Genomic DNA, 72089 nt, shown 5'->3' with positions numbered 1-72089 from the left:
ATAAATCAACCAATTCGTAGCCATTGATTTACATTCAATCAAAGGGTGTAACGGGTAACCTTTTGAGAAGGCACCCGAAAATCAACCTCACTTTTCCGTAGTACACTCCTGTAACTGCTTGCAGGCCAACGAGGCTCTGGCGTCTGCCGCTCGGACCCACAGTCAGTATAACCTTCCTCTGTGGAGTTTCGTGTTGTGTAGTACATATGTGTTTGCAATGGTCAACCTCATCTTCACACCATTCATCCCCGTTATCGTGACTAGTCAAACGTGACAGGAAGGCGACGCAAAATAAATGAAACCAACATCATTCAAGCAATAGCCAACCACCACAGGCTCGTCTTGCTTCAAATACAGTAGAACGTAGTTTATCCGCACGTCAATTATCCGCAATGTCAGTTATCCGCACACTCAAAAAAGCAACATTTTAGTAATTTCTTCAATTGTACATTGGATCAAGATGTGTTTTAGTTTTTTTTTAACACAGTACAGGTACAGTACTGTAATTTAGGCACGTACTGTACGTATATTACGAGTGGTTTCTCATTTTCTCATGTCTTTTGTTTTTTTTGTACTGTATACGTACGTATGTAGTACTGTGTACTGTACGTACTTTTCTTTGTTAAATAAACACATGTTTGATTATCCGCAGAAATCGTTATCCTCATAACCTTCGGTCCCAATTAATGCGGATAAACGACGTTCTACTGTATACCTATTTTTAAGGTGTTTTACGTTATGATGTGAAGATAATTGTGTGCGTGAGTGCATGGAAATTTAAAAATATTATCACTTAGATAGTGCTTTTCAAAAAGTAAACTACGAACTTGCAATAATAAGTACATAAATCATAAGTAATTAGTCGGCTGGGCTGCCGACACTACACACTACATCTAATTAATAAGAGTATTTTGAGCCTCTCCGATGGCGTAGTGGTAACGTCGTCGCCTTATAATCAAGTGCTCTTGGTTTCGACACCCTGTGGAGACACATTGTGTTTTGGGTCCCACTTTAAACTGTAGTTCCAGTCCTGTAAATGCATAAAATGAACTTAAAAACTCAAAATTCATTTTTAAGAAGTCATCAATGTCCTTGGAAAGGAAAGCTCATGCTCTTGAATAAAAAAATATTGGCGACGTTCTACGGTTGAAATTACAGACCATATAATTTTGGTGATGACTCGAAAAACAAAACTATACCGAATTGGTTGTCGACGCTCTAGTTCTGAAATTGGTGAGAAACAAAAGAGGTCGGTGTTAGAGTCATTTCGAGATTTTTTTTAGGTGCGTCATTGTTACGGTTTTTCAAACCTGTCACGATTCAGGTTAAAAATCTCATCGGGTGGGACACTTTTTGAAATTGCAACTTTCGGTCGGTGATCAACTGAATTGAAGAATGCATCGTTTCTGTTCTGATTGCTTTTGCAACTACGTTTGCGGATCATTCTAGAGTTGAGTATTTTGGTCTAGCTCTCGATCCCTTAAAGTCTCGATATTATCTCGAATTTCTAAAGGCCTACCCCCGTGGCGGAATGGTTAGCACAGTACGCTACAACGTAAGGGGCCCTTGGTTCGAATCCAGGCCTGGGCATGGAAGTTCTTTGTGAGTATCCTTTCATAAGTTTCATCATATCATTACTCATCGCCAGCACCGTGAGGAAATTTGGGAAATACGAATGAGTAGCGTAACCCGGTTATTTAAATCAACTACAACGACTGTGGGTTCGTCGTGCTGACCACACGTCACTTCGTAACGGGTTACAGTGAGGCTGGCAGTCGGGTGATACGGGCTGTTACGCCAGGGATTATTATTATTAATATTACTCATGTTCGCGATTAGTCAAAAGTGGTATATAAGCGACGTTAAATATCGAAATCAAAGTCGAATTTCTAAAGATAGTGCCATAATTAATATCTCCCATGTAATTATAATTACATGAAACAAATTTATCATAGTACATTTCAATAACTTTCATTTCTATTTTGTTTAATTTATTGCTGATGCCTGAAGCAGCGTGGTTAGTGTAACTTACGCCGAGTCATGGACCAATTATTCTGATTTCCCTATCGTCTATTTCAGCGATTCAGTTGTCATAGATCGTGGCTCCCCGATGGCGCAGTGGTAGCGTTGTCGCCTTGTAATCAAGGGGTCCTGGGTTCGATACCCGGTGAAGGCACATAGTGGTTCGGATCCCACTTTAAACTGTAGGTCCAGTCCTGATCCTTACTGTGCATAAAGTGGACTTAAAACACCAATTCAAGCAATCAATCAGTTGTCGCAGATCACTTTAGAGATAGAAAGCCGAAGCATACAAATCAAAATAGAAATTGAGGTGCAAAGGGTGGCCCTTTCCGAAGACACTGAAATGTCAATCTTACTTCTACGTAGTATACCGTTGACTTCATTTTGCTGACTAACGAGGCTTTGGCGTCTGAACTCGCAGGCAGTGGGACTTGTGTTATGTTTGTAATCGTGTCTTCATCCATTCAATCTTATCAATTTTCATCCTGGTCTTCGCGATTAACCAAAAATGGAAGAAATGCGAAGTAAAGCAAACCAAGCAACCAATCAATGATCAGAAATGCAGAGCTTACCTATTTAACGGTGAAATCTTCTATACAAACATGAAAATACAAGAAAATGGAGATCTAAATAGTCTCACTGTGTAACTTGTTTTCTACAATTTTACGTATGACCAATGCCACACAAACATGCTGAAGATGAACTGTTAGAATAATGCCATGACAGTACCAAAGAAACAGCTATCAACTCCCTTCCACCGTCCTCAGGTTTTGGCAACTTATCCTCCTTAGGTGGAGAGGTGGTGATGAGTACGCAGGATTTTTTTTGGCGGTGGGAGGGGAGGGGAGGGGGTGGTATTCTAAATTTGGTCATTATACTTTGTCCCTGGGATCTCTGGAGCAAAGGAGCGAAAGCAATGAACAAGTGCGAGGGAGCAGAATTGCGGGGAGGGAAAAAAGCGACTGCAGCTACCAGTCTTTGAAGCAGCGCGTACTGCTTCGCACCAGCCACTCCACCCAAACCGTTATGGGCAGCCTTGCTCCAGACATTCCCAGGATAGAGTATACATATTTGCGTTCAAGATGAAGCGGGATATTTAAATAAATATTTATAAAAATTACTATTTTAAATCTTTGTTTTAAAAGTTGCTTAAAGCCAAAAATGGTAACGGCGATCATTTTTAGGGGAGTTTGCATCTACCACTATTTTTTTCTGTAGCCCCATCAGCTCCACCCACTGCGTACGCCAGAGGTGCAATGTGCCTCCACCAGGGATCGAACAAGAGTTTCCTTGATTACAAAGCCGTACCCCATCGAAGAGGTACAGCTTTTCCGAGTAACATGTCAAGTAAGATTAAGAAATAATTTTTTTCCAACATAAGACGCTCATAAACAAAGTTATTAAGGCTCGGCTGGACCTTTGGCATACAAATGGGCGAATTTTTTCAAATTTTCCTCTCCATTCGAAAAACGTCTTGGATATTTCAAAATATGAAACATTACATCAGCTTAGAATTCCTTCTAGAGCATTGGCGTGAATTTTCGTGTAGTTTTCTTTCATTGTTGTCTAGATATTATCAATAGTTTAATAGACTTATGTAATCACAAAACTATTGATAATATCTAGACAACAGTGGAAGAAAACTACACGAAAATTCACGTCAATGCTCTAGAAGGAATTCTAAGCTGATGTAATGTTTCATATTTTGAAATATCCAAGACGTTTTTCGAATGGAGAGGAAAATTTGAAAACATTCGCCCATTTGCATGCCAAAGGTTCAGCCGAGCCTTAAGTCAAAGCCACGTGGAGATCGTAAAAGAGAGAGTCCCATCCCCATCCACACAGATTTCTTCCCAACAGGATGCGGTGGATCAGAGGGAAAGGTATCTTCCTTGGAGTGCTCCCGTATTACCCTTCCCCCTAAAAAAAATTAAATTGAAATTTATCGTCAGGAACTACTATAGATCGTTCGGAGCATTTAAACCGTCTGGGTCACTTGCGTGGTTGCCTCTGCATGTTCTGTTAACCCACTTTTCATCGCGGATTAACTTTCGCACCGTGGTCTTGAACTTCTCCATCTTTCTCCCGCGTCTGTAGTAATTTTCTCATCAATGAGAGTCGCTCGTTTATTAACTTTCTCCTCCGTGGGGACTTTCTTTCCGTCTGGAAGCTCGTGGGATGCTGGAATGTGGCGATAAAAAAAGCCAGACAGTTTCTACTGCTGGAGATCCTGTTCTATTATAGCCGTAGAATGAAGACTTTTCATGAATGAACTAAGGGAAAAAATTGCAGAGAGTAGCATACGCATTCTATATCCAACAACGCATCCTGGTGCGTCCCCAGAAAATTTCCCAACGAAATCAAATTTAAAAACTTGTGTTTTGAGGTTAGAGGAAAGTAGCTAATATGGAATAACAATCCTTCTTTTCACAAATTCAACTATAGCGATGTATGTACTGGCAAAAATATATGTTATACTTTCATGTATTTCTTAGTGTGTTCAACATTCAGTTACAGTAAGAACAACACACACACAAAAAAAATTGAAATCATAAAAAATGTCAAAATTCTATTCCAAGAAAAAGTGCTTCAAATATGGAATACCACTGGAAATGAACAAAATATGGCTTCTAACATAGAATACTAGTTACAATGCATAACAAGTAAACAAGTAACAGGTAAATACAAGTAACTAGGAGGTATATATATATGAAAATATATAGATTATATTGTACAGGATTTACTTGGGGAGGAGGGTTGGGCTGAATCCCCAAAATTTTCGGAACCACTTCAATTATACAATTGGCGCTAGAGAAACCGTTGATGGAGTTATTTCCATTGCCAGTTGTAATAGGTGTAGCTAACATTCAAGCGATATCATGCTGGGCAGAGGTTAGAGTAGGCCCGTAGCTAGAATTAATCTCCAAAGGGGGCTCACTGGTTATCAGGGGGGTTTGTAAACCAAGTCCATTTTTTAAAACTTTAACAGTGTTAAATGAAGGTAAATTATGTGTGTGGGGGGTCATTAAATTACATACAATTTAGAAACATACAAGAACTACATTTTTGTATATTTTTTAAAATATTGCTTGAAGAGTTGATTGACTGCTACTGAAATCATCCCTTACTACACACTCCATACTACTTCTGATGATACAGATTATATCACACAAGACAAAATGCACAATATTCAATCATAGTGCCTGCAGTAGCCTACATTCCACCCCCGGCCGAAGCAATGAAACTCCCGTTCGTTCCCAAAGCTTGGGATATGTTGACCTTTGACGAAGATGGAATCAAAGTCACAGATTTTTGTCTAAACTGGTGGTCGCAACAGGGGCAGCGAAGGTACAGATAAAAAATGTAATAGCTGCTGTTCATGTTATGTGAATTTATCCTTCACCAAAGTTGTGAGCAAAATAATATGTGCTGTCTACAATTTCAATGCAAACAAATTATACAAAATAGTTTTACCTAATGTCAAGGGGGCTGACGGCAGTGCAGGGATGGGGGGGGGGGGGGGCTGACGGCAGTTCCAGGGAAATCTCAGCCCCCACCTGGCCCCTGCCTGGTTTCGAGTCTGGTTAGAGAACGTAACAAGCATTAAGAGGTAGATTGGAGAAGAGCGTGAATTGTTCCATAGGTAGCAACTAAAACTTTTGCTGTCCATGACGGGATACAGCACCAATTGTTCCTCCAGCTCGGGTGAAAAAATTGGTTTCCTTCTCAGCTTCCGCAATACCTCTTCCTGTGGTGAATAAAAATAAATAAATTAAATAAAGCTGTTCTGGAGACGTTATGAAATTTTGCCGCCTTTAGGTACCCCATTTTTTTATTTCTTACGTCTTGAATTGCAGCCATCGTATTTTGTTCTTCCCATATCTTTCCTTTCTTACTCATCTGTAAATAGATAACGAAAATAATGGTATAGAATGCTATTCCATATTGCCTATGGTATTCCATATTATGAATCTGGCCAGCTTTGTTTTCATATCCACAAAAGTCAGAATTAACCAACGACAGAGTCATTGAAACCTCACAATACCTATACTACAAACCCTCCCTCACCTTCCTATCAAAATAACCCTCATTATGTTTATATTACACTAGCTGATTACCCGGCGTTGCCCAGGTATTTATTTATCCCAATCTTGTATTAGACAGGAAAATAATGAATTCTAACTATAGTGTAAAATTTAACTAATTTTAAATGTGATCGTGAATGTCACCAATTAGCTTAGCGACTCCGAAAACTATGGATTCGACACTAATCTAGGTCATTTGTGGCATTTTATTTTTCACCCCCTCTCACCCACCCATGCCGATAGGTGATGAATTGGAGTTGAACCGCATTGGGAGTGTCACGAAAACTATGGATTCCATTCGCAACACAGCCTGAATGTTAGACAACCCAAGAAACACTATCGTTGTGCGGATTGAATAGAGTCACGGATGTCTGGTTGTGCGGAATTTAATATCGGTGGTTCTCGATTATTTTTACACGTCACCCCTTCCCATCCCCACCTCTAGGGGTACAAGGGGTGTCTTACCCCCACATAATTTTTTTTCCAGGTTGCAAGTGATACGCATACCAAGTTTGGTTGAAATCGCTCCAGGCGTTCGAGAGTTATGCCGGAACAAACATATATACACACCCACACACACGCATACATCCATTTTTATATATATAGAAGATAGATAGATTAGGAAAAGAAACAACGTAAAAAGCAACAACTCATGTCCGTGCAAATATCACAAGGGAATGTGTTCCCCACTTGTTTCACAACAGGTTGAATAGCTATGTACTGCTATACAGTTTGGTCATTATTTCCCGCTCACACCTCTAGGTTATGGGGCTATACAGGAGAGGGGATATTCTACCATTCCATACTGCAAACCTATTCTATATTTAGATACTTTCCTCTAAGCATAATGAAAATTTTGTGATGTGTTTATGGGTCATCGTAACAATAGAAAATTTTGATCAGAGGGAAATAGGGGTGGGGGAAAAATAACTACAATAAGGAAGAAATAGTTCGAAAAGGTGCCAAATATATACACACATATATGACACATTTATTTATTGTTTACGTATACATTTAATATAAATATTCATATATTTATATGTATACAAAATACACTCCTCACAAAAAGTTAAGAATATTGTTATTAGGCATTAGGTGATAGGCACAGCCTTGTAATGCAACAGCACATGGTATCTGTGTCTGCTGAATGCTTTTGTGTTTTCGCTGACATATGCCGCCGTGCCTATCACCTATTGCCTAATATAACAATATTGCAAACTTTTTGTGCCTAATATAACAATATTTGAAACTTTTTGTGAGGAGTGTATAATGTGTGTATGTATGTGTGTGTGTGGGGGGGGGGTGAATTAGGCTCGAAATATAGTTTGAAAAATTTAGTTAAACTATTGTGAATATTACTTGAGAAAAATCGATACCATTAGCGAAACAAGTATTCATTAATTTTGAAAAAAGACAGTTGTAAGAGGTTTAATGTGATATAGGATTCCCCTATATGGTGGTAACACTGTTGCTTTGCAATCAAGGAGTCGCCGACCGACCTCCGTGGCAGAGCTTGGGGTCCCCGGGTTGGAATCCCAGCCTGGGCTTGGGTATTCTTTATGGGTGTCCATCAATTTCATCATATCGTCACTCAACCTCACCGTCGCGATTATTTATTTGAAAAATCCTGAATATAGAAAAAAATCATTTTACATCAGGATATCAACTGGAAACCTGGGGGGTAATGGTGGTCAGGGGCGTGGTGCTGATCACATCACCCCCACTCACGACCGGATCAAGAAAGTGTGGGACGTTACCCCCACACCCCCTATACGCCTTCATGGCGTGGTGCTAAGCACAGGGGAACACTTTACTTTTTTTATCAACTGGAAAAGAAATAAACAAAATAAGTGGACACATACACAAACACATATACATATATAACATGAATAATAACAACTAGGGCAAAAATAACGTTCTGTAATTCGCTAACTAACAAAAATTAAAATAAAGAATGGATAGGTTTGATACGTTCTAGAATAGATTGTATTATTATACTATTAATATTAACTTAATAATACTCAGCGGTGAACGATGAGACTCGGCGAAGTACAGAGATTCCTCTTAGGTACAAGGATAGTGTTAGGCAAAGACAATATTCACAGCACAGAGAAATAAAACCACATTACTGCAGTATGTATAAACTGAAAGGTTTTATTCTTTATTTATTGCAATTTTAATGCAAATATACTTGAGACGAAGGCGAGGATTTCGCTTTGTCGATGCATTGACTCAACTAAAAACGCATAAACTCAATGCGTGGCTATCGGCATGCCTATGATCACATAGACCTAGCTTGCGCCCCGAACTACCATACCAAGATGTATGCACAACACCGAGGAGTTCTTTTTAAGTTTAAAAGCTTCGTTGATCCGTGGTGAAAGTGTGATATTTCTTACGCGATATCCTCGCTTTTATAGCGTTTATACTATTTTCGAGAACACAGATTCAAGTACAGATGAATCACTCACTATCTACAAAAGGATACTATCAACAAAACTGACATCTACACACGTTTAGAAATACAAATTCACATAGTGCACTCTCGCAAACATGAAGATACATTAAACTACTCATAATAGAGCATGAAATACAATAAACATTAAACAAAAGTTATACATTACAAACAATGTGCAATATTACATATAATAACACAACATTTACGTGTCCTTTCATAAAAATATAATATATCAGTGACATATTTTAAAGTTGTGACGTCACATAAAAATATGGACCATATCAGGTTAGCCGGTTCGATCTTCTGTGGAGGCACATTGAACGTTCGGATTCTACTTTAAGCTGTGGGTCTAATTTTGTTTACCCTATCTAAGCATAAGTGGACTTAAAACAAACTTCGACAATATAGTCAACGATATAGATGTACAGTAACATTTGCATTTGTTCAAAAAATGGCGGAGTTCGTTTGCGTAAGCAACACGACGTCAGCTTCATGTAATGGAAACCGCTACCGCACAACATTGCTCGATTTGTGTCGACCTGCATTCCGAAAAGGACCTGTCAGTGAAGAATGCGTTCTTCGAAGTAGGCAATCAAAGTGCGCAGGGTACATCCCCGAAAACGAGGCTACTGATACACAAAATACCAAACTGGTTACCCGTATACTGTTTCCCCTGGAGCAGTTCAAGATTCACCGCAAACATTCTTTTTTTCAGGGTCACGGAGTCATGACGGCGTCTGTGTGTTATTTTCTGTGTACTGTACTGTGTGTTAATTCTTTCCCTCTCTATCTCTCACGCACATACAGGCAAGACGTTAATACAATGAAAGTCGATTCTTAATCAAAGTGAGGGAGAATAATCTATAGCTGTCATCTTCGAAAAATTGGGTCGCCACTTTGATTGTAGGGTGAAGAGGAAGGTGATAAATTAGGAATGACTAACAGTGCTCGAGTGTTACTTTTCTTTTGCTTACGTCATGAAATTTGATCTATTCTTACCTGCTTTAGTGGTATAACGTGGATCGATGTGAAAATAAAATATTCTGTGTTCTATTCTATCCACGGCCATGAAATGGATATTTGTCATTCGCCTTTCGTTCATTGTTAACTTGTCTTACGTCTCCATTGTCGAAGTAAATATATAGTGCAAACATAAGCATCGGTGATTTTTTTCTTGGAAGCAAGAAGCAAGTCATTTTTTGTTCAAGCCAACAAAGGTTTGAACTTTTTTGCTTCCTCTAACACGCAAGATGATATATACAATGAAAGTTGATTCTTAATCAAAGTGAGAGAGAATGATCCCTTACTTAAATGAAACTATATATTTATATGTATGTGTGTATGTATGTATGTGTGTATGTATATGTATTTCTATGTATTTATGTATATACACCCACGTGTGTGTATATATAAACTTATTACGCCTTGTTTATTTTCTGCCTATCGCGTTGTATTTGTTTACTGTTATTAGTGGTATTATGCAATCAATGGTTATTGAATTTAAATTGAACAATATTATTTATGTGCAATAGAAATACCTAAATTTTAGCTCTGTCCCAGTAGTCTGTGGAGCAAGCGAACGAAAACAAGTGTCTGCGCAAGTAGTGACTCAAGAGGGCTCGACCAATGAACACGTGAGAAGGGAAGTGCGTTCATGGATAAGAAAACGCTGCTTCAACTACCAGCCTTTTGCAGTAGCACACATTGCTTTGCTCTGCCCACCCGATTTCTCCCCTTCTCTATCGTTATGAGCGGCTTTGCTCCAGAAATCTCCGAGACAGAGTGTAGTTTTGATCAGAATTTAGTTTGCATGGCATCTATTTGGCAAAGTGGCATAACATTTTGCACGATCTTTATGCTCAGGTATCGAACTAATTTGTTATTTTTTCCTGACTTTTTCTACTGTTTCGGGAGTTAATTTGAAATTTTAGTTCCCTAAAGAAATACTGATGATATTGTTTATTTCTATTTATGCCAGGAAAGGATTGCGTCAACATCGAGTTGCTTGCTGTTACTGCGAATCGTCTGGTGACACATCTGCGTCTTCATTGCAAGGTATATTTATTCGCTAATGCCATAAGTTGGATCTGGTATAATACTTTTAAGATTGGTTTAGACACTGTCCGAATTAAGCTTTTTTGCTTTGTCAGTCCCACCCAATGAATTGGCGGTGAAGTACGTTCGCCTCCTAGATGTAATCTCTTCGATAAAGATTGTTGTAAAGATTTTTATTAAATATACTATTCATAAGTCGGAACTCGTCGCTTAGCCTATGTCCTCTCAGTGGCGTATTTGTGGTTTCATTCTGGAAGGTAGGTTTGTTTTGCGTATGCAAACTTTTATGTGTTACCACTCAGTAAACTAAACTACTGCCTTGCGGTTCTAAGTACAGTAAAACCTCGTTAATCCAGACCCCAATAAGCCGGACTTATCTTAATCCGGACAGGCAAAAGGCAGTAGAAAGAAAAGCAGAATGCAAGGTTTTAAATGTGGCTAGAAGTCAACAAGAGAACTTCTCAAAGAAAAGGCAGTCAACCACTGATGAAATTCTCTTTCCCGCAGACTTTGTACTGTACTGTATAGTGTATTTAGGCCTATACCCTTTAAATACACCGCTTTGTCTCTACAAACGGAGTTTTAATGCACTTTCTACTGTTCTTTTAGGATATTTCAGTTAATCCGGACTTTCGTTAAACCGGCCAACTTACCCCCATTAGTCCGGATTAACGAGGTTTTACTGTACCTTAGCAAATTGGTTCTAAAGTCATTAAATCTGATGATAACATAAACACGTAATTTAGAAACAGCATATTTACATTCTAAGAAAATCAAACTCATGTACAAGAAGAGCTATTGGACTAATAGATAGATAGATAGATAGATAGATAGATAGATAGATAGATAGATATAGATATATAGATAGATAGGTAGATAGATAGATAGATAGATAGATAGGTAGGTAGGTAGGTAGGTAGGTAGGTAGGTAGGTAGGTAGATAGATAGATAGATAGATAGATAGATAGATAGATAGATAGATAGTTAGTTAGTTAGTTAGTTTTATTAACCTTTGGAATGAGTACATTCATGGTTTCTTCATGGTTTTCATTGGATAACATTTCACTACATTTCTCGAGATATGATTTTTATGTACAAAGTATACTACTTCATGGGAGGAATTGCAATTCATTACATAATACAATACAATACCTACATAGAATACATGGAATGAAACATAATACAACACTATGATAAATAGTACAGAAAATATTCAGTGAATGCAGAATAATACATATTATAACACAGATATATCAAATTTGTAAGTATAGAAATGTTGTGTACATTTAAATGTGTATATACACATTGTAAGTACGCAATGATTTTTTTTTGTTTTTATTTGTTACATATCAAAAAATTCATCCACTTTGTAATACACATTCTCCAAGAGAAATTCTTTAACATGATTTCTAAATGTTTCTTTCTTCATTTCCTTGAATACATTGGATAGTTTATTGTATAGTTTTAATCCTTTGTGGTCAATAGTATTTTTGTAAACTGTAATCTTATGGTCTCTAATGAAAGTTGATTGCTGTTCTTGTGTTGTGTTCATGGAAGCTGCAATTTTGGTTAAATAAGTGTGCATGTTCGTGTATGAATGAAACTATTTCTAAAATATATAAGAAAGGTACTGGTAATATACGAAGATGTTTAAAGATTGGTTTACTAGGTGCTCTAGGAGCTTCTTGCATTATTATTCTGACATTTTTTTCTGGAGCTTGAAAATAGTTTCTACTTTTGATGATAGGCTCCAGAATGGTATCCCGAATGTTATTCTTGAATTAATTAGGCTATTGCATGGTACAAAGTTTTCATCATATCTTTTGTTAGGATATTCCTCAGGATTTAGAACATTTAACAATATGAGCTCAACGTTTCAGATAATGTATATATATGTTTATCCCATAGATTTGCCTCAATTCATATACCTAATAAACATTTGCTCTCTGGAATTTCTTCTATTTGTTTTCCTTGTAGTTTATCTTCTGAAGTTCTATTAGGATTAAAATCTACTTGGAAAATTTTTGTTTCATTAAAATAAAAGTGATTATGATTCATCCAGTCGGCCAACCTTTTCTTTGTTTCATCGGTTGTAACCTGGAGGTTATGCATATTGCAGCCATGTAGTAAAATATTTGTGCCATCTGCATAGAGCCACTGTATCTGTTCGTTTTACATAGTCTGGTAGACTATTGTTATAACTGAGGAAGAAAATCGGTTCCAATATTGATGCTGGGGTACTCCCTGCATAATGAGTTCTAATTTGGATTTTTCTGAACCTACCTCTACATATTGAAATCTTTTTTCCAAATATGATTGGAACCATGAATTTGCGGTGCCTCTTATTACCATATTGTTCAGTTTTGTTGTTAGAATTTTATGATTAACCACATCAAATGCCTTTGTTAGATCTATAAACGTACTGTAAACATTCTTTTTCTTCCCTGGCTTTGTATTTTTTTATAAAAATGAGTATAATGCATAATTTATTCTTTTGCTTTTCCTAAACCCGAATTGTGCTTCTGTTATTACGTTGGTTCTTTACAGAAACCTTATTATTATGTTGTACATAACAAATGGTGCTAAGCACAGGGGACCACTTTACCTTTACCTTACATAACACGTTCAAGTATCTCTGAGAACACTGGGAGGATTGAGTTTGGGCGATAATTTTGTACATGATTCTTATTTCCTTTCTTGAAGATTGGTTTTATCTTCGCTATTTTAAATTCATCTGGAAATCTACCTGTATAACTATAGTCAGCAAGAATGCAGTCCAGTGTGAATTACATGGAAGAAAGCTTGACATGTAGGTGGTTCAGATACATCCCCATTGATTTTGAAAGTCAAGCCCATAAGCATATAAGCCGAGTGGGCAAGTGCTTCATTAAAGTTAAGGGTGCCGACAAATGAACAAGATCAAGAACCACTGATGTGGAGCATATTCGTTTTATTTTTATTTTTATAAATCCATATTTACTCACGGTTTCAAATCACAACACTGTTGTGAAGCATTTCACAAACAACAGGAGGAAAGCAATACAGTTTTTTGTGCCATATCTTCCTCTTACGAAAGTATCGGAGCATGACGTTAAAAGCACGGGGAAAAGAAATAATCCAGGCTAATGGCCACAGTTTCCGGCCATAAGGGTGAAGGAATAAAAAAACAAAAGCTATTTTCTTCCTGGTTCTTCCTCAGTCTGCTTTTATTTATTTTTTATAAGCTTCGAATGATAGGACTATATGCGTGTATGTGTTTGCAAATACAAAAACACAGATACTGTTTATGTGTGTTCTATCTACACACAGAAAATGTATCATATCTGTTCTCTGCACCAGAAACGCGTCGATTAATAGTATACTAAGGGAGCTTTTATACCGAAGAGACAAGCGACAGGCGACAAGTGACACGTTTATCTTGAAAACCAAATTTCAGAAATAAATGTAACTTTTCGAACCGAAGCCAGACGACAAGCTACACATGTTGCTTGTCGCTTGCGTATCGCTCGTACTGAACTATTTTCTTAATTCCGTGCATCATGTTGCCTCGGTCTGCTGGTTGCGCATGCACGATGAATTCTTCCTTACAGACTGAAGGGGACCGTGCTGCTTGTCTCTTGTCGTTTTGGTGCGTAACTCCCGAGTCGCTTGTCACTTCGGTATGTCGCTTGTTGCTTGCTACTTCGGTTTGAAATCTCCCTATCGCTTGTTTCCTGTCGCCTACCGCTTGGCGCTTTGGTCTGAAAGTTCCCTTACTGCATCAGTTTTACATCTTGATGCATTTTTGTATATTATTTGTAAAGGTAACGCCAAAGTGCATCATATGATGCCAGTATTTCGTTCAATGTCGAGCTGTGCTTTAAGGAATTTTAATGCATACGGCTAGAAAATACATCATTTGTGGGTCAGACACAATGCATCATTTAGATGCATCATATATTTCTGTACTTCAATGCATTTTTTATGCACATTTCTCGATGATGCTCTTAAACATTTGGTCTGAGTTACAGACCATGCATTTTTTGCTTTAACTGATGCATTTACATTTCAATGTGCATGACTAAAATTAATATTAAGCAGATCCAACAAAAAAGAGGGGGAGGGAACCCCCGAAGAATGCCCAGCCTCCACCCGCATAGATTCGAGGGTATGCGCTTATGTCCTGGTGCCTAAGAAGACCAGGACGTCATTTACACGAATGTTGGTTCCCCGTTTTTCTTTTCTCTTTTCTTTTTTGTTTAAATTTTATAAATTGTCCTGACTCTATAGGTGTCTTGTGCAGACATTCTGCAGGATCAAGTATCGTACCAAGTACCGGTGCTGTTTGGCAGTCCGGTTTACAGACATAAATTACAAAAAGTATAAAAATGGATAAGCATTCTAGCATGATATAAGTATAGTGTAATAATAATGCATATAAATATAATTTTAGAATGCAGTGTCCACAAGAGCATTCCGAGATTATAAACGACCACAAAATTTCAATTATGTATATTACGAAATTTATACCGATAACATTAGAAAGATCAGCTCAAAGAATTTTAGTGGATGTGTAATTGTTGGCGTTAACTACAACAATAGATGGCATAACAATAAAAGAATGAAAAAAGGAAAATTCTTTCGATTGTTAATGTGTTATTGTAAATGGCATTGTTGTTAGAAGCAAACTGTGTAGCCTGCAGTTAAACATCCCTAAATCCTTCGAGTCCAAAATCCATCTCGATGTTCGGAATTTTCTAAATGAGAAACTTGAAGGAAGATGGATTGGGTGCTCCGGAAACAAAGATGCTGTGTTCTGCTAGTGGCCACCGAGGTCACCTGACTTGTTGTCTATGACTTCTTCTTATGGGGTCACATAAAATATGTTGTATACGTACCTCCACTGCCTTAAGATCTGGAAGATGTGAAACGCCGTATCATTGCCGCCATCGGGACCGTCACTGTAGATACGTTGCAACGCGTGTGGCATGTGTTGGAAATATCGCCTTGATGTTTGCAGCGTGACACGAGGAGCACACATTGAGTGTCACTGAGGTAGGTAGTTTGGTATGTGTTTATGGACACGATGTACGTATATCAAAGTTATGTAGAAAATTAGATAACGTTTGATTATATTAATAGTGGGTGGTTATAGTTGAGAGGAAGAGGTATATTGGAATGACTCCAATAAGAAGGAACTATTCTGGAAGCTCCTGGATGGGTATGCGTCAGGATATGTATGTAAGGGTGGGTTAAGGTATAGGTGGAGTAAGTAATTATTGATTAAGCATATCCAACAGTTTGTTCGTGAATCAGAATCTTAAAATTTAATGAGGAAACCAACATGGTCATATTACGGATGAAATCCCCAATCATATTGCCGCGCTTCACGTAGATCGTGCTATAGGAGTCAGTCAGAAAACCAACATCGGATTACAGCTCGAACATCAGACACACTTGGTATTTCCTGATGGCCGAGTGGCAAGGCTGATACGCGTAATAATGTGTTGAGTTTTCTTTCCGTCAGATTGCTGTACTGCATAAGCACCAAGCTATTGTCTTTCAAACAAAACTCCCTCGAGGTGATCAACACTTTCAACTCAGAAAGCAGCACTGCAAGATGATGCGGATTCCCGGACAAGGTCGTCTTTAGGGATGGCCAAACGGATCCGGATCCGAAAAATCCGGATCCATTCGGATCCGGATCCGGATCCAAAAGTTACGGATCTGGATCCGGATCCGCAAGTTTCGGATCTGGATCCGGATCCGAAAGTTCCGGATCTGGATCCGGATCCGAGAGTTCCGGATCCGAAAATTTCGGATCCGGATTCGGGTCCGAAAGATTTGGATCTGGATCCGGATCCGGATCCGAGAGTTTCGTATCTCAATCCCATTATAATACCTATTACCACACCTTAAAAGGTATTATGATCTTCGATTACAAATAAATTTTTCATTAGTTAGTCCTACAATATTTTTTTTCAAGTGTTGTTCCTAAAATACTCTGCTACGCATCGGCTAACACACACGTGCACAAAAATAATCTTACTTGTTTAACATAAAATGTCAGAGGTGATTTTGTAAATGCCATTGAAACGAATATGTATTCATTCCAATGTATTGGAAATGAAAACACTCATAAATGTGAGACATTCCATTCCAGGATGAAACCTTTAACACATATAACAAGATAGAAATGTTATACAAAAATTATACAATTGTTCTACAGTTTCAGTTCTACAAATTAAAATAAAACATTATAATATATGCAGTGTTAAATAATTACAAAGTGTAAGACTAACAAGGGAGGTTATCTAAGTATCCCCCTCCAATTTCCATGAAACTTGGCAGTATAGTGGGGCCCAAAGGAAGTATTACGTGTTTTTTTGTTTCAGCTAAAAAACGGTTTTAGGGGGCAAAACCCACTCAAATGTCAAGATGAGGACAAATTGAAGTGAGGATCTGACCCCTGTGTCCCCCTCATATTTCCATGATACTTGGCAGGTGCATAGTGGGGCCCAATGGAAGAAATACGTGTTTTTTTGTTTCAGCTAAAAAACGGGTTTAGGGGGCAAAACCCCCTCAAATGTCAAGATGAAGACAAATTGAAGTGAGGATCTGACCCCTGTGTCCCCCTCCGATTTCCATGATACTTGGCAAGTGTGTGTATAAACGGGCCCAAATGAAGAAATACGTGTTTTTTTTTGTTTCGGCTAAAAAACTGTTTTAGGGGGCAACCTCCCCCCCTCAAATGTCAATATGAGGACAAATTTAAGTGGGCATTTGAGTTATGTGTCCCCCTCCGATTTCCATGAAACTTGGCAGGTGTATAGTGGGGCCCAATAGAAGAAATAAGTGGGTTTTTTTTGTTTCAGCTAAAAAACGTTTTTACAGGGCGAAACCCACTCAATTGTCAAGATGAGGACAAATTGAATTGGGGATCTGACCCCTGTGTCCCCCTCCGATTTCCATGACACTTGGCAGGTGTGTGTATAAACGGGCCCAAATGAAGAAATACGTGTTTTTTTGTTTCGGCAAAAAATTTGTTCTAGGTGGCAACCTCCTCTCAAATGTCAAGATGAGGACAAATTGAAGTGGGGATCTGACCCCTGTGTTCCCCTCCGATTTCCATGAAATTTGGCAGGTGTATAGAGGGGCCCAAAGGAAGAATTACGTGTTTTTTTGTTTCAGCTAAAAACTGTTTTAGGGGGCCAAATCCCCTCAAATGTCAAGATGAGGACAAATTGAAGTAAGGATCTGACCCCTGTGTCCCCCTCCGATTCTCATGAAATTTGACAGGTGTATAGAGAGGCCCTATCCCCCCTGTTTCTTCCTATGCCATATTTACGTGGTTTCGGGGTCAGATCCCCACTTCAATTTCTCCTCATCTTGACATTTGAGGGGGGGGGGGAATGAAAACACACATAAATGTGAGACATTCCATTCCAGGATGAAACTTTTAACACATATAACAAGATAGAAATGTTATACAAAAATTATACTATTGTTCTACAGTTACAGTTCTACAAATTAAAATAAAAAAGTTCTGGATCTGGATTTCGGATCCGCTAGGATCCGGATCTGGCCATCCCTACTATACACCTGCCACGTTTCATGGAAATCGGAGGGGAACACAGGGGTCACATCCCCACTTCAATTTGTCCTCATCTTGACATTTGAGAGGTGGTTGCCCCCTAGAACAAATTTTTTGCCGAAACAAAAAAACACGTATTTCTTCATTTGGGCCCTGCAAGTTTCATGGAAATCGGAGGGGGAGACTTAGACCTTCCTTGTAAGTGTATTAATTAATTACAAATCGCGCACGCGTATATACGTATATTAGCAGGTAACAATATGTTATAAGCACATTCTTACTTTCCAAAGAAGCGCATGTGGGATGGCAAAACGGATCCGGATCCGGATCTGAAAATTCCGGATCCGCGGATCCGGATCCGAAAAATTTTAGGATCCGGATCCGGATTTCGGATCCGCTAGGATCCGGATCTGGCCATCCCTAGTCGTCTTACCGCACAACTCAACATTTCTCAACATTTGGTATTACTAATATAATCCTACTTTGCATTTATATTATGGTTATTTTAGTACAGTTCTGTTCTGTTTCAAAAATTTGATCGTGAATATGTACATATAAATAGTTATAAAGTTCTCAAAGCTATTGCAAATGCAAAGAAAACACTTGGTATACGGACATACCTGTCACATACAGGTTTATTACATTTTAAACCAATCTGATTGGCCATTGTGTTCATGATCTGCTATAAATAAAATATCGATTTTCCAGTTTCCGATTGGTATCCATGGTGCGTGCGCATCGCGGCTGCACAGTTGATACAACGTCAATCCGTGCATATTTAGTAATGGTAAGACATTAATTTAATACAACATATTCTATGCTATTTATTTTTTAAAAAATGTTTTATGGTACTGTGTTCTGATTGTTGTCCTGTTATGAGACACAAGACACATTTTCTATATATTTGATAGGTTTTGCCATATTAAAAGAGTCGCTGGTATTTTAAAATTATAATTACTGCTAGTATTGTATCTAGATCTCTAGTGCGTTATTAGCCTTCCAAATTAAGTAAATACACTTTATAATTAATTGACAAGATTACGATGGAATTTAAAAGAAATATGGGATTTCCTGTAGAAAAGTAAAGCTTAACACTATGCATTAAAAACTTCCATTTTGTATCCGATAAGTGCAACAACGTCTATCCATATTTGAAAATTCTGTAATTTTATTTTATTAGCATCGGTAAAACTTACTTATCTGTTAACTTAGCAATTCCCGAAATAAAACTTGATCACCCACAAAAGAATGTACCTGAGACAAATGCAAGTGAAAGTTCATCCATAGAATTGTGGCTTATGTGTTACCTAGATCTTTCTATGTGTTCTTGCCAGTGAATGGCCCTTGTTCACTAATGTGCGAGCAGCCTAAGACTATGCAGCAACTGCACCCAATGTCATCTCGAATTTGGTCGGAGTGAGGGTTGTGAATCTTTACTCCCGAGCCGTTCAACTAGTGTTCGAAATCATTGACTCCAAAATGCAAAACAAGCTAAGTCTCCATCTAATAAGTCGAGACTTCTCGCAGCACAATTCTTATCTTATGGCAATAGAAGAAATTGCATTTTATCATTAATACTTTTGCTGGAGGGACATGGCGTATTTGTTTTTGAGGAGTTCTATATGTGATTAGTTGTCGCAGGTCAATTTTTCCTAACAAACTATATTTTTGTGTTCGTTGGTTTATACAGGATGGGTCAGAAACAATTGGACGATATAAATTTGACGCCATATCGATATCTTTGTAAGTGGTGTGGTGAAATACACATCCCTGGGTAGAGCGGTATAAAGCCTTCAGTCGTCATGCAGCGTTAGTCGGAAGAGCATCGAGCGTTTGATGTGGAAACGCTGAGGACTACGCTGAAATGCTCCTGGCATTCGGCGCACTTTTTTCGGTGTCCGTACAGCTTGAGAGCGACCAGGAGGCATCTTGCTGACAATGGATGCAGTAGTGTAGCCCAATTCAATATTGTTAGGTGTGTGCCGGGTGTCGGAACCTTTCCATTCCTTCTGATGTCAAAATGTCGATAAACACGTTGCGTTACAGCAGGGATCATTGTTTCTAAAGAACGTTTCCGCAGCAAGCGCTCGATGCTCTTCCGACCAACGCTGCATGACGACTGAAGGGTTTAAACCGCTCTACTTAGGAATGTGTGTTTCACCACGCTACCTACAAAGATGCCGATATGGTGTTAAATTTAAATCGTCTAATTGTTTCTGCTCCACCCTTTATTAGCATGAGATACAATCCAGACTAACGAACCTAATATTTAAATAGCACTCTTACGCTTTCGTTAGTGGTCTCCGTAAGATTCGAGACAAAAATGTACTCAACTGTAGACCGTGACGAGGTATTTATTTTCTCAAAGATATGATTACAACTTGAATATTGCACTAAGAAAACTGCATGAAATTTGTCTTAATGGACATAGCATGTCTAGTGCTTGGGCAAAATTAAATTTCCCGTGAAAGTAATATGTTTTGATTCCCTAAACTTCTGACTGTAGAAGGTCATCGTATGCACTTCAATACCTGTGTGAATATGTTAAGATCTTTCGAACAGCTCCCATGTGGCAAATGATTGAAAGCCTTAACGAACGCAACATAGCAACAGTCACTTATCTACCCTGTTCCTTCAGCGAACCACTGACGGATCACGTGACGCAGGGTTGTCGATGCGCCTTATATGTTATTATTTGTTATGACCAACAATTCGTTTACTTTTTTTCATAGTCATTTCCACTTTCCGCTGAAATGTACCATAAACAGAAGAAAAGTCTTCCAAAAATCTTTAGCGTCATTGACATCGTAAACATTTCTTTATCGACTCATCTATTACTGTCATTCACCTTAACGAGCTACTACGGAAACTTTGCGGGGTTCGAGATCTGAGATCCGCATAGCAGAATGTGTGTGTGTAATGCAGTAACTTAGGCCATTAGAAAGCATGCAACGACGAACATGCTATGACCTCTACACTTGTCTTAGAACGAGAGATTTTAATGAGAATTATATTTCTACTAGCTGTTAAATTACGTTTCTGTTTTAGTAAAAGGGACTACATTACACATCCATACAACAATACAGGAAATAATATTGTTTGTATATTAGAATCTTTACAGCCTTGATACCTCGTAAATAACAAAATTGATACGTATTATATATATATATATGGGAGAGTTGCCGGAATTGGACCAGTTGGTACTATTTGGCTTCTGCATCAAAAACAAGACACAGAAAAAGAACGAAATTGTAGGTATAAGAAGCACAAATTATTAGCTTTCACTTCATGTATGTATTTCAAGAAAAAATGCACTAACCAATATAATAGGGTACATAAACGAAAGTAGTGACATCGGTCCATAATAGACAACTGGTTTCCTAACTTGGACCATAGGTTGCTTAGGTTGGACCGCTCACAAAAGGCATGTACGTAAGTATGTCTACGGTATCTAGACACCTGCAGCACTCACTGCACACACCATTGTGGAATTTACTCCACGTTCACCGCTTGTAACAGCACCTACCTGTGATTTTCCTTTCTTTGCTACAATTTGTTGTGGACGTTTCTGGACTGTGGTGAAACTTGACTCATCCACGTTGAATATTCGGTCAGCTGTAAAACCAAACAAACCATACCTTCTACTACACTCGTTCAAACTAGGACTGAGCCGATACCACAATCTGCCGATACCTTAACCGATTCCAACCAATACCGATGAAGATACCGATACTTGTATAATTCCAGTAAAATAACAAATGCTAGTTACCGAGTCACAAAACTCATCACACCACATTAGTATTAATGATATCAAATACTCCAAATTATTCTCATATAACATTATATCACTTAAAATGTCCTGTGACATTTTATATGAACTTCTTTCTACCCCCAGTGGATGCAAGAAAGAAGAAAAAGTTTTTGAAATGTTGCAAGCATTGTTAAAGTGTTGCAGATACACCGAAGAAATCGGTGTACCTAGGTATTATTATAAGTGTCCCTGCCAGAGAAAATTATAACGTGTAAAATAAAATGTATGTAGTGCGTATAGCGTACAACTTGCACAAGGAATGCAAAATAAATACAAACGTAAACAACATTCTTATCGTTTAGATGAAATTGGGGAGGGAGAAAAAAGACGTAAAAATATACACAAATACAGATATAAAGCTCATTTGGCAGCTCTGTATATGACCTGCTGTCCATTATTCTCTGTCATTTGCAATGAAAACAAGTCACTGCAGGGTCGGCATCGGGCAGCAGTCACACGGAAGAGTAAGAGCACAAGAAAAAAATCCACAACCCTCCCTCCCACAGCGACATTCATCCCTTTCCCAGGAACTCCGGAATGAGCCTAGCATTATAATAATGCTGGTTTTGAAAACGTCACGTTCTTAACCCACGAGTTTACGAGCAAGAATTGGCAATGAATGGTTTATTTTATTTCCACATAGCGTTGACCACCAGGCAGTTACATGCCTTCGATGTCACTTTTGGGCGCAGCGCTTTTGCGTCAACCCTGCCTTTGATCTTGTCATCTGCTTCCCAGGAGGGTGCATCATTTTCGGAAATGTACATGGAATTCTTGTGCGGGACCCCTGTATTGCTAAAAAAAAGACCTGTTAAAATTTGAATTGAAAGACATATACCTATAAGTGAACCCCTGTCACAAGGAAGGGTGAACGAACTTTTGAAAAGAACAAATCTTGACAAATGAGTTGTTTCTCTTGCCCGCTCTAGCCACTCAAGATCTTTGGTATCATCGCCAGCCCCCGTGGCGGAGTGGTTAGTACATCGCGCTATGACGCCAGTGGTCCTGGGTTTGAATTCCGGACTGGGCATGGATGATTGTGAGTGTACATTCATAAATTGCATCATGTAATCACTCATCCCCATCTTCGCAAATTAGACAAAAGTGGCACAAAAAGCGAAGTAAAATAAAGCAAATCAATCAATCAACCTTTGGTATCGGATGGTATCGGCGAAAGAAATTGATCTGATACTTACTGATATAGTGGAACCACAAGGAAAGAAACCTGCGCAGACCCCATCGCGCTGGCGGGTGGGGAAAAAGAGAGGAGGAAGAAGCCTTCAGAGTCGCCAACGTCAGTGTTGCCAGACCTATTGATTTCTCGGTAGGATTCCATAATAAACTATTGCTATGGCACCTCCGACGGCCAGCTCAAAAACACGTTTCCTGCTCATCTTTACTTGAACATGGAGGGGAGATGTGGAGTGGAACTCCACTCAGCCCTGAAAAGTGCTGTTTGAACTGTGAAATTATGTCAAACGCTACTCAATTGTGCTAGGACATTATTTTATTACTTTTACTACATTACTACTTTTAGATGGCTGTATTTTATCCCACCCTAAACTCTATTTTTATTTTAGTTATTTTACGTCGCTTTTGTGCCTCTACGGGTAAGTACGACAATATGGATGAATGAAAAACTGATAAAATGGATGAAGTGACACAAACACAGTGAAACGTCCTTGCCTTACGAGGTAGAAACACTGACTTCGTAGCGTGGGCAAATTATGTTATACATGTATGTGTTTGTGGGTGTGTGTGTGTATTTCTAGCAGATGGGGAGGATGGGTGGCACCCTAGCATAAGCGTTGCTATCTTGAATTATTGAGGAAGACATGCTGTCTAATTCACCAAATATATTTCACATACGTAATGCATTTTTTCATTATGGTGCAGGACGCGTGCCCACCCCTATCGATAGCTGCACACGAACACCATCAGAAGGCAAATTGATTTGTTATTGTTAGCATTCGACTTGAAAGATTGTGGAAAATCGCCGACAACGAAAGGCAGCACGTTAGCTTCATCTGTGAACACAACTTTCTACCATTTCCTGTCATAAAAATTCCTCGCGATAATAGAGGCAACCCAACCCCTTGTGTCGATGCTGAGAAAGGGCAAATTTGAGGGTGTTTTCCACGCACCCTCTAACCGGGAAATGCGGAAGAAATGGAAGATGTTGGTCGGTTCCTTCGGGCGGTTTACTTTCTTTTGTTTGAAACATGTCCACTCCTGAAATGGAGATCTTCGGTATATTTTCGCCAAACACAGGGTGCTGGGTTTAGCACCATTGTTACAAAAGTATCTGTGACGTTTACACCGTAAACAATGCGCGCCACTCCCCCTTGCCCCCCCCCCCGTGCGCACAACTATGCCGCCCTTCCCCCTCAAGAACGTCGTTCATCCTCTTCTATTAGATCATCGGATTTTGTAGAAGAACTTCTGGTTTCCAAGGAACAATCTCCCGAATTTTTCAAATCTGACCTGGCAACACTGCCCCGAACACCGATAACGACAGGGAAGTTGCGCGAACGCTTTGGACGGAAGGTTTTTTTCCTTGTGGTCGAGCTATACCGATAACCCTGGCTCAGCCCTAGTTCAACCTTAGTCCCCATTATTGTATGCTGCTATAGTCATTTGCAATTCCATCTCTGTCCACAGCTCATACTTTTCCCGGTCCAATTTGCGCAATGGACATTTCCACTGTAACCTAAAATATGATTTTAACCGTATCACTGCATGCCATTCATTTTATATTAACGTTGTGCAAAATAGTTTGTGTTAATTCGAAATAGTTTGCGAAAAATTGGCCTTACAAGTTGTGCCAAATTGATGCTGTACGTCACGAAAACCGAACGGCCTCTGATTGGATATTCCAGTTATGACGTTCTCGTTCGGCAGTGAACTCGGTCGTCTGCTTAGCGCTCTAGAAATCCATGCACGAAGGCGTTCGTTGCTCCTCGTGTTTGAAACGCTGAATATTGACGAGGATTTTCTGTGATTTTCAAAATTAACGTTTCGATTATGACATGTGAGAGATGTACGAAAGCCAATTCCGGCAATCTAACATGTGTAGATGCATTCACGGTAGCTCCATATTTTCCACAACTGATATTGGATGGAGCAGAGATAAGAGGAGCGAAAGCAGCGAGTTAAGTTTTGCAAGGGAAATTATTTGACATGGTGTTTACTTTCATCGACAGCTTATTCAATATCATTGAATATTATTCTGTTGAAAGATCTTTCTCAGTAGCAATCATTCTTAATTTTCAGTTATTATTAGTAGTGCTGGTATTACTGCAGTGCAATAAGTTTACCTGAAGAAAAAATTGAAGCGTCTTTTTGCACGACGGTATAAACCATTTTTTTCTTTTTTCTTGTGTAGCTGAAAATAAATGTATGTAATGCAAATGAGCGCCGGGAAGGGCGGGGGTTCGAACCGGTCCGTTGACCAGCTTCTAGAAGTTGGCATGGTTCATTTCAAGTTACAAAAAACAGAAAGTATATTATTTTTATTGTAAATAATAATAACAGAAATACATTTCAGTTAGATATTATTCCAACCATGGGATTTGCCAGAATATTTTACTGGAGCTCGGGAAATGATAAAACTTGAATAGTAGAAATAATAACAATAATAAAAGTTGATAATAATAAATTTGTTATTTTACAATGATAAATATTATATACTAATAAAAATAAACAGATAAGTGAATATCTAGTACAAAGTTATTTCATACATTTTTTGTTCACATTTCACTCAGTGTATTAAAATTCACAGTTAATTTGTTATTAACTTTTGCATACATCATTCGCGAAAAGGCTGTAAAAGGTAGAGGAAATTTTTACTCATAAGGTTTATGTTGTGACCTCTCCCATAAAACTATATTTTTTGTAATATTGAAAACTGTGGAAACATTCATTTCTTGGATTAAATGGTAGAACATGGAGATACAACTTGGTTCCTATATTTTCCTTTAATTTTTTTGATCTATGTAACACACTTTCTACTGTCACTATATTCCTGTTCAAATACTAACTAAATGATCTTTATTTCTCCTATTAACAATAAAAATAACAAACTTTCTTCTTTTTTCTACTTGAAATAAACGATGCCAATTTACAAAAGGGGGGCGGGCGTCCGACTCTCATGATTTCAACAGAATAATCAAAGTAAAAAAATGCGCGAGATCGAAAAATTGAGTGTAAAATGCAGGATCCATATTTTTATTATTTAATCCAAGGAATAGTTGGTTCAAGTTTTCAAAATTCCAAAAATTAGATTTCTTATGTGAGAGGTCGCACTATATGACCAAAATTTACTCCTAACTTAATTTTTTCTTGAACAAGGCGTGTGACTGTAAATAACAAAATATAGTACTTTGCATTTCAGTACACTAACTGTATTTGAAATGTAAATAAATTATTAGTTGCGCTGCATATTCGCTCAACTGGTGGACCGAATAGAACAGCCTGCCCAAGGAAGGATGTAATAAAATTATTATAGAAATAAAAACTTTTATTAGTTTATAATAGTTATTGTTGTGCCATAACAATCATAACCATTATTATTATTTTTAATGTTTTAACTTTTATCAGAGCCTGAACCCCCTCCTCCGTACAAAAATTTCTGGCTACGCCCATGGTAATGTACTACAATGTAATCAAATAGAAGAGTATTTTTAGTAACTTGAACTTTTACATAACTTTCACAGACCAATTTCATTGTCCTTGTAGCTTATCATTCATGTGGACTCGCCATGTAAATCGCACACAAAAAGCAAGTCGTCTGTTTTTTTTATATTTTTTAATTTTTTTTATTCGTGGGTACATCGAGAAATATCATATTGGAGCATCTGGTACTGGTAACTCACAAGATGGAAACTTGTTTCGGCACAAGGCAACAAAAAATCTTATTTGTAATGTTAACTCAGCAGAGAAAACTGTGGTAAAGCACTGACTTAGTGCTTGCTTAGTGGTAACGACCATTTCCTGTTCTAGTAGTTATGTACGTATCTTTTCCAATCCATTATTTCATAGCAAACACAGACACGTCCTAACACCAAAAGCAGCCAACGCGAAGTGCAGACGACAGAACGAGCCGAACGATGACGTCACAACATGGCGCAGGTATTTTTGCGCGCAACGCTCGGCTCGCAAATTAGAAACTCGATTTTTTACCTAAAAACGAACGCACATGAACGTGGGAAATTGCAGGGGTTATTTGTCGATGGTGTACATTTTAAAAATGATATTTAAAAAAAACTAGTGGAAATGTTCATTATACCCCGTTAATAAAAATATGACGGTACACGAACATACGCAACTAAACCATATTTTTACCACATGTAGTTAGTGGTTAATGAATGGCACTTTTATAATATACTGCAGGACATTTGATTACACAAGAGCTTAAGATCCGAAGCACAATAATTGCAACACAAACAATGGAAACACAATAACAGCACTACTACTTCGTCGAACGTCTCTAGCTGACTGAGCATTCAGTCATTTGTACATGGCACTGACGCCAACCAGTAGTGCTAACTCACCTGTTTCAAATACTCGTCTATAGGCAAGAACAAAGGCGGTCCAACTTAGGCAACGGTCCAATTTCGGCAACTCTCCCCTATATTTACACCCCCACACACATATTATATATATATATATATATATATATATATATATATATATATATATATATATATATATATATAACCTTGGTATTCTGCGCGACATTCACATTCGTAACTTTTGTTTTATTAGAACTTATTGTTAAAGTTAGTTTACACATTAATTAATCTTACTTATGCGGTTTACGGTGTGCTATAATGAAGGACCACGATCCAACTATGGCACAAATTCACTAGAGTGAAACAGTGGCCTACACAGGATTTTCGAAAGGGTATGCATTCTTCTTTTAGGAGCAAGTCTCGTATTTGGCAACGTTTTCCATTTGACATTCCTCTTTAGTGTTGCCCACGGGACGAGACGGGACAGGCTTTTAAAAATTCGAGACGAGACGAGATTGACCATGTGTCTTAAGACAAACGAATATTTTCGAGACGAGACAGCATTTCCACGAGGCTCCACGAGACGAGACAGGCCAAAGTCTCGTCTCGTGGGCAACACTATTCCTCTTAGAGGAATGCCGAACTAAAATGAAGGTACACCACAAGAAACCAGCTTTAGGTACGCCACTGGAGTGAATAATCGAACCATGTGAGGTATCATTTCAGAAATCGCAAGAGTTACCAAATGCTACGACATAAATTGTCTTGATTGGTCCATCAGTGTCAGCGATTGATATCACGCGGGGTGTCAGTGGTGAAGAGAGACCCAAAGGTGAACCTAATGTAGTACACTCCGTTATCTGCAATCTTTCAGCTCAACGAGGCTCTGGCGCCTGAATTCACAGTTAGTATAATCTTCTGTAGAGTTACATTGTCCTGTGTTTGTCCTAACGTGTGCTGAGTGTTCCTTTGCAGCCTCAGTTTTTATCTTCGGAGACAGTATCGTTTCAGTTCGAAAGAGTTTTAGAAATTGACTGATATATTTTATTTTCTTGTTCGGCTTATCTCAGTATATTGTGATGGGCACAAATAGCCTAGTGCTGACGTTACCGTAATTTTAAAATCAATCAATCGATATCACGTGACACCAATTTTTGCGTCAGGTTGTTGAGCAATACCAATTGGGCAGTAACTTCTAACTTCTTTTTTGTCACCAACATTATTTTAACTACAGCCACAATCAACACTAAGGTAAAGGAAATAAATGACTAAATGAACACTTTACTTACAAAAAGTTTATTAGAAATATAAAATAAATACTCGAGGTAAACTGCGTGACTATTTACAGAAAATAATAAATAGCACCGCCTTTGGACTATTCGGGGCAAAGAAAGGTCAACTCCTGCCAGCGGAGAGAATGAAGATTTACAGGTAACGTAATTACAAGCTGAATTTCGTCTTCCTGTAAATAAAGTAATAACAACATCAGTTTCTGCAACAATAACATCTTATTCTAGAAATTAATATTAAATGAGAAACCAAGTTTGTTGTAAGGTAATACAAAGCATGAGCGTCACCAGAATTTTTTAAAGGGGATATCAGGCCGGTTATAAAAATATTATTATTATTATTATTGTATATTAATAATAACTATAATAATTATTAACTAATTATTACTATGTATAATTTTTTTGGTGCCAAATTATTATAACCTGTGCATTTTTCACCGTACTACAAAATGTATATACATTAATGACATCGTCCATGCTGGAAGTACACTGAGAGGGTGGGTAAACCCCAGAGCAGATTCTACAAGGTCATCTATGGAAAAAAGTCCTACCCGCTCAAAGTCGAACCAGTGGTCACCGTACCGGTTGGTCCATTGCGCCTTACTATCATTCAGTATGATCAATAATTTGCCTTCCTTTCACAAACATGTTCACATTAGTGAAGAAGAAGGTGATGATGAATATTTTCTACGAGGCGCATCCACAAAGTAAGTTCCGAAAGAGGCCCAAGATGGCACGAGTGGTCAGAGCGGAACACGCTTGCGCAGGAGTGGAGGAGGAACACGTAGCCATAATCTGGCGCAAGCGCAGTTGTGTGGAGTCAGTGGTGAGAGAACTGCGGTACGGGAAACATGGAAGCATGTTCTCTCACCACTGACTCCACACAACTGCGCTCGCGTCAGGTTATGCCTACGTGTTCCTCCTCCACTCCTGCGCAAGCGCGTCCTGCTCTGACCACTTGTGCCATCTTGGGACACTTTCGGAACTTACTTTCTGGATGCGCCTCGTACTATATACTGTCGCCGACCCGATTAGCCTTTCTATCCATAAAATGAACTTTAAAAAAACAAACTACCGGATTCAAAGAGACATAATATGCAATCTGAATGTGTGTGTGTATCTGGTTCATTCTCTGGCGATGTAAAATTTTTGAGACAACTACTTCAGTATGCCAATGGGAGAATTTTGCTAAAAAAAAATAAAAAGCAACTACCCTTCTTCATCAAGTAAAGTTGTTAGAAAAGTTTTAAAATCTATAAGGTTAAAGCACGACATTAAATACAACACAATTATGTTATAACAACTATTGAATATGCATATGCAGATATTGAACGTCGAAATAAATCTTATGTCTTATATTGGTTATTAAGGAGGGGCTTGAAATAAAACCATTCAATTAGGTATTGGAATTCTCTGGGTTACTGCCTTAGATGACGTGGCGCTTTTGTTGTCGATTTACTCTGACTTCGTAATAGACAGCTTCCTACTCCTTAATATTCAAGTAGCTCCTTAGGATGGTGACAAAACTATGTATATGTCGACCTCCATCGGGAATTGAAACTGAGATCTCTCCAATGTAAGGTGATAACGCTCTGATATGTGGGCACGGCGACGTGAAAATTCATCTGTTGCAAAAATTTCTACATCTCCTAAAATGTACTGCCTTGTATTTAAATGTCAGGTGCAAGCATGTTCTCATTACAATCCCTCTTTTCACAAAAGTCAATTTATCAAAACTATTTGTTGAAGCTTTTGTCAATTGAAATTAAGAAAGGAATAATTTAAAAAGCAGTGACGGTGCCTGAAAAGAACGAGTATGAAAAAAAAGAGAGGGTCGGAATTTTCTTTTTAGGAGAGCCAGTCACATGTAATATACCCGTAAATGCCATTCAAAATGCATATTAGGGGTGTCTAGTTTTTCTTGTTGACTCGCTGTCTCATACCTGCACTCTGTCCCCGTGACTACTGAAAAGCAGTGGTGATTGAATTTTGTACAGTATATTTCAAAACAACATAAATTTTTGAATACATTTATATAGGGTGTATCGTAAGTAATAGCGCAAACTGACACAGTTGAAAGTACACGATGACAGAAGCAAAACGTTTCAGTAAACATGGGTCTGCAAACGAGCCGTTTTCGAGATAACCGCGAATGTGTGGTTACAAGCCGCCACTGACTTCATTGTTTGTAGACGTCGTCCTAGTTGGAAAAATGCTAATAATACAGTAAGATAAGATATTGGAGATCTCATTGCTTTTATTCAACATTCTACTTACTTTAACAAACGTTAGTATGTTACAATTACTGTACACTCGTACCTGTTAAATGAGGTGTTCAAAGTGTCGTCCTTGCATCTGGATGCAATACTGTAAGCGATTCCGCATTGACTTTCGAATGCTTTCGAACACCTTCGGTTCATTTCGGAATTGGTCACAAGCATGTACAATTCTCTGTACTGGTTGTATCCGTCCTGTTTGATTACAACGCCACCTCTCGGAAAAGTTCTGTTTTGTAAACAAAGAGCAAACCTCGGACCGCCCGCAAGGAGTAAAGCACTCGGTGTTTACAAAATGCAATGAGTGACGGCTTCTAACCACACATTCGCACACATTCTTAGCATTTTACCAACTAGGAAGACGCTTACAAACAATGAAGTCAGTGGCGGCTTGCAATCACATATTCGCAATTATCTCCAAAACGGCTCGTTTGCAGACCCATGTTTACTGAGACTTTTTTGCTTCTATTATCGTGTACTTTCAACTGTGTCAGTTTGCTCTATTACTTATGATACACCCTGTATAATTTGTATTAAATCTATATTTTAATTAATTGTGTTATTCGGCATTGTACAAAACAAATTCCAGTTTTTTTTAAACATGTTTGTTTCCTTATAATTAGGCACACATAAATGTACTACTTGGAAAATTTAGCAAAAAGTGTAGGCCTCACTAAAATTCGAACCGAGTCCCTGACATGGCATGCCATTTTTCTGCAGGGTAGAGCTTGAATTTTCACTTAAATTTCTAAACAGTATCTGCTGTGTGTCCAAAATCATAAGGTAATACACAGAGTGATACTAGGCACCGTCGACGTCATAGGTGTTTCAAAGTCAACTTATCCCATTGCAGAGGCACTGGTAGAGAAAATTCCACACAGTTTTGGCTCGGTAGCTGAGTTGGTATAAGAATGGCACGGTATGCCAGAGACGCGGGTTCGAGTCTTGGTCGAGGCTACTATATTTATCGTTAAAATTTGTACGAGTTTGTTTAAGTTAATTTTACGTACAAATGCTACTAACGATTGAAACAACAGTTAAAAGTAGGATGAGAAAAACTTGATTATAAAGTATCATCATCCCTGTTTTCAAAACCTGGTTATAGTAAAGCAATGTGGCAAGACTGTTGCTAGATAATTGTCATACATATCATCGTCGCGATAATGATAAAAGATTAAAAACCCAGGCCGAAAAATGTGTTGGGAGTTGAGATGGATTTTTATGAATACTCTCGACAACGAATCAAAATTCAGGTCCGGTAATCTTATTTTTGCCCACACTGCCGTTTATCTTCTTCGTCTTTCAAGAAAATATGTCTCCATGCCAATCGTCGATAGAGAAATACAAGTTTTAACACCACAGCATCCTAGAGTCTATGCAACCTCGGTATACAGTGTCGTTCGGTAGGTTGCATAGTGCTGATTCTCCCCCGCATCTTGTAATGAAAAAGAACACACAGACCCAAGACATAAATTTTAGCTGTGTCAACGAGCAAGTTGCTTTCAAGCCATCTGTGCTTTTCAGGCTGTCACTGACAAAATATCGGCACATGTGCAAGCGTTCTAAGCCTGAAGGTCGTCGCTGCCGGTTAGGAAATGAATGGGTCTCCCACTCTATGCCCCTCTCTGAACTGCTAGGGAAGGGTGCATGTTGACAGTAGAAGGTGTCAGTTACGACTGGCAAAAAAAAGACGTGTGGCAACTAGTGTTGCCCACGGGACGAGACGGGACAGTCTTTTAAAAATTCGAGACGAGACGAGATTGACCATGTGTCATAAGACAAACGAATATTTTCGAGACGAGACAGCATTTCCACGATACTCCACGAGACGAGACAGGCCAAAATCTCGTCTCGTGGGCAACACTAGTGGCAACACAGCTTTTTGTACTTCGAGACTCCTACATCTGGAGACGAAAAGTCTATGGGTTCTTGATCGTGCAGGATTTAGCTATACAGCTGTGGATGTTCGGAAAGTAAGGTGGCTTTACAAAAGTTAAATTGGTGCTCATTGCTTGTAGATGATTTTCTAGCAGCTGCTGTAATTGAAGACCACATGGAAAGAACGTGCTTTGTCCATTTTTAGCCGAATTGAGATAAAGGTGCTGTCACATATCTCTGTGAAGGGTCTTTCTAACTAGGAACTGTACATGCAATAGAACGTGCTTTTTTCATCCATCACAAGCCGGTCCCCGTGGCGGAGAACATCGCGCTACGATGCCAGGGGTCCCGGGTTCGAATCCTGGCCTGGGCATGGATGTTTGTGAGTGTCCATTCATCATATCATCAGTCATCCTCATCTTCGCAAATTAGCCAAAAGTGGCACAAAAACCGAAGTAAATTAAAACAAACCAATCAATCAATCCATTCATTACAAAGAGGTTTTGATGCCATATACAGGTAAAGGACATGTGCATAGAAGGGAAATAACGTTCTCTCCTGTAAATTCAAGAAAATGACAAAGCACGTTCTTTCCCTTTGGTCTTACGTAATGTACTTACATGATAAGCGCCGAGAAGACGATGTTTCCAGTCGATCAGGAGCGGTATGCGCTGTACGCCATGTCGTGGGCGTCCTCGCTCACCCTCTCTTCGTTATCGGAGGAACGTCCACCGTGCTCGTGGCCGTGGTGGTTGTGGGAGAGCTTCTTCAGGAAGTAGATGACGGAGAGAACGATGGACAGCTTGCTGATGAGGATGGCCTTGAAGGCGATGAAAGCGAGGCCGACCAGGGCGATTTTGGCCAGGGTGGCGAATTTCATCTTCAGGGCCAGGAGAAGGGGGAGGATGTTCTTGCCTTCCTTGCCTGTCAAAGAGAAACATATTGTCACCATTTCGTCCATTGCAGCCTGGAGTTAAAAGGGTTTCCACTGGAGAAAAATTGCTTTGTAAGAGCCATAAAATAAAAAAAGACAGTAACTTGGGAAATTTGAAAAATGTACTAACCATATGACATAATTTGGTCTAAAAGTTATAAATGTAATTGAGTATTGGGGTTCTCAAGGTGGCCTGGTTCAGTGTAGTCTGATTGTGTAAATACATGCCGCGCATACGATAAGAAACACTGTTAACAGCTTAAACTAGGCGCTTCAAGTCATTTACTGTTAGCATAGGTCTGTAGATTTGCTTTGATTTTAAAAATGGATATAAGACAAGAATTTAATTTAACAGATAATTGTGGATATTATGCAATATAGAGCATATTAAAACTTTTTAGATTTGGGTAACCTAAGATTATTTATTGCTCAAAATCCGAGGATTGTTTATCACATTAATTTGATAGCAGGGACTGCCATCTTCCGTTAATAAAAGTAAGCCTGGTGATGATTGAGTGGGTTTGGTCGACTAGCAGGAAATTTAAAATAAAAAAAATAATACTTATATCAGGATTTTAATAAAGGCCTCTCCGATAGCGTAGTGGTCAACGTTGTCACCTTGCAATTACGGGGTCTAAATCTCCATTAGCGGTGGACAACGGTGAGTCCAGTAGATACCCATCAGCCTACCTATGCCAGAAACGGATTTAACATCAACTTGACCTCTCAAACAATCGTGGATTGGTTGTATTAATATTCAGTCGTTTCCATATCAAAAATGTGAATGCAGTGCATTCTGATTTACGTAATAAAGAAGGAATATCTCCATGATAAATATGAGCACATCACTGTGAAGAAGAAATTCCAGATTCGAATCCAAGGTGATGCATGGATATGTATTTGTTGTGTATTTATCTTGTATTTCATCAGTCCAATTATCCTAGGGACAGTGGCGGCGATTGGGTGCCAAAACGGGGGGCAAGGGTATTTTACTTTCTCTTGGTAGACGAGGCTTAGCATTAACCTTTAAACAGCCAATGGGTCATATATGACCCATAAAAAGTATAGGCAAAAACAGCCAATGGGTCATATATGACCCATGGTGCCGATTACAACATTCACGTGCTTTTAAGACCTTCATACTTGTATGTGAGGTTGTAAACGCTGACAGATGTTCAGGTAAAACTTTGAAATGTCATGTGGAAGAAAAACCACTCACCCAGGACCCCCCTCCCCCACTCCAAAGTTACGTATGGAAGCTGGCGCGAAATTTTAAATTTGTACACTTATTTGACAAAAAATGATATAACTCGTAGACTATTTGACCAATCTACTTCGGGTAAGTTTTGTTTTGCAGCTAAAACATCAGGGCATGCAAGTGTGCAGGAATAAAAACGCCAAAACTAATAAGAGGGGTTGGGTAGGCCGCGGCCCCCAACTTTCAATGAAAAAAATCATACAAATGGAGAGTTTTCCCCTCTTTCCCCGTTATTTTTGGAAGGAGAGGTAAACTTTAGCCTTATTTTCAAAGAATGGTCCTTTCTCCACCGAATGAAAGTCATTTCATGTTCCTGGGTGCATTACATTATCGAATATGTGAAGAAACCCCCCATTTTTATGATTTTTTTCATTGAAAGTTGGGGGCCGCGGCCCACTTAACCCCTCTTATTGGCTTTGGCATATTTATTTCTACACGGTTGCATGCCCTGATGTTCTAGCTGCAAAACAAAAGTTATCCGAAGTAGATTGCTCAAATAGTCACCGAGATATAACGTTTTTCTGAAATAAGTGTAAAATTTAAAAATCGGGCGCAAAGGAGGCGGCCAGAGAGAGGTTACTTTCGAAAACCCGCTCGGCGGTCTAAAGGTTAAGAGGACATGGTTTGAGAGAAGGAAAGTGGCAAACAGTGACCCCCTTCCCCCATGCCCCCACTCATCGCCGCCACTACGTAGGGACATAGAAGAGCGACGTTAAAAGTGAATTCATTTAATCGGTAATTATATGTATAATGATTCCAGAAAACTTTATAGGCTTTAGTTGAGGATTTATTTTTTTGCAACCTTGGGTCGCTTTTATGGAACTTTTGACCAATCGCAACGTGAATGATGATTAGATGAAATTGATGTAGAAAAACAAAGAAACACCCATGCCCAGGTCGGGACTTTTGAAGAGTGTAATTACTACAACAATATAAGAAATAAGGAAATATGTTCTGACGGAAATGCAGTACAAGGTTGCTTCAAGAGTCAGCTCACACATTTCGCAACCGCCTGCCAAAAGGAGAAATGTTGATTGACAGATTGAAACTTACAAGGAGTGGATATTAGCTAAGGCGGTAACTGTTGATAAGTTGACTATATAAAATACTACATTCCTCAATAACTCATTTTATCTTTATACTTGTAAGAACTAGACATATTATTAAACACTAAAAAAGCTAATACGTAACATTCGGTAATGAAGTAAAAACTAAATAACGAAATGGAATAAGACAAGGAATTGAAATTTATTTATAGAAAATATTTTTATATAAAATTGCTTAGAAAGAACCACTATAATTTGTAACATAGGTACTCAAGAAACTCTAAGTTAAATTAAGAAGAAGTAATAAAATAGTATGAAAAATAAATTTGAATATAGTACTAAAGTAAGGATTTGATAACTTAGAAAACACTTTAGGTTGCAAGTGAATGAAATTTGGAAATCGTTATAAATTGACCTAAAAACGTAGGTAATTAAAAACACTAGTTTGAGGAAATAGAGTAATTTACTCTTCAGTGTTTAGAAATATACATTAACATATGGGAATATTTAAATAGCTACTTAGAGAGACTAATATGAGGTAAGAGTTAAGTATAGTAATTTACAGCAATAAATCAATTAAATGTAAAAAAATGTTTATGTTCTTTCGAAAGCATTGAAATAAGGAAATGAGCTATTATAACTGTGAAAAGTATTAATATACAGTTAAAAGATTCTAATACTAGATAAAATATGCAATTATGAGAAATTAAAGTAGCAAAATAGGGAAACAGCTGCTTGAATACACTTAAATATTAATCAGTCCATAGAGACTAAAACACTAAGCAACTTAGGAAAAAGCATTGAAATATGGAAACTGATATATACGTTGATAGATGGAGCTAGTATCTTCTTGCTCGATAGGACATCAAGAAGACCATTTTTGATTGAGGGAATAAAATAATGGAGTGTAGTAAAATTAGAACGTTAAAAATAAGATTTAATGTTCTGTACTTTAGTTGTTTCGATACTGCACTTACCTCTGCCCATAACAGTATCCTCAGGCATGTTGAGGTCGAAAGAGAGAGAAAACCCATTTCCTCTACCACGAACAACATCGACGGATGCTCCCTGCACGTAGTTGTTGAGGTCAATCTTAGCGGCGAAGAACTTGAAGAGTTTGCCAACCCTGTCCATGATGAGGGTGTCCAACTGGTAGTTCTTCTCCTCGGGGTTGGCCGACAGCTTGGAGTCGAGGTCGTTGATGGAGAGGGCCCTGCCGGTGCTGGCCTCTGCGACATCTTGCCTCTGTTCGATGGTGACCAGATCGTTCAATCTGGACGTCCTCTTGTGGATGATGTTCTCCAGGTCCATGAACAAGCTAGCCTTCATGCAGGAGATTTGCTCCTCGGGATCCGTGCAGGAGGACAAGGTATCTGCGGACCTTGCGCTCCCATCGAGGGTAGCCGCCGTGCACATCCCTAGAACGGCAATGCCGACAAAGCACCACATGTTACGCATGATGTTTGACCCCACGATACGCACTGTATAGAGACACAAGCGACAGCTGCTGTCCACCCCTTCGTCTTGACTGTGGATCTGGAGGTGTACTTGTGGCCTTTTTATTTCACAGGCCCTCCAACATCCTTATATAACCTTACTCGGCCTTGAGGGGGTCTATCTCAGCCAAGATGTGCCCTAGAACAGGATCGGATCAGAAATTAGGTAGGTCGGCTCGCTGCTACTGGACATAAAGACCCGTTCCATCCGATGGGACGGATATGGGAGGAGTCTAGCTCATTCATTTCGTACGCAGAGTGTTGCCGGGGAAGAAGACACGCAGGTTTCAGAATTCTACTCATTACATGTTCGTGACTGCCGGAATATAGCCTCGTACAAGAGTAACCGAGATTCTACTAAAAATTGAGGTAAACTCACTTCTTTTTTTTCTGCCTCGATGTGGGTCTCGCTGCCATGTGAAAGGAAATACGAAACCAGGAGAACAAAAAGACAAAACTGGAACTGGTTAACGACTGTTTTAAAGATTTTCGAGAAATTATAATTCTGATAAAACCTGAATGCAGTACAAGAGCGAGATTTCACTCCCCTTCAACAACTTTTTCTTTCCTCTCCTCTGGAAGCCAGACTCTCCCATCCACTTGGCAGTTAGGGCGCGCATCCGACTTTCTTAACGCTCGATAGAACCGGAATTCCTGGTGATATCCAGAGCACGCTTCACATGGATGTGGGACATCTACTTGTCAAGATCACACATACAGATTAACAACGGACCGAGAGCCGAAGAAAAATGATGGTAAAAAAATGTAATAACGTTGTCAACCCGTCCCTGCGCTCGCTCTGGCATATTATTCCAATTAGTCATAGACCAATTGTCGTCGTTGCGGTTGACTTCCTGCGTGGTGACACCGAAAACGAAAACTCGCTCAAGATTGGCGCGTGACTTCACTGAGAATGATTCCAAAGCAATAGCATTGGCTATCGGGACAGTTAGCTTTGATGAAAACATCTGCTTCAGCCGTTGACACATGACGTCTGAGCAGATGACTTCTCCACGTTCTTTCAACGCGCTCCTACGTTTCCATAGAGACCAAAACTTCTGCAACGTCAATGATATCACTGGACAAACCATCCACAAAAAAGTTTTTAGTAATCGTTTAGACAAAATACGTGCCTTTGAAACTTTTCATATTTTCTACGGTAGATAGTTCTGAAGTTTTACCCCTACATTTCGTTTCATGCAATACTACCCTTTTAGCACTGGTAGTCACTGGCGTACCCAGGATTTTTTTTTCTGGAGGGGATGGTATTGTAAAGAAGGAGAGTAAATTGCTGTTTTCTATGAGGATGGCATACACAATAAGATATTTTGTATATTTAGAACTTTCCACTATCAAATATGTTAATCGGGGTCGTTATAAGTGAGGGTTGCACTTACCATCCTGTTTTTTTAGTTCTTCACTGCTTTTATTTGAAAATGTGGATTTTCTCAAAATTTCGGAGAGGGCTACAACCCCATCAGCCCCTTCTGCGTACGCCAGTGTTTGTAGTGTATTACACTGTAAACAATGTGTAAAAGTGAACAGAAAATTGTCGTAGGAGGTCCACACCACATCTTGGTCAAGGTGTGATCTCAGTGGTGTTAAATTTTCATTTTTCAACACCACTTGTAACACCAGTGTTTATTAGTGCCACTTTGTATCTTTAATTTGCTTATCTTCTCCAAGGACTGAAATATGGATAGGTCTAATTATAATATGCATAGGTGTGAGGGGACCGACCTATGAGGTTAAAGCTTGAACAGATTTTGTGAAAACATTTTCGTGAAAAATGATAGGAACACGTGAGTCTGCTACGCCCCTTGTGGGTACGTACTTACATGTTATTTACCACGGCTACAGATATCTTAATCTCAGGGGGATAGGTTCTTTGTTTGAGAATTCCAAATAAGAAAGCGTTTTATAGCCAAGAGGATATAGTAAAATGCGGATCTATATTCTGAGAACTTGACAAAATACAGAGAAAAATATATATATATATATATGTATAATCGAAAAGGCTTCTTCTTCTTTTATCAAAAGGCTTCTTCTTCTTTTAATGGCTTCTTCTTTTAAAGGCTTCTTCTTCTTTTAATATGGAAAAAGCTTCTTCTTTTCTTATAGAAACGGCTTCTTCTTCTTTTAAAAGGCTTCTTCTTTTAAAAGGATTCTTCTTCTTCTAAAAGGCTTCTTCCTTTTTTAATATGGAAAAAGCTTCTTCTTCTTTTATTATGAAAACGGCTTCTTCTTCTTTGAATATGGCTTCTTCTTCTTTGAATTTCTTCTTCTTTTATTAAAGCGTAATCTTATATATGTGCTCGCTTTCCCCCCGCTTCTTTGTCAAACAATACAAGCTATACTTGTAGAAAGAGTAGGGTCGACTAAACTGACAATAGCGCCACCTCCTATTTGACGACCAAAGGGGAATAACCAGGATCGCTAATAACGAGCGCTGCCAATGGCCCAGTGCGACTAATAAAAAGCGCAACCGAAAAGTGCTTCGGGGCGTCTAATTTGACACAGCGCCACCGGGGAACGGACAAATGCAAAAAACTGACGATGTTCTCCTCGTCAGAGAATCAAAAAGAAGTTGAGATACGTTTTCTGAATTCATTTGTTCACTTAACAACTTTCCTAAACGTTTTCATATGCGGCTATATTCTTAATTCTTTCAAATTACTATATACATCATTCTATTTACTTCTATTATAGTATTTGAACTCTTCTTTTATATATTTCTCAATTTACTATAATATATATAATCCCTCTTCTCCGCTCTAAGTTTTTTATAATTTCCTTCACTCCTCTTTATATAGCGTGCTGCCATCTCTTGTCGATTCCGAGAAACCATTCCTCCTTGCAACATTCATTGTGTCGTGTGAAACTGGCACGTGACACAATATCCCCCTCCTTGAGGATAAAAATTTATATATTGGAAAAAATCTTTTGGAAATAGATAAATTTTTCCACTTTCTTTACATCTCGTTTGACTTTTCTCATTGGCTCTCATTTCTACTGCTTACATTCCTTTTTACTTTCTCTGTGTAATTATATCTCCTGGCATGCAGCATTTTTCCTCATCTCTATTACTCTCTTCTTTCTATTTTCGTTTCTAGATATCTTATCACCACGTTCCTGAAATATTCGTGACCTCTCAAGTTATTTTGAAATACAAAATATAATTATTCAATAGTTCATCTCCTTCTCGTCTAATCTCTCCAAGATAGTTTTTACCTGACGATGTCCTGCCAAATTAGTAATTTTCGTTTCACCCTTTTCTTCTTTCAGCAATCTCTCTACAGATTATCAGTTAGCTCAGATTTTTCCGTTTCAAAGAACTCTCTCTCTCTTCTCTAAGTTGACCATCTAAGTGTTTTTATCAGCTACAATAATTCTTCACATCAGCCTGAATTTCATATCAGCATGTATCTAGATATATTTATTTTCTGGGATTACAACCCATTCTCGGAATACAACCGATTCTTCTTTAACTTCTGGGATTACAACCCATTCTCGGAATACAACCGAATTTTCTTTATCTTCTGGGATTACAACCCATTTCATTTGCACTTTTCTAAATACACGATGACTTTTAATCGTCTAAGCTTACAAAGAATTCATTTTACTGATACTATTCGATCTTCTTTCATATTGTCTTCTCCTTTTTTCTGAGAGTTTTCTTCATAATTAACTTCCCTCCCTCTGTGCTTAACTGTTCTATCTTCTTTCTCTTCTGTTCGTATATTGAAAAGTTTACTTCCATTTTCCATATTACTTTCTTTGGCATCTTTCCTTTTACAGGTTTGATCTTTCACTATCAGTCTCTTTGTTCAATGGTGGTGGTGACATAAATTAGCAGTCATTATTCTTTCTTGAGATATAACTTGCAGAATAGAAATTTTCCTCCAACGATGACTATCATATCTATATATCTTCTTACAGGAACTAACATTAAAGAACTAAAATTTTCTTCCTTCAAATAGATCACTAATAATTCCACGAATTTTTCTTCTGGTGAACTGGAACTTTCTCAGACAACTTTCATTATTCTAGAAACGTGCGCTTGCCAGTCTGTAAATCATAACATCTCCTTCCTTTGCACTAGTCAGTCTTATTTGTTTCTTCCAATTCTTTCAAATACTCAATGCTTGTCACTATCTTGTTTTCTTTCTCTTCCTCTTTTTCTTCTCTTTCTTCTATTTTCTTTTCTATTCTTCTCAAGATCCTTCTTCATCCTCTTCCAACTTTCTTCCAGTAAAGAAATTACTTTCCTTTCTCTCTTCTTCCAATCTGGTTTCTGCCAATATTTCTTCTTATGTTCTACATCTTCATAAAATGCATGCTCTCCTTGTCTTCTCCGTCTCGTCTTCTTCTTCCTTCTCTTTGGCGAAGTAGCATCAAAATCCATTTGATCTATGTCGACCCTTTTTAGCATATTATTAACTTTCTTCAAGTTCCTTTCTATTTTTAATTTCTTTCTTTTCTTCTTCTTCCATGTCTTTACGTGAAGATATCTAAATTTCATTTTACTTTTCTTTCTTCTTTGTTTACATCTTCTGCTAGGCTTATGCTTCATTTCTTCCTCCGTCAGAGACTCGTCACTGGAACTTTCTTCTATCATCTTCATTTCGACATTGATCTCTTCATCATTACATTCACAACTACATTTTTCATCCCTTGCTATTCCTCTTTCATCTTCTTCTATTTTCTTATCTTCCTCTTCTTTGACCTCTTTAAGTTCCTGAGTGGTTTCTTCTCTTAACTTTATAGCTACTTCTTCTATCTTGCCGTCATGCTCGTCATTGGAACTTTCTTCTTTTATCTTCATTTTGACATGGATTTCTTCATCGTTACATTGACAACTAAATTTTTCCTCACTTTCTATTCCTCTTTCATCTTCTTCTATTTTCTTATCTTCCTCTTCTTTGTTTACTTCGCTTAACTTTATAACTTCTTCTTCTATCTTGCTGTCATGCTTGTCATTGGAACTTTCCTCTTTTTCTTCTTCTATTTTCTTCTCTGTCTCTTCTTTGTTTACTTCGCTTAACTTTATAACTTCTTCTTCTATCTTGCTGTCCTGCTCGTCATTGGAACTTTCCTCTTTCATCTTCCAACTTCTATCTTCTATAAGGACCTTCACTTCTTCTATCTTGTCCTCGTTTTCTTCTATTCTGGAAACATCTACTTCTGTCTTGCTGTCATTTTCTTCTGTTCTTGAAACGGCTAATTCTATATTGTTTTCGTTTTCTTCTATTCTTGAAACGGTTAATTCTATTTGAGATTTACTTTCAACCAGCTTTCTCTCCAAATTTTCGTTTCTTTGTTTATTTTCCTCTCTGAGATTCGAAACCTCCTCTTCTATTCTTCTATTTGTATCTAAACTTATACTTTCGATTAACAACGTTGTTTCTTCTATCTTTCTTTCCAACGACTTTCTATTTCCTTCACACGTTTCATTCAATCTCAAGAACATCTCATGGGTTTCGGATCTCGATGCTTCCAATTTCCTGCTGTTTTCCTCGAGCCTTTCTTCCATCCTTTTATTACTTTCTTCTAACTTTTCTTCTAACTTTCTACTATTCTCTTTTAATTCTCTCCTACTTTCATCTATCTTTTCTTCGAGTCTTCTATTATTATCTTTTGCTTCTCTGTTATTCTCTTCCATCTGTGTTTTTAATTCTCTTTCTAATCGTCTGCTATTTTCTTTTGCTTCTCTGCTATTCTTTTTATTACTTTCTTCTATCTGCATCGATAACTTCTGGAACATTTCTATCATGTTCACCTCTTCTGTCTTCTTTGGTTTTTCCTTCATTTTCTCTTCTTCCTTTTCCCTTTTCTTCTCTTCCTTTTCATTCATCCTTTCTTCCTTGCAATTTTTGCATACGTAATCTCCTCTTTCACTTATTCCTATGTACTTTTCTCTTCTTATCTTCTCACATAGCCAATGTTTCATTTCTTTGCATGAGCTGCATAGGATAGTTTCTTCCTTATTTCCCTCTTCTCCACAGCAGTTTAATATTTCCTTTCTGTCTTCCATTTCCTCCATTATAGTTTCTCTGTTCTCGCCTTCAATTTTATTTTCTTCCTCCATTTTGGCTTTCTCTTTCTTTGCTTTCTCAGTCACAATTCTGCTAGCCGCAACGTTGGTCGCCACTAATGCTACGCCCCTTGTGGGTACGTACTTACATGTTATTTACCACGGCTACAGATATCTTAATCTCAGGGGGATAGGTTCTTTGTTTGAGAATTCCAAATAAGAAAGCGTTTTATAGCCAAGAGGATATAGTAAAATGCGGATCTATATTCTGAGAACTTGACAAAATACAGAGAAAAATATATATATATATATATGTATAATCGAAAAGGCTTCTTCTTCTTTTATCAAAAGGCTTCTTCTTCTTTTAATGGCTTCTTCTTTTAAAGGCTTCTTCTTCTTTTAATATGGAAAAAGCTTCTTCTTTTCTTATAGAAACGGCTTCTTCTTCTTTTAAAAGGATTCTTCTTCTTCTAAAAGGCTTCTTCCTTTTTTAATATGGAAAAAGCTTCTTCTTCTTTTATTATGAAAACGGCTTCTTCTTCTTTGAATATGGCTTCTTCTTCTTTGAATTTCTTCTTCTTTTATTAAAGCGTAATCTTATATATGTGCTCGCTTTCCCCCCGCTTCTTTGTCAAACAATACAAGCTATACTTGTAGAAAGAGTAGGGTCGACTAAACTGACAATAGCGCCACCTCCTATTTGACGACCAAAGGGGAATAACCAGGATCGCTAATAACGAGCGCTGCCAATGGCCCAGTGCGACTAATAAAAAGCGCAACCGAAAAGTGCTTCGGGGCGTCTAATTTGACACAGCGCCACCGGGGAACGGACAAATGCAAAAAACTGACGATGTTCTCCTCGTCAGAGAATCAAAAAGAAGTTGAGATACGTTTTCTGAATTCATTTGTTCACTTAACAACTTTCCTAAACGTTTTCATATGCGGCTATATTCTTAATTCTTTCAAATTACTATATACATCATTCTATTTACTTCTATTATAGTATTTGAACTCTTCTTTTATATATTTCTCAATTTACTATAATATATATAATCCCTCTTCTCCGCTCTAAGTTTTTTATAATTTCCTTCACTCCTCTTTATATAGCGTGCTGCCATCTCTTGTCGATTCCGAGAAACCATTCCTCCTTGCAACATTCATTGTGTCGTGTGAAACTGGCACGTGACAAGTCTTGGGAAAAATCAAAGGTTAGTAATTAAATTGATAATTCTTTAATTTTCGCAATCGGTATACCGAGTACCATCATCCCTGTTATCTGGCTTTTCTGGATCATAGAACACAAATACACACACACATATACATGCACACTTATACACACTAACTTATTAAATTTATATAATTATTACATGTTAATATCCCAGAGATACCACAGAGCGGAATAAGACTTTCAAAAGACAGCCACACTAGTGTTGGAAGTATTATCCTCAGAGAATGTCCTGTATTTGCCATAGTTTGTTCTTTGTGCACTTTATGTATAGTCGTGAAAATAAATACCTCCTCCATAAACTACTGTTATTATGGCTCAATGGGGGAACTATTTTTTCCATGACTGTACATGTAGGCTAATAGGGACTGGAACTACAGTTTAAAGTGGGTTCCAAACCACTATGTGCCTCTACAGGGTATCGAACAAGGGATCCCTTGATTACAAAACGACGCCGTTATTACCCGTAAGCACCCAAATATCAACCTCACCTCCATGTAGTACACCTCGGTATACTACATTTGTGGAGGCCAACGAGGCTCTGGCGCTCTGTATGGCTGTCCGTTGTCCTTATATGTGTCGAGTACCCTCTTACAACCTGAGCTTTTAACATGGGCGAGGCGATTTTAGTCTCTCAGAGACACGTGTCGATTTTAGCTATGGTAAGGGCCTTGACTGCATGTAATGTGACCGGTGGCAATAGTCTAAGTGCTGACGCATCCAGAATTTTCACTTCAATCAAAACCGCTATGCGATCGGCGAGGCCACCCTATCTGTTTACCCGGCGTTGTCCGGGTATTTATTTATCTCAATCTTCTATTAGACAGGAAAATAATGAATTCTAACTATAGTGTACAATAAAACTAATTTTATTTACAGGTATTTAAAAGTATAAGTACAGTATACAAATTATAAAGTAAAATATTTTACAAATTCACTATAATATTAATTTAACTCAAAACTTGATTATAAACAACATTTTTAGTTTCACCTCCAGAAGCAAGAATAAATAAATTGAACGGCATTGTGAGTGTCACTATTCATCTTAGCGATCCCGAAAACTATGGATTCCACACTAACATCGGCGGTTTTCGATTATTTTTACAAGTCACCTCCTTCCCACTCCCACTCTAGGGGTGCCAGGGGTGTCTTACCCCCACAGTATTTCTTTCCAGATTGCAAGTCATATGTGTACCAAGTTTGGTTGTAATTGCTCCAGGCGTTCGAGAGTTATGTCGGAACAAACATACATATATACACACATACATCCATTTTTATATAGCTATATAGCCGGACCCTGTAGCCGAGTGGTGTCGACCTCCGTGGCGAAGTGGTTAGCAGAGCGCGCTACAACGCCAGGGGTTCCGGGTTCGAGTCCCGGGTAAGGCATGGGTATTTGTGTTTGTCCAGATGATAAGAAACTGAGAAACTGTAACAATTGAAAAGTGTAAAAGTGAAAAAAAAGTGTGAATGATGGGGGATATCTCCGTGCAGGGGTACTTCCTTTAAAAAAAAGAAAAAAGTGGTTAGCACATCGCGCTGCGACGCCAAGGGTCCCGGGTTCGTCCCGCTCGGGCTTGGTTGTTTGTGAAAGTCCATTCATCAATTTCATCACTCATCCCCATCTTCGCAAATTAGCCGAGAGGCACAAAACGCGAAGTAAAATAAACTAAATCAATCAATCAATCAATTATATAGCTATATAGAAGATAACCTGGCATTTGTTACTTTTTCATTTTTAACCTTCCGGCATTAGGAATTCTTGACTTACAGCTAGGGACGTGATGTCTTCCTTTTCGTTAACACCGAAAAGTTGTGGAAAGCAAAATAAAGTGTTTAAAATGTATTTGGTTAGGTTAAGGAGGCAAGTTTTCGGTGTTTCGAAATCGCGAAATAACGCGAATTAAGCATTTTTTCAGAATAGCACCGAATTTGGCACTTTAACGCGAAAAACGCGGCGAAATAGGCAATATAAACACTTCCTCTGTTCAACGCTATTTCATCTTTCGTTTCTAGTCTAGCTTATGCAAGTTCGATTCAATAGAGATAGTTGCGCTTCATTTATTGCAGTTTTGTGAAGAAATGACTGACAATGCTTTGAACTAGTCCTGAAATAGAATTCGCCTTCCCAGAAGGGAAGTTTCCTAGGAGCGGGAAAATTTTCAGCGAGAAGATTAAGAACCTGTTGTGTTGCAGCGCACGGGGTTAGGGGGAGTGTATTTTTGTGTGTAAACAAAGCGCTATTTTGAGGTTGCGGAGGGATTTTCTTGGCATTGTTAGGGAAATGTTATATGTATGACTGTTTTGAAAGATTTGGGTGATATCATTCAATAAACATTTCATATTTATTGGATGATGAAATGAAATAGTTTTCCAAATGGAAAAAAATTGGTCTTTTCTCAGAAAGGTGCCCTTAATTTTTTTTGTCATTAAAACTAAAATTTGTCTCAATTTCCCAGTATTAAAGCAATGCGAAAATCTTAAACGTAGAAGGAACAGTAAAAACGCATGTAAATATAACATCGACTTTAAATTAATAACATCGAATTTTGCCCTAAACCTTGAAAAATAACATCGAAATTTAGGGAGAAATAAAACTAGTTATAGCTAGTTGGTGCAGACTGACGGATTGTGTCCATCACAAAGGAGGGGTCCTTGATTAAGATTTGTAATTAATTAGCACACTAGAATTGAGAAACGCGTACGATATGTGACTATTATGATTGTAATTTCGGCCGTGTAAAACTCAACAACCATATACTATTGCCATTTATGGACCGCGATTTGAGTAGTAAGTGGTTAGCCAGCGGTCTCGGGTTCGAATCCCGCCCTGGACATGGGTGTTCTTTGTGAATCCATTCATAAATTTCATCATATCATCACTCACCCTCATCATCGCAATTAGCCAAAAAGTGGCAGTAAAGCGACGCTGTATCATAAAAATACAAATTCTTTGAGGAATAAATATGCATTTCAGTGCGTCAGTAAAGTATGTGCTTGACTATACGTGGTATAAAATTAAACTGCATGTCCTTAAGAAGAAATTAACATTTTTTGTAACTGTACAACATATACACCATTACTTCCCAATCCATGCAACTAAGTCACAGAATGTAAACTGTTAAGATCAAGTCCGATCTAAAACATTTTGCCATCTGTATAATCTTAATCACGTGTAGGGTGTTTCCGTGACCTTGATTCAAACTGGCAGGGTAGATGGAGACTGGTCCAAGTACCAATATGAGATAAGGGACCCCTGTCCGGAAACGCGCCATTAAAAAGTTATGTCAAAACTAGTTGGTGCTGCCTATGTTTTGCATTTGCGTGCCTACATTTTGAACGTTTTCGTCGTTGAGTGCTACGTTACACTGTAGTATTGCCATTTTAAATCTACCAGCCGCATCTTTCAGTTGTCTTATGCCACCGTCTTAGGGAGCCACAAGTAGTTTTGACTCATAACTTTTTAATGACTTCCTTACCTCATATTGGTACTTGGGCCAGTCTCCATCCACCCTGCCAGTTTCAATCAAGGCCACGAAAAACATCCTGTATATAGTGAACAAAATTGCAGTTTGTCTGTTTGCAATAAACGTTCGTACAGCGCTGGCCTACAGTACGACATGTACATCTCGTTACGGTTGACATTTAACGGCAAATCAGCACAATTCTCAGTGTTCTATTAGAAGGGCTATCAAAGAAGAATCCTCATTATTAAGTTCCGTTCTCACGAACTTAAGTTATTTGTGAGTCAATTTCCTTACGAAACGCCATAAGTTTTTCCACTCACGTATTCACTTGTCCTTCCTGAAGGTTGCCTCCCTATAATTTCCTTGCGAACGCATTTGTATACATCTCAAATGGTATTCCGGGAAAAGGCCAACGGATTCTCGGCCCTGACGACAGTAATAATAGGGGGGAAACTTTTTCGTCGACATACAACTAAACGGGATGAAATAATTTTTAAGACGAGAGGGCCATGCATGTAAACAAGTATTCATTATATTTGGCCCACGAATATATTGGTGGTACGGCTTTATCGCATGCAGTATATTCCTACGCGCAAGAAAGCACGTGAATTTGGAGAAATAGTTCGTTTTATAAGTGTTATTACTGGTGTTATGTTGTCCACGAATAGGCTATATTGGTCACAGCTGTTAGCTTATAATACATGGTGGGGCAGAGTTAGGTAAACACTTTTGGGATGCTCTAACTTTTTACTAAATTATCTTAAAGACATACACTTCGTTAATAAGGATCAATAACTCAAAACTTTTTGTTTTCTCTACAGGTTAGCACGAAACCACTTGTTGGCAAGACGTTAATTCAAGATGGCGAATAAGTACGAAAGGGAGCATCGTGTGTTCATTGTGGAAAAGTATTTGGAGAGTAAATTGCCAATCTTCGTGTAAAATGAGTTTCGAAATGGTTTCCTGGACAGAGCATTCTCTCTAGAAAAATGGTCGTCTGGCTTTTCCTTCCCCCAAAATCGGAAATTCTGCTTGTTTACAAATCCATGAACATTCTTCATAATAAAAAGAATTGATAATGTCAATTTCACTTTTGTCACCCATTTCGAATACTTATTCGCAGTATTGGAGACGTCATTGACATCATGGATCGCCGTCGAGTAGATCTTTTACGGTTTTGCACCATACTCTATCTGGTATTCCTTCCACTGATCGGGGGCCTCTCCGATGGCGCAGTGGTAGCATTTTCGCCTTGTTATCAAGGGATCCCGGGTTCGATACCCGGTGGAGGTACATAGTGATTCGGATCCCACTTTAAACTGTAGGTCCAGTCCCGATTAGCCTTACTGTGCATAAAGTGGACTTAAAACACCAACTCAATCAATCAATCCTTCCACTGATCATTCAGGCTTCCCATTTCACGGAACTTTTTCACACGGAGGGTATTAATTTTTGTAGTGGAAATGTACTGTCCAAGACACCTTTCTCGGAACTCCCTTTGCACAAAGATTGGCTATTTACTCTCCAAATGCTTTTCCACAATGAACAAACACGATGCTCCCTTTCGCACTTGGTCGCTATCTTGAAATAATGTCTATCCAACAAGTGTTCCCGAGCTTACCTGTAAAGAAAATAAAAAGTTTTGAGTTATTGTTCATTATTTATAAATATTTATGTATTTATTTATGTTTAAGATCTCATAAATTCAATATAGGAACTACTAATACAATTTACGCGACTGTGGTAGTAGCACCAGCGTTGCAGGATTTTTTTTGGGAGGGGGGTGAATTCTGGAGGAGCTGAATACACAATAATTAACATTTCAACCTCTTTTTGAAATTTGTTCAAAGACAAAACAATAATAGGGGGTCTTATTAACGATGTTTGCATTCGATATTTTGTTTTTTCCAGAGGTTATACTACTTTCAATTGAAAATTTTGATTTTAATAAATTTCATGGGTCGCTCTAGCTCATCAGCTCCCCCTGCATACGCCAGTGTGTGTTAGAGCTCGATAATGATGATTCTGTTGAAATATATTTCGAAAAAATTTAAGAATCTATTGCAATTTAAAGGTCATGTTACACCAGTACGCATTTTGCACGATAGATGGGAGTAAAAAGATATTTCTAAATATTAGAGAAACGACCTAACGATTTGGAGCATCAACTCTATACATTTTTTAGTAGCTAGAAAATTTCTAAGAGATACACTATTTGTACCTTTGTTGTCAACTTCTTTTACATATACATAATTGCATATAAGGACGATATGTATTCATATATACTTTTATGTTTGCAAGGCATTTCAAAAGGGTATGTTAGTCAACGTATATTTCCAATGATATTCTCCGGCTTGATATCACCGTGGCATTTAAAAATACTATATTTCTATTATCCCAAGTTCTTCTCAGTATGGTTTTTAAACAATGAGAATTGTTTGAGATTTGTTTTAAGCTAACTTTAGGCACATATGTGCTAATTGGGATTGGACCGCTATGTGCCTTCACTGGGTATTGGAGCCTGGACTCCTTCATTTTCTACAAGCCGACAACATTACAACTACGCCACGAAAGTTGCATTTCCAATATATAGACGAGAAGTAATTCACATATAATCTTCACCTACACGATCTTTATACTGTTTTAAGAAATTCTGAATTCCAGGCTTTTGGTGTTATACGAGGGGCATACTGACAGTAATGAGCAACAATTTTTCATGAACCAAGTTTTGGTTTTATTAAAGAAAAACATACTATTTGTACATCACAATCTACAGACTTTTCTTTACTTTTTAATAAAGTCTCCATTTTTTTTTTGCACGTATTTTCCCCAACTTTGTGGAAGCTCGAAAATACCCTCACGGTAGAATTCCGTTCCAGCTGCTCGCAGACACTAACGCATTCCTTTCTGTATGCCGTCTGGTAGCGTTGGCCTCGTAGCTGTTCCTTCACAAAACCGAACAGATGATAGTCGGAGGGTGCAATGTCGGGACTGTAGGGAGGATGAGGCAGAAGTTCGCACCACATTTTCCCGTAGTTGTTGGTGCAATGTATCCTATGTGAACTTACTCATTATTCTGTATCCAAAAAAAAAAAAGTTTCTGCTCGTACATGCAGAGTCCAACGGAACCACACATCTTGAAGAACGAACTTCTTCGAAAGAATAATTTACGAAGATACTTCTTCAGGGCTTGATCTTTGCGAATCTATCAAAGCAGTAGTTTGCCATGAGTTTTCATAACATAAAGAAGAATTATGGCTTCTATTTTTTACTAGTCAGGTACAAAGTTTATCATCGAAAGTTTTTTTTTAGGCACAGAAAGATTAAGTTGATTAAGTTGGTGTTTTAAGTCCACTTTGTGCACAGTATGGCTAATCGGGACTGGACTTAGAGTTTAAAGTGGGATCGGAACCACTGTCCAATGTGCTTCCACCGGGTATCGAACCCGGGACATCTTGAAGACAAGGTAACGGCGTTATCCCTACGTCATCAGGGTTGTAATCAGTACATTATTCCCACAGCATTGGTATCAAAACTGGCCAATATCTACTTGGAACTCACTGGATAAATTTAAAGACAAAAACTTCTAATTTTCTTCGTACTTCTATGAAGTTCATTAAACTTTACAACTCGATACGCTTACACTTAAGAAGATTCAGCTAGTTCCAGTGAAAACATTGGATATTACTTTAACGGATAAACTATTGAGGTGTAAAGCGTGATATTTTCGGCATGCACTCAAATGTTAACTTCTCTCTTGAAAACTGCAGTCTTTCAGGCGAACAAGGCTTTGACGTCTGCAGCCACAACCAGTGTAATTCTCTGTGGCGCTTTTGTTGTGTTTGTGATCGGTTCTTCATTATAGGCGGTGGGAGCTTTGAAATAGAGAGGTGCTTATGGAGGACTGAGCCTATTATGAGGGGGTGTGATGTTCATATCATTGACACACACACACATGCACATAATATGTATTCATATTCTTGAGTCTGACTATAGTGACTCAATCCGGTTTTCAGTAAGATTACACTAAAGCTTCTATTATTAATATTGCCCCCGTGGCGGAATTATTATCACAGCGCTCTACAACGCCAGGGGCCCCGGGTTCAAATCCCCCCTGGCCATAGGTGTTCTTTGTGAGTGTCCCTTCATCAATTTCATCATACGTATCATCACTCATTCTCCCGATTAGCCGAAAGTGGCAGAAATAGCATGTAAAATAAACCGAATCAATTTTGATATTGCATATTTTATAATTGCTGGCTATATAAAGCACTCTGTTTAAGTATAATTTTAATGTTTAAGCAGTATGTGACACTTATAGATAGTGGAAAAAGACAGTAACGGAATTAATTTTAACTAATTTATGTCAGTGACAAACTATATAAAACGCTAAGAAAAGCAATGAAGATGTTTCCTCTGGATATCAACCAGGTGATTTCCTGATATTCTTCCATGCTTTCGAGAGCTAATGTCACTCTCATCTTCAGGGATTGGAGTGATTGAATAAATCCATGAAGTTGAGAATGACGTTAGTTCGGAAGTCTATCCGGAAATCCCCTGGAAAAGCTCTTCATCATTCGCCAGGAATTATTTTACTAAGAAATATATTCATGGTAGTTAAAAACAGTAGTCGTATTAGAAAGAATCTAGATTACACTTTGTATGTGTACATTGTGGCAATAAAAATAGACGGGTACGTATATTACTAAACTTGCCGTTTGTAAATATAATCGTTTAGTACTTTTGTTATTATTATTACTGCTATTGCAGTTAAAAGAACAAACAATCAACTGCCTTGGATGACAAGGAAACTAAAGAGAATGATCAATAAAAAGAGAAGGTATCATGATAAATTTAAACTTACAAATAAGTGTGTATATTACACTACTTATTCCCAATTAAGGAAAGATGTTAAAAAGGAATATTCTAATGTAAAGGAGCATTACTACTCCTCCTTAGAAAACAATGTTAATGGTGATAAGAATGCTTTTTGGTTTCACTTTAATAGAAAGAAGAGAGAAAATACTATCACTGAAATTATTTATGATAATGATGTACTGTTCAATGAATATGATATTGCTAATGCTTTTAGTGAGCTTTTTCACAAATCTTTCTCAAAAAGAAGTCATGTAAATTTTAAAAATATTAATCTTCATTCATACACCAACTTAATTGATGTACCTGTTATCTTGGAAAAGGATGTAAGTGATACAATTAACAAACTAAAAGGCAGGTCTTCAATAGGTCCTGATGGCATACCTAATTTTATTTTGAAAGCAAACAAAGATGTTTTTGTACCATTGTTAACTAAAATTTACAACATGTCACTTACTTCTGGAATATTTCCAGATATCTGGAAAAATGTGTTTATTGTACCTGTAACTAAAAACAAAGATGGGAAAGCCAATGATCTTAATAATTATAGACCAATTACCATATTAAATTCCATGGCAAAGGTTTTTGAACACATAATTGCTGACTATTTGTCTTTTTCTTTTAAACAATATATTGATGGAAATCAGCATGGATTTTTTAGAAAAAGGTCTACTATCACAAATTTATTGGTTTTAATAGACTCTCTTAAATCTAACATTAGGAAGCAATCCCAGACCGATATTTTATTTATTGACTTGGCTAAAGCCTTTGATAGTGTCAGCCATCAGCTATTAATTTACAAACTCGACCAAATGGGATTATCACCACGATTTCTGAAATGGTTTTCCAACTTTTTAGTAAATAGAAGTTTCTCTGTTAAGATTGGTGAAACAAATTCTTCTAAAAAAGAAATACTTTGTGGAGTACCTCAAGGGTCGCCACTCGGCCCAATTCTGTTCGCTGTTTTTATCAATGATGTTACATTATGTTTTAAATCTAGCACATGTTTATTATATGCAGATGATATAAAAATTTTTAAGAGTATTTTAACAAATAATGATGTCGCTCAACTTCAGGCTGATCTCGATAGAATGACATATTGGTGCAAGATTAATGAAATGGAAATTAACTTGAAAAAGTGTAAAGTTTTAAGATGTACTAAGAAAGTTCATTATATAGTATCCAACTATTTTATTTATGAAAATAAAATCCAAGTGTGCGACAGTCATAAAGACTTAGGAATAGTAATAGACTCCTCTCTCATATTTGATGAGCACATTTCAGAAATTTGCAAAAGAGCAAAGAGAATGCTTGGTTATATATTTTTCTCATGGAAAGTTTTTAAAAAGGAAGATACCTTAATATTCCTGTATAAAACAATAGTTCGTCCTATTCTTGAATATGCAAATGAATTATGGTTTCTGACTGCAACCAGTCACCTTCAAAAAGTTGAATCAGTTCAAAAACTTTTTATCAGGTTATTATGCGCAAAGTTTAAAAAAAAATACTATGACCAACATTACTCTGAATGGTTATCACAGTTGAATATGTTTTCCTTAGAAGAAAGAAGAAAAATGAAAAGGTTAAATTTTGTAGAGAAGATATTAAATTTCCAAGTTGACAGTGAATACTTTTTGAATAATATAGCTTATAAAATTCCCAGATATTCACATAGGTATATCTCAATTCTCACATGCCTAAACAAGGCAAGAGGTTTAGTAGCAGATCTTGTTGAAACCTACAATTTGAATTTATGTTGATGTATAAAATTGTAGGATCTACTGTTTTATTTTATAATTATGTATTCAATTTTTTAATTTTGTATAACATAGTGGTTGTTTAATCGTTATCATCACTTCAATAAATATGATCATTATTATTATTAGAACAATACACAGTTAATTGCACAATATTATATGACAATAAACAATTATTAGTATCAGAGATATAATAGATCTCATTGAAAACTGTAACTTGAAGTGTAAATATGCTAACTTGTTATGTTATTCTGCAGCTTATGTATTTTATTTGTGTAACTTTGTACTTTTGTATTTGACTTAGTGCTGTATTAGGTTTCATACTGTGCTCAACACTTAAAATAAACTATTATTATTATTGCGATGAGGTGGATGCAGATTTGTTTACAAGGGATGCACAAGCGCACCGTCGCACTCCATCTATGCATTTTGTATCTTAACCATTCGTCGCGAATAACCAGAAGTGACAGAAAAGTGGTGTAAAATTAACCAAATACAAACAAAGAAAAAAACATTGAAAAAGCTGTATATATGTAACAGCGTGCACAGAGGGTGTGGTTCCACACATCATAGATCTCTGCCATAGTGGAGGGGACGTGTTGAACACCTGCACCTAGGGTCTCTCCTGCGTACCCATTTATGAGAGGTATGATGGGAAATCCAGTCAGAAATTACTAAGCTGGAGATCGAAACAGGGTCTCCTTCACGGAGGACAAACAGCCTGTCGATTTGGGTTTGGAAGACACATCATTGTTGACGTAAACAGCTAAATTATTTTTATAATCCTATATTTAGATTATAGTATCAAATAAATCTATTGATACTTTTTGTTCCTTGATTTCTTATCAATCACGGAAAATGACATTATAAAGTTGAATAAATATATAGTCAAAATTTGAGAGATGTGCAAGATTGGAATGAATTAAAACCGCTTAAATATTTCAAGAAATGATATTTTATCCTTGATATGTTCAACAAGAATACAATTTCATCAATAAGAACAAATTGATTAGTGAATAAGAACCTTTATTTAACTTAAAAGAAAATAAATAACAGTAGTATTTGTTGAAAAGAGATATTGTGTTGCTTGACTAAGTATATTCAATACAAATATAAATAATTTAATAAAATTATATACTGTACATGTAGTAAGATTACAATGCATGCTACCAGGCTGCATGTTCACTTAAATATTATCATTCTGAACATAATGTTCTTTTCATATCAACAATGGCGAGTTTCTTATGAAACTTTAAAACTCAAGTTAAAATAATGTTTAATTCCAAAAGGAAAAATATTAATGCAATGTCGATCAGTGTTACTCTAGCCCACAAACCTTCCATATTTCCATTATATCACTTTCGCCTAGAGTTCTAATAGAAAAGTGAATGTTTCATTCACCTGAAGACGAGTTTGATATTTCTGCAATATAAAGTTAATGCTCCATTTCCCATACACCGTGCGAGTAACTCAAATTTCATTCGAAATTTTCTCTTGTGTTCTCTTCAGCAATTTTGATTTTCTGAAATAGAAGAAAATGTTATTAATGACTATGTCCTTAAAGAATTATACGATGTTTCAGTGCCACTGATATGTATTTTTGATGTTAATTATTCTTGCATTACTAAAGGATGTAAAGATTCTTACATATTTAGCACAACTTTATAAGGAAACACATATTCCAATATGGCGTATACTAACTGTATTACCATAGGCGGAGTTCTGGAGGGGCCAGGGGGGACCTGCCCCCCAACTTAAAAAAGACTAAAAAAATAACACATGATTAAGTTCAGTTACTACATTTTTGTTATGAAGCCATACCGCAAATCTTGACGTTTGCCACGATGGCATGTGCGGTAATTGCGCCGCAATAGCGGGTCTTATACGATTTGATTGATGTGTACAGTTTGAAGAAAAAAAACGTAAAATGACTTTGTGTTGAGCCAACAGTTACTGTTGAGGCATCAAAAGAACTTTTCAATTTAATTTTTCTAAAATTTCAGAAGCTTACTATTGTACCGTAACTTTTTAAAAGTAATACGAGTATTGTATCAATATAAAATGAATGAAATGCAAAATGTAATAATCGTACTGTTTTGCTTCTTTTAAAACTGACAACCAATATACTAATTAATATTTGTTTATATTTGTTTACTTAAGCGAGGAAAAACATTTTCAAATCTAAAAGGCCTAGAACTCAGTATTCTTAACTTGTTGTTTTTTAATTTCCTGGGGAAGGTCTCCGGACCCCTTATAAGCTAGGGGAAATTCAACAACCCTCAGGTACATCATATGCTTCTCCCAGAGTCTGCCCCCCACCAAAGCAAAAGCTCAAACTCCGCCCATCTGAATTACACATGTTTCCTTAGATAAAAACACTTTCTTTCTGGTAGATTTTCTGCCATGGTTTAATAATATGCAAAAACCAATGATTGGAATAAAATATTGTGCAACTATACTCGTTCCAGGCGTCTGTGGAGCAAGCGAACGAAATAAAGTCCCCTGCGCAAGTAGTGACTAGATAGGCCTCGAACACACGCATGCGTTTAAGCGTAAGGTTATGTATTGGCTTGTACAGTCGCGGACACACCTGGGTTGTAACGCTTCCATTGAAAATGAGTGATGTACTTACAAGGGAGCAGTGTCCGTGACTGTACGTGTATGTGTGCATGTGGGAGTGTAATATTAACTGCACTGCCTTTATGTTTATATGTCTGAAAGGGCAAGCATGTGTTTGTGTGTACGTTTATAAACTTTATTCCCTTTTATTTTTATTGTACTAGTAAACAGACGTAAGACAATATCGAAATAGGTGGTTAAGTAGGACAAAAGGCACTAAAGTCTTAACTTCGCCATGCATGCATAGCCGAAATAAATAAAAGTAAATGAATATACAAATTCGAACCTGAGCACAGACCTCCACAAAAACTTACTGACCTTTAATTTCCCTGAACCTAACCAGAAGTAGCTCACCAGCTTTTTTTTTTAAGAAAGAAAGAAAAGTAAGAACATCCCAGTCCTAGAGGAGAAAAGGGAATACGAAAGATACATCCGGCAAGTCAGGTTCCAAGAGGAAAGTGCATCGTGGGAATAGAAAGTTCTGACCAGGAGGTCAGTCTTACCGGATCATGCCGTGCTCTCCTCGCTCGTCCCATTAACTGCCTGCTCCCCCTTGCGGTGACCTCGATAGGCTATCGCCGCTGCGTTCCAGGAGGAGTCCAGTGACCTGTGACCGTGTCCAGATCCAGCGTGGTACACGTAGTGACCGCCGCCGTGATCGTCGTCCTTGGATCCCAGAGACTTGGCCGCTGCGATTGCCGACAGTATGAGCGCCATCAGACCGAGAGAGATGCCCTTCATCGCCATCGCACCGGCGCCGGCCAGCCCCATCGCCATCATCATCCCCTTCATCATCATCATCATCATCATCATGCCGCCGCCGCCTCCCTTCTTGTCGCCGCCGAAACCGCCTCCAGAACCCCTTGCTGGAAAAAAATTAAAGAAGATCCAATTAATGATTGTTACATTTCCTATGCAGCCAAGGACGTTGGGACTGAGGGCACTGCGCTCTCCAAATTGTTGTGGCTTAGAGGAAAACTTATTTTACAATTATAAGAACCCTCCCAATTATTCATTTAGATTACTTTGCATGCAGATTACAATTTGGTTCATCTTTGAATTGATGTTTTAAGTACACTTTATGCATAGATGAGCTAATCGGGACTGGACCCACAGTTTAAAGTGAGATCCGAACCACTGTGCAATGTGCCTCCACCAGGTATCGAACACAGGGCCCCTTGATTGCAAGGCGACGACGTTACCACTACGCCATCGGGGAGACCCTTAATTTTTAATATATATACATATTTTAACCTAAATTTTTTTCTGGGAAGGGCACAAAATATATATGTGTGTGTATAACAATTACAAGGGTTCGTTTTGGGTCCAATTCGTGGACAGATAAACCAACCGGAACTGAACCTTCGAAGTGTAAATACCAGGATACGAACCCAAGACCCTTTGATTACACTGTTCAACAATGAAATTTTTACAGAAAGGAAAATGCCCAATCTTTATAGATTTTGGTACGCTGAATTCGAAAATGACAATAGTTTTTGTTTTTTAGCTCCCGTTTTTGAGATAAAGTAAAAAAAACAATCTTAGAGATTTTGGTACGCTTTCGTACGTTTTCGTGATATATGAAGTTTGTCACGTCCTTATTTCTGTGTTTTAGCTCTCGTTTTCTTGTTATTTCAGGAATGCCAATGAATGCTGTGTTTCACGCAGTTATAAGATACGCACATTGTAATGTGAGGCGACGGCCTTGACCACATCCTCAGATATACCGATCGGTGAACACGTGCTCCACGTGATACGATTACGTGTGTTTTGTTTCTAGCTAACACAGTCTGAAATTGCTTGCCTTCCGGAGTGCTCCATTGTGTATTGTGACGTGAGTTTCTGAGTTACTGTGTGGAATCAAAACTGCTGTTATAATGCCCCGCAGATGTGTTAATAACCCCAACAATTTTTGTTATATATGTGGAGATGCAATTTTTGGACAAAGGAAGCGAACATTGTCAGAAGCAGTGAAAAAAGCTTATTTCCTATATTTCGGGTGCCGTGTTGGGGACCAATCAAAAGCATGGGCTCCTCATGTTTGTTGTACGACATGTTCATCAACTCTAAATGCATGGATGAAAGGAAAAAAAGTTTCCATGCATTTTGCAATGCAAAATTTGCAATTTTGGCGCGAACCAACAAACCACGCAACAAATTGCTACTTCTGCTTGGTGCGTCCGCTTAAGGATTGAACAAGAAAAATAAGAGCATCATACAGTATCCTAATATACCAAGTGCGATGCGACCAGTGCCTCATGGAATGGGTCTTCCAGTGCCAGATCCTCCAATAGCCACAACAATAAACTTTTGTAGTGACAGTGAAGATAAAGACCAGTCAGATACATGCCATCCTTCCACATCTAACGATCCCACCTTTACACCATCATCTAGTGAAATGCACAAAATCACGCAAAGTGAACTCAATGATCATGTTAGAGACTTGGACCTTCCAAAACATAAAACCGAAGTATTAGCTTCTCGTTTAATGGAGTGGAATCTTCTGGAAGATAAAGCTCGAGTATGTACTTTTCGCCAACGTCAAAAGCCACTCGAAAGGTTTTTCAACGCAACAAACGAAATGACATACTGTACGGATGTTGAAGGTTTGATGCAAGAACTCAATATCTTATACAAACAGGACGATTGGAGACTTTTCATAGATGGTTCGAAAACTAGTTTGAAAGCCGTGCTATTACATAATGGCAATGTGCTTCCTTCCATCCCAGTGGCATATGCAGCCCTAGCAAAGGAAAGTTACATCATGATGAGAGGTATTTTAAACAGCATCGACTCTGATAAGCATCAATGGCTCATATGTGCTGATTTAAAAGTCATCTGTATGCTTATGGGTCTACAAGGTGGGTACATTAAGTACTGCTGCTACATTTGTGAGTGGGACAGTCGTGCTAAGGATTTACATTACAAACAGAAGGACTGGCCACGACGACAAGCTTTATTGCCTGGCAAGAAAAATGTCTCATGGGAGCCACTTGTAAATCCCAGTAAAGTCCTGTCACCATCACTACATGTGAAGCTAGGATTGATGAAGTCATTTGTAAAAGCAGTGAATAAGAGCAACGAACGAGCATTTGAATACTTGCGTGTAAAATTCCCTGGAATGAGTGCTGAGAAGATCAAGCAGGGAGTATTCATTGGTCCACAAATACGTAAGGTCCTTGGAGACCAGCAATTCGAGTGTATTCTCGGTCCTGATGAGTTAAACGCGTGGCAATGCTTTCGGAAAGTTACGTCATTGTTCTTGGGCAATAGGAGGACTGAAAATTATATTGAACTTGTGAATGACCTTATATGTGCCAATAAGAAACTGAAATGCAACATGTCAATCAAAATGCACTTCATTCACTCACATATCGAAGTTTTCCCTGAAGATTGTGGGGCGTTTAGTGACATGGTGAGAGGTTTCACCAAGAAATCTCTGTAATGGAACATCGATACCAAGGAAGATTCAGTGCTTCAATGTTGGCAGATTTCTGCTGGACTTTGCAGAAAGATTCTCATCTTCCCCATAAGCGGAAGGCGAAGGGAAAACGCGTGTTGTAAACAAGGTAGCTGTTAATAGTGTATCTTTAATTTAACTAAATTGACTAGCATTTCATGTACTTAGTCTAAAGCACTTTGATTTATTTTTTCACATTTGTGAATAGGTTACATTTTACTAGTTTGCATTGTAAAAACTAGTCTGACAAAAATGATGTGATATATGGAATCAGCAAGCTTGTCATTCAAAAATTTTGAATAGAATATGAAAAATATATGTATCAGTATTTCAGTAGCAATATAAACTTCAACACCCTGTATCTTAAAAACTAGACCCATTCGAGAAAAACAAACTCCATATTTGTGATCAGTGCATCGAATTAACCCCAAAACCACTGTCAATTGTTTGGTAAGTAAATGTGTGTTAGGCAGTGCTACGCTTGTTAGACTATGGCCCATTATAATATGTGAAGAACATAAAAGTTTCAATAACTTCCAAACCTGAGCTAATCTAGATTTTTAATTGTCATTTTCAACTTCAGCACACTCAAATCCATATAAATCAGCTATTTTGGCCTCTGTAAAAAACAAAAAGTTAAAATTTGTTGTCTAGTGTTATATGAAGACAGGATTCGTAGATTTTTGTGAAATAGAAGTAGTTCTATTTGTATTAACATTGACTAGATAAAGGTATAAGGTTACACATATGGGAAATATTTGGCCTAGACTGCTTGCCATCAGTTGAATCAACAAGCACCGGATTCGATTGGTGTATTTATACTAACATTTGTTTTATTCTCTTATCCGGCAAAGAATTGTTCGAACATTTTTTTCGTTTTAATACGTATAATGCTATCAATACTTTTTACGTACTTGGTTATCCCTTTTGGGTGGGGCGCGTGCCACCGTGCCCCTCCATCTAAAACCGCCAATGCTTATAGGGATACACAGCATACAATTAATGTTATAAATGACTCTTATCGGTGATATATCCACACACCCAGAACATCCTCCTAACGCCCTTCCCCAAAATTTCTCAACTCCTCTAAATTTTTCACGAAGGCCTAATGATACATTTCAGCTATAAATGTATACTTACACCCCTAAATACGAATGTACACTCACAAGATGGAAAATTCTCTGACGCATTATATTTTTCCTGCTCCCCCAAAATACACCCTTGTGTGTAGCTCAGGAAATACCAGGAACAACCACAACACCTAAGTAAAGCAATGGTAACCGTTAACTTTCAAAATTGTCATTAAAAAGCCATTGACTGATACAGCACCAAATGTAATGAACTGTACACCATAACGCTGAAACCATTGTTTCCATAAATACTAAAAATATATTAGGGCTGAGGCGATACCACTTTGAACCGATACCGATGCCGATACTCTTACCGATACCCACCAATACCGATACTTGAAACTTGCAATAATTAAAATTTGTTCGAAAGTAATTGATCAATATTGCTGTGTAAATATTCTTTCTCCAATTATATGCATCAATTTACCTATAAATTTGCTTTATAATATTCAAGACTTGCATGAGAATATTAAAATAGGTATGATTTAACCACAAAACATAGTTTTTCGTGCAAAACTGGTGCAAAATTTGAATTTTGCATAATTTCCAGGATAATTAGACTCCGCGAAAGTGTCGCGCAATTTTTGCGGACCCCTTGGAAAACCAATATGAAAAGCATCGGTTGATATCGATAGATAAATTCCAGCCGATACTTTCCGATACCGATACCATTGATATCGGCATCGGTATCGGCTCAGCCCTAAAATATATACATACTCTCAAACGATCTGTAAAATACTGCACATTTCAGCACCAACCCAGACGATACTCTAAAATTAATGAATGTGGCTTATATAAGTGTATAACCCTACGGTGACGTATTACAATTAAATGACATTATTAAATAATACTGAGGATATTGATATCTTGTAAAACAGAACAGATATATAGTATATTTTTTATACTGTAACCAAAAAATTCCCTAAATTACTAAGAGTTCTCTTACTTAATCTGAAAACGTAGTCTACACTGAGATTTGAAACTATAAACTATAAACAGAATTTTAGGACTTGAAAGTATCAACAGAATTGGAACGCCTGCAGCATAGAGAGAAAATGGCAATCTTAAAATACATTTACCTATTTTCCTCAAATGCAATACTAGATCAGCCATTCGACGCATCTAGTTTCATCTTAAGATCTCTAAATTTGCTGCAATTGTCATAGTCAAAATATTTTGGGATTGCCCCAGTTCGACTCAACCAACCGTCCTAAACAATACACTATAACACAAAGCACAATATTAAAAATCGATAGATCGAGTGATACCCTGAGACGATCGTTTCTTATTCTACGAAAATGTAGTCTAGACAAGTATGAGCGGAAATTAAAGTTTTGGTAGCATAGAGGAAATCTGTTTTTTGGTCACCCATCTTGAAACACCGCAATCGATTTTGCTGATAGATTTAATATTTTCAACGTCGTTTCTGCCACTTTCGGCTAATCGCGACGATGTGGATGAATGTGATAAGATCAAAAGGGTGAATGGAGAATCACAAAAGGATAATACAACACAATTCCCACACATGATTATACTAGCCGTGAGTCCAGGCGCCAAAGCTCCGTTCGCCTCCAACATTGCAGTTCTTCAGAGAAGGTCACCGCTTACATCCTCCGATTTTGCTGCAAGAGTGATTCTCCAAGGTATATAGCCGTTGTAAAAATTTCAGCCCGAAAGCTTTAAATTTATCAGATTTCTTCACTGTTATTAATTGACCTCATCTCCCTTCCTAAACTTGGTATTAGATTAAAGTTTCATTGCAAAATTGTGACCCAAGTAATGTGCTAAAGTTTCTGTGAGTTTATTTCGTACACTCCCGAATTTTTTTTAGACAGAGGTCCGAAAAAGAACCTGTGTAACATGATTTTACGTCATTTATTTCACTTTGGGATCTCCCACTGACTTTTTTTCTGATTTTCTTGATAGAGTTTGGAGTACAGATTTCCAAAATTAATTTTAGGTGGCTGGCTCAAGTTTTCATGGAGGGAAGTTTAACCGAAATCACACTTAAATGTGGTATACATGTACGTATATGCCCTATGCAGTAACTATTTTTCGAAATCATTGCCTGAAATTACTTGAATGTTGACAAGTTTACATACTGAACACGTTTGAGAGTTTTCCGAAAATTTCGACACAATGGGCATATATTTTGTAAAGAACACCACAAAAATAATAAATTTTCTGCTTAACATTTTTGGTAACATTCTGGCAAAAGATACCACTTTGTGAATGTAGTGGAGTGTAACGGAGGGCCCTTTCCGAATACGCCCAAATTTCAATCTCACTTCCACGTGGTACACCCTGGGCAGCATTTTTACAGTCTCGACCCATGGCTAGGATGATATTCTGTAGAACTTGTGTTGCGTGCTGTCTATATGTATTTGTAATTGATCCCTTCACTCTTTCATCTCATCACTAATTATCCTCGTCTTCGCAATTAGCCAAAACGAGAAGTAAAATAAACCAATTCATTCATTTATGAATATATGCGTAGAGATCGCAATTGCTGTACGAAGTAACAAATTCTTTGCAACTTGATTATTTAATTCTCAATTCTCCAACACGCTATTATTTTTACTGAAAAGTTGGGCGCCACCAGAAAAGAAAATTCTGTCTACGCTACTAATGCACCCAGCCTCAAGTCACAAGCCTGTTTATTTTTTAGGGGGGAGGGGGAGTGTTTACATTGTGTAGTCTAAGGTGCGATTTTCGAGACGTTGTCGTGTGTGTGTCTAGAAGCTAGCTAGAACTTTTGTGTTGCTTCTCTTTATAATTCGATAAATTGCTGAGTTCCTAAAGATGAAATTCGGCGGTTTACACATACATACAATCCTGTCGAAAGTATTTAATCTCCATGAGAATCCACGATTTAAAAAGTATACTGATCTATCAATTATCGTCCTCTTTGATGGCATAGTGGTAACGTCATGTGCCTAGTGATCAGGGGTTCGATACCCGGGGAAGGCACATTGGATCCATTTTAAACTGTAGGCTCAGTCCCGATTGACCTGCCTGTGCATAAGTGAACTTAAAACAAACACTCACATTCTACAAAATGGCAAGTGCAGCCAGTGGATGGGCGGGATCATTGAGTGTTCGACTCATGATGTCACCACCGAAGGTTACGAGTTTGACTTTTGTTTGAAGTCCACTCTATTCACAGGTAGGCGAATCCGGCTAGATCTACAGTTCGAGGTGGGATCCAAAACACTGTGTGCCTTCACCCGGTATTGAACCTCAGACTGCTTGATTAGAAAGCGATGACGTAACAGGGAGGCCAAGTTAAGTGTTCGAATCACGCCCTGGACACTGATGTTCCTTTGTGAGTGTCTACTGATTTCATGGAACCATCCAACAGCGACAGACACTATTTTTTTGCTATAAGAAAGAAGACATTTTAGGGCAATTAAGTATAACTTAGCCGTGAGAAATTTAGCTCCTGCTGACTTGTTCGCTGACGTTCAACTTTAAAAACTTAGAAATAAGTAACGGATCGTTTTGTAAATTAAGTGTTCAACATTATTATTTTAGAAATCGTTGCATTTTGCTCATAAAATACTTTTTATTGTTATTACTAGATCTTGGATTTTAGGTTTTTAACCTATTTTTTCCTTTACAGGTATGTAAGAAATAATAAGTTATGTCAACATTTCGTTAAAAAACGCAACAACTGATGAAGTTTTATAGGGCCTAAAAAAACACTATTTTGCTTGTTAGAACCTGTTTTAGGTTTATGCGCCTAAATCTAGCCCTTTTTAAAGGTTTTTATATATTTTTAAAGGTTTTACAGGATTTTTATGTCACACTGAGGCATTTGCTTTGTTTGGTCACGAAATAATTCAATGACAAACGTGTTTGAAACGTACTCTCTGTCGATTTGCCTTCCTCCCAGTCCATGGTGATTTTTCAAAGCTCTAAACAAGGCAAAATGTCTGGTGCCACTGTTACCTGTACAATCCAAAGTGGTCTGATCTTTGTGGTCTTGCTCACTTTCGCGTCACTTCGGTGCTTTGTGGCATCCTCGCCTTGCAAACTAACATTTCAGCATTGAAGTTTGCACCACTGACTATGTTTTTGTTCAAATATTATTTTCAGCATATAAGATGGTCCTCACAGACAAAATTGTGGAGTTTGACTGCGGGTAACATTAAAAAAGATTGTTGCCTAACTATACGGCGAAGAGTGGATTTTAATAGCAAATTTCCAATGGTAAGTTCCGCCATCGCCGTAGGGTTAGGCAACACACATAACGTTGTGCAAGATAGTGCGTATTTCAGGATATAGGTGTCCCATTTTCATTGCCGGTGACTATACCTAATCAGCATTTTTCAGGAATTTTGAACTATTTTAAGTTTTTTGAACCTACTTCAAGATTTTTCGAGCCTAACTTAATATTTTTAGGACCTATTTTAGGATTTTTAGAACCTATTTTAGGATTTTTAAAGCCTATTTTCGGAACATTAAGACACACTTTTTAGAACCTAAAAATCTATGGTCTAGTTATTACACAACAGTTGCTCCATCTTCCCTGTTTGGAGAAACTCAAATTAACTGTAAGTAATCGTTTCCAAATTTTGTGAAAGTTTTAGCAAAAAAAAAGAGAACACACAGAGGTGTTACTGGCAATATGGCGAGAGAGGATCACCAAAATGAAGTACTTGAAGAATTATAAGAATTATGTATGGTAGAGCAAGAATCAATAGAGATAAAGAAAGATGAATGAGAAAAAGTGGTAGAAAGAGATGGAGAGAGGGAAAGAGAGAAAGAAATATAAACAGAAAAATAGAAAGAAAAAGGCTGGGAGAGAGTAGAGAGAGAAAGAGAGAGAGAGAGAGAGAGAGAGAGAGAGAGAGAGAGAGAGAGAGAGAGGGAGAGAGAGAAATTGGATTAGAAAGATGGAGAAAAATATATGAAGGACAGAAAAGAGAGAGAGAGAGAAACAATATATTCTTAACAACCATGACGATCGTAGCAGAAGCAATCCTAAAATATTTCATCATTTTTAATTCAGAAGCAACATCCCGATATAAACAGGCTGTGGACGAATATAATCATATACTTATATTTTTTAAAACTCAGGCCATAAAAGTAGCTTTATGTGCATCTAAATTCACAACATTTTGTATAACATATCCGTAGCCGTACTTGCAATCATTTTCAGTGACTAAAATTGTTATTTTCTATTTTCAGGTGAGAACAACCACACCTTGACTGTTTAACTTGTCTTCAGTTGGTAAGTAGTGGAAATGTAGTATTTAAGATCTTTTCTTAGAAGGAATCCCATATTCCAGTTAGCTTTTATGCCATGTAAGAGTTTATAGTGTATTTTAATGTAATTTGTAATGTCATGTGCATTTGAATATACAACCGCTCCTCTCAGCACATCCCTGACATATCCGCAAAATAAGAACCATTGATGTTTAAGGGAAAGCGTTTAAAATATCGCTGACTGCTGTATTCAAATTAGAAAATCATATCCTTGCCGTCTGTCAGTGATGTGAAATAATATGATTTATGTATTTGTAATTAATTTACTTTAAGTCGCTATTCGACCTACCAGGTTAATTGTGATGATGAGGATGAAGGATGAATTGATGATAACATGTAGGAACACATGGAATACATGCCTTTCACAAGATTCAATCAAGGGTCTTTGGCTTAGTAACGCCATGCACGAACCATTTCACCATTGGTATTATTCACTTACTATTTATTTATTTTATAAGATATAAATATAATTGCTAACAAAAGATGAACAATGTTTACTAAAGAAAATGTCAGACGACAGCTGAAACAAGGGCCTTCCCGATGGCGTAGTGGTAACGTCGCCGCCTTATAATGAATGGCTTCGGGGTTTGATATCCGGTGGAGGCACATTACACAGTGATTCGGATCCAACTTTATATTGTAGGTCTAGTCCCGATTAGCCTTTCTGTGCATAAAGTGTACTTAAAAACAAACTCAGCTGAAACAATGATTGGTTTGCTTCATTTTTACTTCGCTTTTTGTGCCACTTTTGTAATTAGTAACAACAGGTAATAGGAATGGGAAAGGGCTGACTCGCATTATATTATATTGAAATGTTCGAAGCTCAGCAGGAAAAGCGACATTTCACATACAAATGCTAAACATATAAAATGTATAATTTCTGAAAAATTTGACAAGTTTTCAATGGAATCCAGATATTAGAGCAAGATAGAATTTTTTATATTTATAAAAATGCAATATGCTGTTCTTAAGGATGAAGAATTTGATTTATCTTTGCTTCTGATCTTATTCGACCTCTTCGATGGTGTGGTGGTAATGTCGTCGCTTTGTAGTCAAGGGGTGTCGGGTTCGATAGCCGGTGGAGGCACATATTGGTTCGGGTCCCACTTTAAACTGTAGGTTCAGTCCTGATTAGCATGTATGTGCATAAAGTGGACTTGAATCAAAACTGAAACACTGGTCTTATTGCGTAATGTGGGATGGAAAATGGATGTAAAAGTGTTGTTATGTAGAGCAAATTATGGACATAAATATCCTGGTTCAACTTAAAAGAATGAGGGAATATACATACCTTCATTCATAAAGCTTCTTAAGTTTATCACAAGTGTGCCGTTCTTGAGGCTCCTCTTGAAGTTGAACACGTCTGGAAGACTCTCGAGGATTGGCAGCTTCACCCTAAGTTCCCGAGCATAGAGGAAGTCCATGAAGCGATTGATGACAAGATCCTTCAGACTCTTCGCTCCAGACCCCATATTCCTGGAGAAATATGGTTTCCCATCCTTGGACATCATGTAAGGCTTGTCCCTCGACCACTTGCTGAAGTCTTGGGTAGTCTTAACAAGCTCCATGCTGTCGCTGAGACGCAGGTTCCTCTGGTGCAGTATCCCGTTGACGAACCCTATGAACTTCTTCCCCACACATGATATGCTGTCCCTCTCTATGCATTCGCGGAACATGACTCCGAGAACCGACTCTCCGAGGCTGCGTCCGTACGCGCCATTCAGTTCTTCGGCGAATGTCGCTTCTTCATGCTCCAAGTCTCCTTTGGTGCATAGGGACTTGGGCAAGGAACATAGCAGCAAGAAGATGCAGAACAGATTCCTCCGTGGCACCATTTCCACAGTTACGAAGATGCACTGGTATCCAGAAGTCCTGCTGCTCCCTCGATCACAGGGAAACCACTGGTCACTCCTCAGAGGACCTTCAGTATTTATAATATTCCCAAGGTGCCAAAGAAAGAAATAGGGTACGAAGCATCACACTTCTTTCCCGCTGTTACTGGAGCGGACACGACCACATAAAAGGTTCATCGGTGAAGAGGCAAAAAAAACCGCAAACGATGGAATCGACAAAAAGAAAGAAAGAGAAAGGTCAATTCAAGAAACCGAATACCCCACAAAGTGTTGAGAAGAGTGAAGGAACAAGAAAGAGAAAGAATGCATCATTTGCGCACGAATTTCACAGATTCTGCTTATTTTTTGGCCACAATCCCTCCGGACAAAAACTTCAAATCGCTGATCTATATTACACGAACCCGAATCCCTCTCTTCTTACCAGGCATAAAATCCTGGTGCAAGAAACCCAACTGGCCGGAGGAAATCATTTGCTTCTGAAGTCAAGCGTTAACTGCTGCTGATGGCTTCAATGATGCAGTACAAACGGGTGCTGCACTCTTCAGTCTCTTTCAAAGGAGCCAATTCAGCGAACAATAATCTCGAGAGAATGGACTTTAATATCTTTACCCTTCTTTGCATCCTGGAGCGCAGCTGCATAAATGCAAGTACGCAAAAAACTGTACAGCTGGACAAGGCATGAACACAAGATGCATGTTGAGGATGGTAGCCTATATTTATCCAGTAAAACATCCAGTTCATTATATTTTTATAGGAATTAGCCGATATGTGTATTGATTGATTACCAATACTGTAGAAACCGGATGTTACAGTGACCATCATTCTAAGGCTGATAAATGAGGGCTCGGATAGTGATGCATATTGCATATGCAAATGCATTTCTTAAACTTTTTTTAAAAAAATGCGTATTGCATATATGCAAATGCACATATGGATCACATACATAAACTTCTGGCATATTTTAGAGCCAAGAACCACTACTAAAATTGTGTTTTACGTCTGTGCGTAGCGCGTATTTTTTTCTTACTAAAATAATTTGCTAGTAACTTCCGTCACTGCTGCTTATTCTCCTTTTCTTTTACAAATCAAGGAGATAAGACTTCTCGCGGGAACACTCAACAACTACAGCACTCTTGTTGAGAGAGAAAGGACAACAATGCAATGGAGATAGATGATCTTGAACTTGTCAGATGCTGTTGCCTTAAAATATTGTCCAATTGAATCTTGAAAAGTAGAGAGTTTTTTTTTTTTCTGATTATAAAAATATTATTTTCGAAAACAGAATGAGTTGCAAGGGACAATTTGAGATATCGTGTTGTAATCAAGTGCAATCATCATCTGTAAAAAAATGTATTTTTTCTTTCATTTATAAAACAACAGTGTAATGTAAATATGAAAGAACAAAGAACTGTAACTTTTACATTAATTAGGCTTATATGCTAAATCGTATGAGCTCAAGAAAGAACAAATATCTGTTTACTCTTAGTGTTTTTGCTATGATTGAAAGAAAACATTTAAAAAAAGGTAAGACCTGTAGGAAGGCCAAGACGAAGATGGAGGGACAACGTTGAGATAGACCTAAAGGAAATCGTTAGGGATGGAAAAGAGTATATAGATCTTGCTCAAGATAGGGACAGATGGAAGGCCTGTGTTGCTGCAGCCATGAACCTTCGGGTTTAAGAAGGCTAGAGAGTTAGTTAGTTAGTTAGTTAAGGTGTTTTACTGAAGTCGCATATTTATTCCCATATTTTGCACCTTTGTAGTGCGTATTTGCAAGCACATTTTATGTATTTTAAGGACATAACTATCCGGTGCCTACTGAAAATGAAGATAAACCTAATATTGAAACCATAGGCGCCGACTTTAGGGGGACAAGGCACTTTGTACTCCGCCCCTCCCTCAATTCAGGTATTGTGTATAAAAAATGTTTTTTCTGCTAACCTTGCCTCCAAAATTTTATTTAAGTTTGCGCCTGAGATTGAAACTTATTTTTACGCATCACCGTTCGTATTTTTGTATTTTTATTCGTAAACGATAACTCTTTGACGTTGTTAAATCTGATGGTTTATAATCGCTAGGGACAAATTGAGGAGAGGGGTGAAGCACTAGCATACGCAGAATGTTTTTACGGAAAGGGGCTGGAATTATAAATGCGGATATTACATACACGGGAGGGGTTGCAGGATACATAAACAAGTATTTCGTTTGAGTTTTTGTTTTAAGTCCGCTTTATGCACAGAAAGGCCAATCGGGACTGGACCTACAGTTTAAAGTGGGATCCGAACCGGGTATTGAACCTAGACCCCTTGATTAGAAGGCGACGACGTTATCATTACGCCATCGGGGAGGCCCAACAAAGTATTTCATAATTTGCATTTTTAACCTTTGTTTTAAAAGTTGTTAAAATACAAAATTGGTAATCAAGGGTTATTTTATGGAGTGGTTGCATGTACCACTTTTTTCCCTCGAGTTCTTTACTACTTTCACATGAAAATTTTGATTTCCTACAAATCTCGGAGGAGGCTGTAGTCCCATCAACTTCTCCTGAGTACGCCAGTGGAGTGGAGGAACCATTGCTCCCTTGAGACGTCCCGACGTAACAATACAATCGCTCGCATCCTTTAGCGTCTAAGAGGTTCCATGGTGCGAAATCATTTAAGACTGGAGTGGGGGAGAAAGATCTTAATCTACACACCCCCTCCCC

The 72089-nt window shown here is 37.9% G+C and overlaps 2 protein-coding genes across 2 annotated transcripts; both read right to left on the bottom strand.

Annotated features, from left to right (window-relative positions):
- Positions 1-28797: 28797 nt before the first annotated feature.
- On the bottom strand, positions 28798-37769 carry LOC146003144 (uncharacterized). Its single transcript, XM_083141325.1, has 3 exons — positions 37176-37769; positions 33581-33884; positions 28798-28979 (listed from the first exon to the last, which is right to left on the bottom strand). The coding sequence occupies exons 1-2, from the start codon at positions 37654-37656 to the stop codon at positions 33616-33618; spliced, it is 750 nt and encodes a 249-aa protein (XP_082997451.1). The 5' UTR covers positions 37657-37769; the 3' UTR covers positions 28798-28979; positions 33581-33615.
- Positions 37770-58174: 20405 nt separating this feature from the next.
- Positions 58175-69463, bottom strand: LOC146003143 (uncharacterized). The gene is made up of 2 exons (XM_083141324.1): positions 68824-69463; positions 58175-58537 (listed from the first exon to the last, which is right to left on the bottom strand). The coding sequence occupies exons 1-2, from the start codon at positions 69365-69367 to the stop codon at positions 58179-58181; spliced, it is 903 nt and encodes a 300-aa protein (XP_082997450.1). The 5' UTR covers positions 69368-69463; the 3' UTR covers positions 58175-58178.
- Between the last annotated feature and the right edge of the window lie 2626 nt (positions 69464-72089).

Source organism: Lepisma saccharinum, chromosome 19 (assembly GCF_977018435.1).
Source record: "Lepisma saccharinum chromosome 19, izLepSacc3.1, whole genome shotgun sequence".
Classification (NCBI taxonomy): domain Eukaryota; kingdom Metazoa; phylum Arthropoda; class Insecta; order Zygentoma; family Lepismatidae; genus Lepisma; species Lepisma saccharinum.
The sequence above is the reverse complement of the archived record's forward strand: the minus strand, read 5'-3'. Positions and strand labels throughout refer to the sequence as shown.

Bases quoted from the DNA above. Each gene is read 5' to 3' on its own strand.
- LOC146003144 (XM_083141325.1), bottom strand. From the start codon at position 37,656: ATGCGTAACATGTGGTGCTTTGTCGGCATTGCCGTTCTAGGGATGTGC. The intron at 33,885-37,175 runs GTAAGTGCAGTA...TCTCTTTGACAG, and splicing joins GGATACTGTTATGGGCAGAG to GCAAGGAAGGCAAGAACATC.
- LOC146003143 (XM_083141324.1), bottom strand. From the start codon at position 69,367: ATGGTGCCACGGAGGAATCTGTTCTGCATCTTCTTGCTGCTATGTTCC. The intron at 58,538-68,823 runs GTATGTATATTC...ATTTTTTTCCAG, and splicing joins AAGAAGCTTTATGAATGAAG to CAAGGGGTTCTGGAGGCGGT.